Raw genomic sequence first — 63,127 nt, forward strand, 5'->3', positions numbered from 1 at the left:
CCCTAACAGCTGATGAGGTGGAGCTTCTTTTCCTATTTCTGTTGACCATGTGTATGTCTTCTTGGGAGACGTGTCTGTTCAGGTCCTCCACCCATTTTAAAATTGGATTGTTTGCTTGGTGTTGAGTTTATGATTTCTTTATGTATTGTGGTATTAACCTCTTGTGGGAGCTGTGTTTGCAAATATCATTTCCCATTTGGTCGGTTGCCTCTTTGTTTGGTTGCTGTTTTCTTTTGCTGTGCAGAAGCTTTTTTGTTTGATGCCGCCCCACTCACTGGTTTTTGCCTTTACTTCCCTTTCCTTTGGGGTCAAATTCATTAAATGTTCTCTACAACCAAGCTCCATGAATGTATTGCCTATGTTTTCTTCTATATAATTTATTGTTTCAGGTCTTATATTTAGGTCTTTGATCCACTTTGAATAAATATTTGTGCATGAGAGCAGACTGCAATCTATTTCCATTCTTTTGCATGTGGCTCTCTAAGTTTTCCAGCACCATTTATTGAAGAGATTTCTTTCCTCCATTGCGGGCTCTTTTGTCAAAAATTGCCCATATACACGTGGTTTTATTTCTGGGCTCTGAATTCTGTTCCATTGACGTCTGTGACAGTTTTTCTGCCAATATCATGCTGTTTTGATGATCATAGCTCTGTAGTATAATTTGAAGTCACATAGCATGAATCCTCTGGCTGCATTCTTTTTCTCAGGATTACTTTGGCTATTCAAGGTCATGGGTGGTTCCATCCAAATCTGATGACTTTTTGTTCGATTTCTTTAGAAAATGACATTGGGATTTTAATGGGCACTGCATTAAATCTGCATATTGCTATGGGTAATATGGCCATTTTAACTGTGTCGATTCTTCCAATTCATGACTATGAATTATCTTTCCATTTACTGTATCTTTTTCAATCTCTTTTAATAATGCTGTTGGTATATGAGTCTTTCACATCTTTTGTTCATTTTATTCTTAGGCATTTTATTCTTTTTGGTTGCAATTGCAAAAGAACTTGTTGCTTTTTGTTTTAGTTTTTCATTTCCTTTTCTGAAGTTTCATACAGGTAAGCAGATACAGACAACGGTATGGTGGTTACCAGAGGGAACAGAATTGGGACAGTAAAGGGAAAAGGGGGCCAAACACATGGTGGCCAAAGATGATTTGACTTTGGGTGGTGGGCACACATGCAATATACAGATCATGTATCATAGAGATGTTCACTTGAAGTCTGCGTGATCCTATTTAGCAATATCACCCCAATAAATTTAATAAAAAATAAAAAATAGATCCCTAGATAAAGCCTAAGGACATAATCAGCCCTATAAAAATTTATGCAACAATATTTCCTACATAGCTTTAATAATAAAAATTGAAGCAATCTAAACATGCAAAATGAAATAAATGGTATATCCATGAGGAATATTATGTATTCACTTAAATTGTATCTATAAGTTTTAATAGTATGGGGAAATAATTGTGCCAAAATATAAATTTATAAAATAAAGGGTATACGGCATTGTATTTTACTGTAATTTCACCCCCTGAAGAACACATTGTGCAGCAAGAAATGGAAGGGTAGGTACTGAAATGTTAATCATCGTTCAGGGTAGTGAGACTATGCGTATTTTTTCTTCTTTTTCACATTTCAGAATTTGTCTCAAATGATAAAGAGGTGTTATTTTGAGAATGAGAAGAAAGGTAAAAACTAGAAAAACATTTCCATGGAAAATGTATTCATACCGCAGCTCAAAAATCTACAAAAAAGTGTATGCATTTATGCTCTAAACTAAATCCATCAGGTGCTTTTAAATATACTCTTATGAGAGTCAGATGATTCAGTTCCCATAACCCCTTTAGGTAATTTATTCCAAAGGATAACAATCAAAAAACTTGAAACTTAACTGCAATTTTTGGTTTCTATTTGAATCCATTATAAATTAGTGAGTTGTGGGAATATGTCTATATCACATTCTAACTCCTCTTTCCTTTAGTAAGCAGCTGGGTCATTTCACCTTTATCTTCTTGTGTTTTCTTATTTATCGTCCCTTGATTATTTTATTGTCTATCATCTCAAGTTCTTGGGGTGCTAATCTCCACTTTACTGTGTCCCGACTCTGCCGCACGGTGGATCACTTTCTCGTGCAGTCTATAGGTTTAATTGTGAGCACAGCTTTAGCAAGGTGCATTGGTTTTTCAGATATTCCATGTGCCTTGACTCATAAAAGTGTAACCTAGAGAGATTGTGCATTTGCTTCTGTCACAGCTCTTGGGAGTTCCATCATATTCAGTTTCCATTCTTATACTAATACCTGGCCTTCAGAATTTCACACCATATGACCAGTACCAGTTCAGATCTCACACGTTGGCGTGGGGTTTTAATTTCTCAGAGGAGACCCCTTCATATGCACAAAGCTGCTAAGGCACAAGCTCTTTGAGACCCTGGATGGGGTCTGTCTAGTGCTCTTGTCCCAGCGGGGCCAGCTCTCCCAGGATGCTGCTCTTAACCAGCGGTGTGAGTCCGGCCACTTGCCTGGTGTGAGCCCTCACTGTGGCCTCCATCCTGGTGTGGGCACTAGAGTTCCAGCCCATGGTCACTCGGACCCCTGTCTGCATCAGTGCCCGCGGGAGTTCTGGGACATCAGTTCATACGGGTGTAACTGTAGTGTTGAGTTCCACCTTCTGTTGTGACCCCCAGGTGTTTCTTTTCAGGAAGCAAACTTGCTGCGTTCTATACAGAATCCGACTGTTGGGAGTGGGAGCAGTTCTGCTCTTGAAACTTTTGGAGTGGGGAGCGTGGCCTCAGCTGCATTTTGAGTTCAAAAAGTTTCCTAAACAGGACTCTCAGACCGTGTTATTAGCACAGTTGGTGTGTTGCCGTCTGTTCTGAGGAGGTGCACAGACATTAGCCATTCACAACTCCTGGAGCATCAATGTTTTCCGTTTTTTACCTTTTAAAGTAAATACAAATCTCTTCCTATTTGATAACATGATTCTCACTTTATGAAATTCTGTATGTGTAGAAATGTTTTAAATATCTTATCTTTCATGTGTGTTGAGTTTGGCAAAAAAAGAAAGGCAGGAAGTAGGAGGTTACTCTGGACTGTCAGCATCTCCCTCTTAGGTGTCATCGGAAGGCACCCTGCACACAGTTATTATCAAATTCATCTTTAAAAGTAACCCCTGTGCTTTATAACAAGCAGAAAATGACACGTACTCTCTCTCTTTTCCGAAATTTCATTTTCATTAATTCCAAAGTACAGTTTCTTCAAATACTTAATTTCTCACGCACGTGAAATGGTTGCCTAGCTACCGTAAGAGGAAAATGAATTGGTTCTCTTCCCTCATGGCAAGTCCATTCCTCCTGCTCCGCCAACAGCCCAATAAGGAAACTGCCGCCTGCCTTGTGGGCAGCCCCGCCTGTGCCTCTTCTCCAGGCCAGTGGCGCTCTTGCTCCTGAGAGCTCTGGCCCTGGCGCCCATGCTATCCGTGTGGGGAGGAAAGATGTGACGTGTGGAGGGTTGGGGACAAGTAGGCCCAGCCCAGGGGCAATTCATTGGCAGGTTCTGATTTCTATCTACATCCCTGAGATGAGGTTCCCTCAATTATATGACCCCTAAACAGGGTAATAGTGGGAATTACCTTTCAAAAACAGAACTGTGTCTGACTGTATAGGACATAACCAAGACTTTGTAAGCTCTTTTTGTCATTTGTCACATCATTGGCTTTAAGAGCGTTTTCTAAGGGAAGGGTGGGGAGTTCTTGCTCATTTACAGCAGAAGCTGCCCAGGACGACAGGCCCTCAGGTGTCCGCTGGGCACACCTGGAGCATCCAGGCTGGCACTGATCTGAGACCTTTCTTCATGCAAGTTTCCCTTTCCATCAAGGATCTCAATTCAGTGATTTTTCTAAATGTTCCTCCTCTTTGCCCAATAGGTGAGTCTAAACCTCTTATTCCAATTCCATGTCTCATCTCCACCACTACTGAATTTCCCACATGTATCACCATCCTTTTGGCATGGTTTCCATAAATGCTGACTCTAATATGTAGCCTGTAGACTAACAGCATGCTTGTGTAAGATTCCTAGGAACTGCCCTGGCTGGTGCTGGTCAGTGGTTAAAGTGGCGTCCACCCTAGAACCAAAGTGTCACGGATTCGTTTCCCAGCCAAGGGCACGTAACAGGGTTGCAGATTTGAACCCTGCCCCGGTTGGGGTGCGTGCAGGAGGCAATAAATGTGTCCCTCTAATCTTGATTTTTCTTTCTCTCCCCCTCCTTCCTTCCTTTGCGCTCTCCATAAAAATCAATGGAAAACATACCTGTGGGTGAGGATGAAACAAAAATCGTAGGAACTAACTTCAGAAGATATAGATGCCGACCTTCAATCATCCCAGTTCCAGGAGTTTTGCTGGCCTTCAACCGCAGAACCAGGAGGACCGAGACCAGGAGAACCGAGCCCAGGAGGACCGAGCCCAGGAGGACCGAGACCAGGAGGACCGAGACCAGGAGGACCGAGACCAGGAGGACCAAACCAGGAGGACCGAGACCAGGAGGACTGAGTCCAGGAGGACCGAGCCCAGGAGGACCAAGACCAGGAGGACCGAGTCCAGGAGGACCGAGCCCAGGAGGACACACGCAAGGCCATCGCTTGACCAGTTTCAAGATGTGCTGGATGGACTGTGCAGGACTCATGCAGAGAACTTTTCCGTCCCCTCCCCTTGATATCTTGTTTGCTTTCCCTCTCCTTCCTCATGAACAGCCCAGCCTGCACTGAGATGTTGAGACGGACTTTGTGACAACAGCCTCCCCATCTTCTTATTTTTCGACACTTGAATATACCACGTTCTTTTTTTACCCACTTCTGTCTCGTGAGTTTGGCTTTCGCGGCCCCAGGCTCCTAAACTTGGGTTATGCTTAAAACTGGTAAAGTAGGTGATATGGCGATTGGGCCAGGACCTTGGTAAGTCGCGGTGGGCCCAGCCTGGGTCCCAGAGGGCTGTGGCAGGCTGACTCCATGGCAGGGGTTGCAGGAACTTCTTAGCAGCTGCCAAGACCTCTTCAACTCATGGGCGTCTTCCTCTCCCTCTCAGGGCATCTGGCACCTAAATTCTTCCCTGGTGAAAGGAAACAGGTGTCCGGGGAGTCAGTGGACTCCAGAGCTGGGTATCGTCTGGTGTGCACAACCAGGAGCCCCTGCCCGCCGTTTGGGGTTCTTTGAATCCTTTTGGATTCCCTGGGAATCAATAGGCACTGCCTGTGGCAGACAGGGCTCAGGGACTAAGAAAAACCCCAGCTCCCAGGTGTGGGGTTTGGTGGGAGCACCTTTTGGGTTTGGTATTAAATTTTGGTGTATTGTTTGCTTTTCTTCTTGCCTACCTCTTGTGGGGTGTCTTACTAACTATTTTCTTGATTTGAAGTAGTATTACTTGAAGAAACTTGCATAGGAGCCACACTGCTATAGAGGTGCCTGCTCCTTCCTGTTTGTCTAGCTGTAATTTTGTGTGTTCACCTTGACTGTTAAGCATGGGGGCCTCCACATCATTACTGAGTGGCAAACCTCTGGGTCTCCTTCTGGCCATGAGTGGTCCATCTGTGGTTATGAGCCAATGGCCAAGAAAAATATGAATTTTTAATTGTAACGCATCTTGGCCCGTGTATGTTTTGGAGTTTGAAGAGCAATGGCCCCTAAATAGTTCTTTAATCCAGCGGTCGCCAACCGATGGTCCGCGGGCCACTGGTGGTCCATGAGGTCCGAAAGGTTGGCGACCGCTGCTTTAAACTACTATACTATTTGCAATTGAAGTTGTCTTCCAAAGGCCTGGTAAATGTGATATGGTCTGTTGCATGCAAGCTTTCATGTTGTTACATCATAAGAATTCTGCTCAGAAAGATCTAGATTAGTGGTTCAAGGAGGGGGGAAAGTACGTACTTCCCTCCCAGACAGTAAAACTCACGGGGAAAGAAGTCTTCTAAACACTCTAAATCGTCCTCCTTGAGGGCAGGGGCTGCCTCAGTCCAGGGAACAATGGGGAAATTAATGCTCCCCAAACCCCACACAGGCTGTGCATGCAGCTGGAGCGACGGCCCCACCCCTGAATGTGAAGGGGAAATGGTACTTTTAAATGCCGGCTGCAGGGCCTGGTACCCCTCTGCCATTTCCCAGCTTCCCGGGAGTTGTCAAGGTCAGGTTATCTCTTATGCCACTTTAAAATGTGAGTGTATCTGTCAACGGAAAAAACACGTTTCTGAAAATTATGAACTGTTTTGTTTTTAGTTGTCACTAAAAATAAAAATATCTAAGAATTTAGAATTCTAATTAAGTTGTAAAAACTATATGCTTTTGACAATAAAAAGTATAAGTTACAGTATATTTTTTTAAATTGGAAGAAAATAAATTGTTCTTAAGTTAGTTATTTCTGAATGAGTTAAGAAAAAAACAAACGGAAAGTGACTAAGAGACACAGAAGGTTCGTAGTTGTCACAGAAGATTGGTGTAAGTTGCATAGGGCCTTTGCAAGTTGAGGAAGGATTGTGTAGAGGTAGGAAGCAAAAAGAGAAAGAATAAAGGAAATTTAAAAATTAAAAAGAATTTAAAGTTAATATTACAGAAAGAAAGGACAATGAAGGAGGAATATGGAAAGGGAAATGGAAATGGGGGAAAATAAGAAACAAAAAAAAAGGTACTTAGATAGTAACATGGAGTCATAATTTTAATGACAAATGAAATGGCCAGGAAGCTTCACTTAATTTTTCAAAACCAATTGTAATTTCCCCATTGGAATCCCAGGTACAACTGACACTGGGGAACTAATTAATTGCTTTCTTATTCTGATATATTTTCATTTATAATTCTAAATGTTATCTTAAAATGTTGTTACAAAAAAAGCCAATTCCTTTATCAATTGCATTATAATCAAATCTATAACCATGGCATTTTAATATTTTTTTGTCATTTAAACACAGTCATTATTTAACAAGTCAAAAGATGTAACCTTACTTTTGCAAAAATGTTACATCTTTTGACTTATTCTAAATATGAATTTCTAAGAATAGATTTTGAGATCATACCTTTAAAATAAATAAAGATTTATAGAACTCTAAGAAGTAACTGGAGTCATAGAAATATGTCAAATAATCAAGGTAAACAAGAAGTGATTATGGGACTGAATAAACTGAAAATAACAATTGTTTATTACTTTGTTCAAAATAGTGGTCATTTTTTAATTTTCTTAGAGCAATATGGTAAATTGACCTTAATAAGCAATATTAAAACATTTATATTTTTCTCCCTACAATATCCTTCCAAAACTTAAAAATTCATACTAAGTGACTATTCTTATTTTCATGGCAATATGTTTGTTTGCATGAATCCAATAAGAATCTGCTATCTTCATAACAGACCAATTGTTGTTTTATTAACCAAGACTTTGACTGGAATGTTATGTTTGCAAAAATCATGCCTACACTCTAAATGTCAGCAAAAAAAGTTTAAAGAATAAAGATTGACTTTAAAGCCAAGAAAAGTCACTTGGAAAAATGTCCTGGTAACTTTCCTGGGAAATGACAAGGAAAGACCCGAAGACATTTTGGTGAACTTGAAAACATGAATTTACCCAAACCTGTAGGTTTTACAGGCAAAGCCTGATGACAACTGTGTGGCTTGGCTTTTTGCCCTGAGAGGCTATTTAAAATTCAATCTGAAAATTTCTTGTAAAATTATAGCAAAATAAATTTTTAAAAGCCTATATAATTAATTGCTCTTCCTATTATGTTTATGCAAATAATAAGGCTAAATTGAAACAGGACTTAATACACTAAATGAATTGGTTTTAATTTTGCTTTAATGAAAATAAGAATAATTTTAAAAAATAAGTTTCAATAAAATCTATAGAACACAATTATAGATATTAGACTCTAATTCAGTTAATTGTCAGTAAAATGTTATTTTTCGCCCATAACCTACACTAGAGCCTACATTTTTCTAGTTTTCTGAAATATTTCGGATACAACACTCTAACTTCCATGGAAATGAAAGAAAATTTATAAGTTTTGACATTCTTTTGACATTGTTTCTATAAATGCTGACCCTGACTAACGTGTAGTTTTTAGAAAAGCAGCATGTTTGTATGAGAATCCTAGGAGCTAACTTCAGAAGATACAGACCGTGACCTTCAGTCATCCCAGTTCCAGGAGATTTGTTGACCTTCAACCATAGAACAGGATGATGTAGAACCAAGATGACCAAGACCAGGATGACACGTACCAGCCCATCACTCGACCAGTTTCAAGATCCTTATCGGAATGGACTGTGCTGGCCTGCACATAGAGGACTTTTCAACCCCCTCACCTTGATACCTTTGTTCTGTTTGCCTTCTCCCTCCTTATAAAAATCCCTGCCTGCACTGAGATGTTAAGATGGGCTTTGCAACAAGAGACCCCCATCTTCTCAAGTGTCTGGCATTTGAATAAACCACTTTCCTTTTTCATCAATATCTGTCTCACGAGTTTGGCTTTCAAGGTGGCAGGCAATTTCAGATGACTTTCAGTTACATTATTACCCTAAATCTTCTCCCTGTAATTCACAACATGCGTCTACATGGGTTTCACATGAGCCAACTGCACCTTTATTACTTTGACTTGTGTTGACTATTGGCTACAATAAGCACCTAAAACGCTCAGCCTGCAGGCCGCATGCGGCCCACAACAAATATTTTTGTGGCCCAGCCAATATAATGGTATGTAAGAAATGTTTTAATAAAAATGGTGTCACTTAATTTTTACAATAATTATATAACAATATAATTATTATGTATAACGCTCACTAATGACTGATTACTATAATCATGTTGCATTCATTTCCCTAATGCACAGGTGCACCATTTCTCTCCACTAGTATTAGCAGTGAATATTTTAGCAGCCTATTGCCACGTCATTAGTCTTGGACTGACTTGTTTAGTGTGTGCAACAGGAAATATTTCACTTTTGGAGAACAAGAAAAATAGGTTTATTTATGTTATGCTTATTAATTTGTGCAGTTATTCAGTTTCTGGTAAGTTAATGTCCAAGAAAAAAAATTAATTTTTATTAAAATGTTCTATTTATGTTAACCATTACTCATTTATTTCAGCCCTTTGTATTCAGCATGTCTTTATCAAAATAAACCTATGTTTCTATGGAAATTGAAACTTTTGGTTTTTTGTGGCCCACATACACTTAAACCTTGTTTATTTGGCCCGTGTTAGCCTTTGAGTTTGACATGCTTGATGTAGAGAGATGAGAAGCATTAACAAAAACAGAAGTTCAAAATGATGATGAGATCAAAAGATAAGACACTGAACACGCTTTCAAATGGTATTTCTCCCAGTATATGGACCTTTTAAAATCTCACTATACTGAGGCGATCCTCAAAAAAAGTATTTTCCTCTTAATGATGAACAAATGGCTATGAATTCCTCAAATGGACCATGTGATGGTTAATTTTATGTCAACTTGTCTGTGCCAAGGGATAACCAGGTGGCTGGTAAAATATTATTTCTAGACGTGTCTGTGAAGTGTCTCAGAAAAATATTAGCTTTAATTTGATAAACTAAGTAAAGAAAGCCCACCCTCAGAAATGTGGATGGGCATCCTCCAACCCATTGAGAATCTGAATAGAATGAAAAAGGAAGAGGGAGGACACATACTTGGCTCTCTCTTCTTGAGCTGGGACATTCAATTCTCTTGCTTTCAGACATCAGAGCTCCTGGTTCTTGGGCCTTGGAAACCCAGGACTTACACCAGCCCCATTCAACCCCAATTTGAAGGCCTCTGGACTCAGACTTAATTATGTTGCCCATTTTCCTGGTTCTCTACCATTTGGAGGGCTCATGGTAAGACTTCTCAGCTTCCACTCCACATGAGCCAATTTCCATAATAAATCTCATACCTGTGTTTATATATCCATATCTATTCTATTGGTTTTGTGTTTCTATTAGACAACTCTGACAAGTACAGGCCATTTCTTCACCTAAAAAAAAATACATTCTATTGTAGAGAAAATATCAACCACACTTCAAAATATAATTTGACTTGTTTCTGTTTCTCTTTGTTTCCATTTTTTCTTCCCTTCCTTTCTCTTCCTAAACAATTTAGTCCTAAATCCATTAGGTGGAGCAAAGCAAGGCATGTGTCTATGGTAGTAGGGAGTGGAGTGGGCAGCCATGATGGCCCAGTGTGGGGTACCAGAGTCTGAGAAGAGAGAAAAGGGTGCCCTCAGGTAGCCGGTTGTCAGTGTCAGAGCCCCAGTGGAAAATAGAGGCCCCACATGCAGATGTGGCCTGGTGTGTGTGGTGAAGGTCCTGCGGTGAGGACCCAGAATTGCCAGATTTAGCCCTCCCCACCAAGAAAGCCAGCAAACAAAACAAAATACAAGACACCCAGGTACATTTGAATTTCATGTAAAAGATAATTTTTAATACACATATATCTCAAATCTTGCATGGAGTTATTTATAGTTTTTCTGAAATTCAAATTCAATGGGACATCCTGCATTTTATCTGGCAACAGTATGAGAAGGACATTCACACAAAGGGTGTGTCGGGTGGGGTGAGGAGGGCATACATTGGGAAGGTGGGAGAGGCCCACATTGGGGGTTCAGGCCTGGGGCAGAGAAAGAGGGGCACTGGCACAGGAGGTGGGGTAGCAGTGGAGGTGTGAGGTTCCTAAGGACACAGTAACCAATTACCGCAAATATGGTCACTTCAAACAACAGAAATCTATCCTCTCATATCTGAAAGGCTGAAGTCTGAAATCAAGGTGTCTGCAGGGTGGTCTGCAAGGTGTCTGAAGGCTCCAGGGTAGAATCCTTTCTTGCCTCTTTCTCCCAGTTCAGGGGCTATAGGCATTCCTTTGCTTCTGGCTGCAGAACGCCCATGACTGTCTTCCTGTGGCTTCTCCTCTTCTGTCACTTTCCTGTGTGTGTCTTTTATAAATACACCTGCCACAGAAGCCAGCTTGCATAGGCTACCAGTAGCCAAATCAAAGACAATTGAACAACAACATAAATAATTTAAAAAGTGAATTATAACAAAATGAATAAAACAAGAATCACAGTCCATGATGGCATACATGAATGAGTGAATGAATGAATGAAAAATTTAATGAGATAGAGGCTATATTCGTGCTTTTAAAGTCTCTTCCAACAAAACACACATCAATTACAAATGGGGCAGGATTAATTCCGAGAGACTCTAGAACAGCGGTTCTCAACCTGTGGGTCTCGACCCCTTTCACAGGGGCCGCCTAAGACCATCGGAAAACACATATATAATTACATACTGTTTTTGTGGTTAATCACTATGCTTTAATTATGTTCAATTTGTAACAATGAAATTGGGGGTCACCACAACATGAGGAACTGTATTAAGGGGTCGTGGCATTAGGAAGGTTGAGAACCACTGCTCTAGGATGTGTCCAGCCTCAGCCTTTGGAGCTCAGCTGACCTCCTCCCCACGTGGTGCTGGTGTCTTCTAGCCCCAGGCCTGGATTCCCAGCTGCTCCCGCCAGAGTGGAGAGGCAAGCTGCCAGCTCCCCCGGGGCATGGGTGTGGCCGCACTGCCAGAGTGGCTGCAGTAAGCTCTGAGCTTGGCCACCTGGTCATCACACCTGCAACAAAGGAGAGTGCCAGCCTGTGAACGCTGCTCCCCACAGTCAGCGTCAGCCTCAGAGTGTGGGTGCTATCACTGAGTCTGTCTCCTCCTCCAACCTACGCATCCTTCTGCTCAGCACGCCCCCCTGGCTTCCATCTCAACCAGAGGAAATGCCAAAGGTCTCACCTGATGTGCCGTGTCCTCTCACACCTCCTGTGCACCCACCTCCCCTTGCTCTGCTCCAGCCAGAGTGGCCTGCTCCTCACCGCCCCTCCAGTGTGCCTCAGGGTCCTGTACAGCTGTTCCTCCTTCCTCCCACCTCTGCATTGCTTAGTCCCTCACTTCCTCAGGTCTTTGCTCAGTGGGGCCTTTGCAACATCTCCCTGCACTTCCCTCTGCCCATTCCCTACTTCATCGTTTTCCTCCCACTTGTCATCACCCAGCTGAACAGAGCCTCCAGGAGAGGGAGGCGCCTGTCTTGTTTATTGCTATTTTCCTCGTGCTCCCAAATTTGCCAAGCACATAGTAGGTGTTTATCTAATGCTTGTTGTTGCCTTTAAAAATTGCTGCCCTCGGAAAAGCAACAGGACTTTACAACATAATAATAAAAGTTGGTGCTGCCACCAATGGTGCGCCTACTGTGATCAGGTTCACAGAATAGCTGCTCCCCCACTGCTGGAGAAGCATGGGGTGCAGGGACATGGAACAAAGGGAGAGGACCAGGCATCCCTCCCCAGAGGGAAGCGTGGGCAAGAGGAGAGGCCCTGGCGCCATCTCTCTCCCCCTCCCTAGGCAGTCTTGGTGACATACGCTGTGCCACTTACAAGGCAGCTTCTGCCTTTGCCGTCATGGAGCCCTGCCCTGAGAATGCCACATGAGGAAGGCAGGTCAGCCTGGGGGAGGGTCAGGGGCCGCGTGCAGGGTAAATGCAGTGCCCCAGCCAATGGCTCCAACTGCAAGATATTTGCATGATGCCATTTTGGGCCTTCCAGCCCTGCTGACCCTCCAGATGCGTACAGCCCAGTGAGTGAGCCCAGGCAACACCAGTAAGAAACCATCCAGATGGTCCATTAACAGGGCCATCTTTGCTAAGATGATGTTATGGGCCCATTTCTTACCCCTGCCCTCATTCCCTCCCATGATGCTCTGGGTCTTGACCTGGACACCACCTCTTTCTGGGCAGCGGTTCCAAATCTTAGCTGTGCAATAAAATCTTGGCGATAACTTTAAAACATGAGTTCTGTTCCAGTTATTTATTCTTGTGCAACAAACCATCCCCAAACTTAAAACAACAATAATGCACTTGGCTCATAAGTCTGCAATTTGGGGGGGGCTTGGTTGAGGCAGCTGGTTTCTGCCACACACAGTGTCAGCTGGGGTGGCTCAAAGACTGGAGCCGGGGTCATTTGAAGTCTGGCACCCTCGCTGCGTCTGGTAGTTGAGGCTGGAAGTCAGCTGGGATTGTTGCCCAGAACATCTATGTATGTCTTTTCCATGTGGCTGTCTGTGCTCCCTCATGATCTGGTGGCTGGATTTTCTCGGATGAGTGGCCCCAAGAGAACAAGGCAAAATTAGAGCAGGTCTTCAAATAATGTCATTTTGCTCAACACCATTTCCTTATAATGTCGATGAGATGCCGTAGGAACTTAACTGCTGTTTCAATCAATTAGCCCATGATAAAATTGTTTTTGTTGTATTTCCTTCCACTTAAAGTCACAGAACCTATTAATGATGTCAAGTGAGGACTTGACTGTACATGGTAGTTGTCTTACCTGGCCTTTGAAGTCACATAGTGTCATTTTCGCCATGTGTCCCTCTGCCCACCCCTTGGGTGTTCTCTGGGGAACAGCTGCCAGGGTCTCTCAGGAGCAGGGGCCTAGGGGGTGATCAAAGTGGCAGTGGGGATGGGGAAGGGAATTTTACAGCTGAGCCCAGGCTTTGGAGTCAGATAGTCTGAATTGCAATCCAGTGCTGCCACACACTCCCTGTGTGACTTCAGGCAAATCGCTGCCCCTCTCTAAGCCTCAGTTTCCTCATCTCTGGGTTGGACTCACAATCACTAACAGAATTTCCATGCACTTTTAAAGGCATCAGCGACAGAATGCAAAGTCTATGTGAGAGGTTTGGGATGGGATGGGGGACCTGAGTTTGCCGAGCCTGTTGGTTCCTTTGCCTTTACCCCATCCTGTAAGTAAGGGCCAGGCGCATTACAGGTGCTCCCGTTCAGCGTAGGAATTTTTTAAGGATTGAGTGAATAAGCAGATGAATGATTCAACCAACTGGTCTCCGAATTTGGATACACCTTTTTGCCAGACCTTGTCTGTACCAGGAGTCTGAGACCAGTGGCGGAGGCAGGAAGCCCCGCCCCCAGGGGAGAAGTCCCCGCCCCCCCTTTATTACTCCGTCTCCTAGCAACTGTCAAACACAGTGGACCCGCCTGTCTCGCGGGCCTCCTCGCTCTGCCGGCTGCGGCTGCGCAGTGGCTGTGCGTGCAGACTGACGCCAGGGCCCCAGCCCGAGCTGCTGTCCGTGCATCGGCTCGAAGGTACTCCGGGCGCCTTGAAGGGACCGTGTTTCCCACCCGCCCCCATCCCCTGCCCCACGCTGCATCCTTTCCTCAACTTGAGCTGGTTCGGCTTCCTTGTGTCTTGAGCCCAGTACTTAAAGCCCATTTGTGTCTTGCCTCGGGGTTCTGTCCAGTCTTTACCTGCCAGGCACTTGCACATGCTGTCCTTGGGCCGCGTTTGCTACTCACCCCAGGCCCCCCTGGGTGAAAGCGCGGGGTGGGGGTGGGGGCGGATTCTGCTCCCACCCTTTTGGTTCCTGGTGAATGCATTTCCCTGGGGTAGGCATTCCAGAAGTGCCCAATTAATGCAGCTGGGGCTGGGGGAGGGCAGAGACTCAAGTCGGAGAAACGGGTGCTGCTTATGATCCGAATTACTGCCGGGACCATTCTCTGTGGTTCAGCCATTCATTGTCTAACTTTATTGAGTGCCTACTGTATGCCCGGCAGTCTGAGGCCTTGGCCATTCCACTCTGCACAGGACAAGGGAAGGGAGGAGGGAGAATGGCTAACCTCCTGGGAGCAGAGGGCGGCGACAAACGTGCCTTTATTTCCTTCCAGCTGGTGGGGCAAGGCGGGCAGCTCTCAGCCGCAAGCATGTCGCTGCAAGCCTGGGACTGGGAGGATGAGGACATGGAGAGCATGGGGCCCATGTCCTCCGTGGGCAGCTTCTGCCAATCCATGAGCGAGTGTGATGTGGAGGACTACATGAATGCCAGGTCCCGGGCCCTCGAGTCAGAGTCTGACCATCTGTACAGCAGCACCGCGTCCTCCAGCACTTTAAACGCTGACGTGCCCCAGGTGGTCCCCTGCAAATTCATCATCTCACTGGCCTTCCCCGAGACTGTGAGTAAGTGCCGGAGCCGAACCCCAACACTCTATCCAAAGGGGGTGGACAGAGAGAAGCATCCATCAGACCATCAAACCTCAGAGGGAAGGTAGGGGACGGTGGGGGTAAGGGGACAGATCAACCAAAGGACTTGTACGCATGCATATAAACCTAACCAATGGACATAGTCAACCCGGAGGTGAGGGCATGAGTGAGGGGAGGAGGGTCAATGGGAGGATAAGGACACGTATGTAATACCGTAATCAAATCAAATCAAATCAAATCAAATAAAATAAAATAAAAAGGGGGTGGACTAATGGCCTTCTGCCAGGAGGTTAGGACACACATGCTCCCTCCCCGGCTCTCCCAAGTAGGGTGGTAGATTCCAGGAGCCAAGATCAGGAAAGAAGGTGCAATTTCAGGAGGCCCACAGTGGTTGTGCAGTCTTCACATACTTAGTCCACTCCATAACCCTAAGAAGTGGATGGTGTTAGATCTGCTTTCTGCAGACGAAGAAATGGCAGAGAGGTTAAGGCCTTGGGTCCCCTAAACTAATGGAGCATCACCTGGTTTCCTTATTTAAAATGCAGATCCTCAGGTGTAAGAATTTCCAAGTGTAAAGGTAAATTGATGGACTATTACTGCCACAAGGCTGTGTGACAAACCCGAACAAGCTCCCCGATCCATTGGATTCAACCGGGAACCCCTTGTTCGTCTGGATCACAGGGTAGCTGCTCCAGCCTGAGCTCCCTGCAGTGGTTCAGCTGCGCTTCATGTGTCTGTCACCCTCCTTCTGGGCACGTGGGCTGATCCAGACACATTCACATTATGGAAAAGCAGAAGGCCAGCCCAGTAACCACGCACTCGGTCTTCTGGCACCTCCCACCTGCTAACATTTTATTGGCCGAAGCAAGTCATCTGGTTGAATTCCAAGATGAGGGGCAGAAAAAAAGTACTCCACTTTTATATACCCTTTTTGTCTACATAAACTATACTCCCCCCCCCCCCACACACACACACCATGATGATTAATTTCCGCTTTTCTTTGTAGTTGTCAGCTGTGGGTTTCAGATATTTTGGAGACTATTTGCTTAGGTGTCTCCCCTGTTTAGAACAGATCAATCTTCTTGGTGAATTGAACTTTCTGTTCTAATGTGGTGACCTCCTCTATCCATTATGATGCTTTTATCTTGGGTCTATTGATATCAGAGCCCGGAAAAGACTGGTGGCAAATACCAACTAAAAGAAAATTGATGTTTATTTGATCACCTTCAACCTTACGTCTCCTACAGCATCTCCTAGACTTGTTTTTTCTTATTTGGGTGCTTCTTCAAAAGACATTTACAAAGTAGATCTCGATGCAGCAAAAGTTGATAAGGCCTTGCATGTCTGAGTGTCTTTTATATTAATTTATTTTTCCAATTGCTCCTGATATGCAATAGCACATTAGATTCCAGTGTAGAATGTAATGATTAGACATTTATATGCCTTACAAAGTGATCACCATGATAAGTCCAGCACCCATCTGATACCATGCATCATTATTTGCAGAGTTATTGACTATTTCCTATGCTTTACATCCCCATGACTACTTTCATAACTGGCAATTTGTACTTAATTCCTTTTATATTTTCACTCAATCCCCTCCCATCTGGTGCCCATCAATTTGTTCTCTGTATCTAGGAATTTATTTCTGGCTTGTTTGTTCATTTATTTTGCTTTGTAGAGTCTTATATTCACCCAAAGACATGTCCTCCTTAAAGGACATGTCTTTGTCCTTAGCTGGGTATAAAATTCTAGTTTTGATGTTTTTTCCTTCAATATCTGAGTATTTATGAATTTGTTTGTAATGTTTATACAAATTATTTTTAAGAGAAATAAGATGCTACAATGCTTTTCTAAAATTTGCTTTAAAAAATTGACAATGTCTTAGATGTCTTAGGAAATGAGCGTACTTGTTTTGACTTTGCTGATATTTTGTTTGAAACACCTAATAGTATGTTTCTAAGTTATCCTACCCTTTATTGGTGAACATTTGTTTGCATATGTTTTCTGTTATAATCCTGCAGTAGCCCCCCTTGTGTGCACCCTTTTGTTCAGGTATGTGGGCACTTCTGTGGCCTGAATTTCAAGAAGTGGAATTGCTGGGCTTAAGGTACAGTGGGTCCTTGAATAATGCTGTTTCATTCAATGTCATTTCATTACAACATTGATGAGGTGCCATAAAACCTTAACTCTTGTTTTTATCACTTAGCCTATGGTAAAATTGGTTTCACTATATGTGGTTTTATTTATAGTCCAGAACCTATCAATGATATTGAGGACTTACTGTATGCATTTATATTTTTTATAGATACTGTCCAATTTCTCACCAAATGGGGTTGTAGCAATGTTTTCTTCCTATTGATGGGAGGGTCCGTATATCCTTGGTTGAATCAGGACACGGACCTGGGAAATGCAGCAAGCTTTCTGATCAGTTGCACCTTCCCAAGCAAGCCTAATGCCTACCAACCTTTATTCCAAACTCTGCACAAAAGCTAACTCTGCTGGTGGCACACAATTAATTCAGAAGCAGTCTCCTGGGTTCTCCTGAGTGTTAGCACACACACACACACACACACACACACACACACACACTTGAGATTTTTAAAACTTCAGTTTTAAATATAGTCATCAGGTTTTTATAGGATGAAATTTGGATTAAATATTTATGGAGCTTCTAAAGCAACTTCTCCTGGTGTGCAAAGGCCAGCCTGGAGGGCAAGGGCAGGCAGTGGAGGCCCTGATCTCTGGTGAAGCCCATCCTTTCCCCATCCGCCCCACGCTGTGCAGCTGCACGCATGAGGTTTTGCGGGGCTCTGCCCTCTGCCTGCAATGCCTGCCAGCTTCCCTTCTACCGGACTCTGCTGAGGTCCCCCCTCAGGGGCTTCCTCCACCCCCCCAACCCCCAACAGAGTTCACCCCAGCCTTCTCTGCTGTTCTTCAGGACCTGCCTTATACTGCCGGGGTTGCACAAGTCATATCGTGCTGTGATTTGTGTTTTAACTTTACTGCTGAGACTAGGGTGAGGCAAGTACGGTGCCTACGGTGAAAAAATATAAGGAGACAATCACTCTCGGAGTCATGCACTGAAATCGTGCACCTTTGTGCCTAGTCCTGGTCCAGAGTAGCCTGCCACTCCGCTGGCTAGGAGAGCCCCCCAGGCTAGGCAGGCGGTGTGGGAACTGCGAGGGTGAAGCAAGACTCATTAAATCTGTATCTTCTAGGTCCGAAGAGAAAATTTGTAAGTTTGCTCGAAAAATACAGGAAACGCTCCAAAATGGAAAAATCTGTTGCAAAGGGTCATCGTATCTACCACATTGAGTATTTTCTTCTGCCAGAAGATAAAGAGCCTAAAATCATTGACATGGTGGTGTTTCCATCGGTGGTCAAATTGTTCATGGATACGGGAGTAAAGGTATGCGTGTGTGCGTGCATGTGTATGTGTGTGTATGTGTGTATGTAGCCTCCCATATAGCATACAACCTAATACTCACTACACAAAATGTACTTGTTTCCCCTGGAAGTTGCTAAAAATGCAGGATCTTGGGCCCCACCCCAGACCTACCGAATGAGAATCTGCATTGACCTCATAATACCCATTACGTGGTTTTTTCTTTAGATATTTTTACCTTGTACTTTCTTTGGTGTTTCAAAGGTATTTGTAGCTCCTGCAATTTCCCTCTCTGTGTGCATGTGAGGAAATGTGTGCACACCTGCCTGCCTGCACACACACACACACACACACACACACACACACACACACTCCTGCCTGCGGCCCAGCTGGGATTGCAGTCACTGGAAAGGACACTCTTTTGTAGGTAATTTCTTTAACTTAATTTTTTTCCCAAGGAACCCAGAGTGTGACAGGGCCCAGCCCATGACACCCATTTCCTGGTGTGATTTGGAACCTGGGAGAGAGCCAGACACAGAGGCCAGACAGGTGGAGAGCAGGCCCGGCCTCCCTGTCAGTGGGGGGAGGCTGGCAGAGGCGGTCCTCCGGGCTGCTGAGCCTCACACTGAAAGCCTTTTGGTATTTTTCCTCACAGACCATGAAGCCACGTCAGGAAGGAAACAAAGTCTGGGTGTCATGGACCCAAAGGTTTAACATCAACGTGACAAAGGAATTACTAAAAAAAATCAATTTTCACAAAATCACCTTTAGGCTCTGGGACACTACGGACAGGGTTTCCAAAAAAATCAGGTTTTATCGAATAAAGTCTTCTGCCTACTCAGAAGATGGAGGATCTTTTGGTGAGTCAGGGATCCATGTTTTATTTTAAATGTTTCTAGGGGGTGTGGCTTCTCACCAGTAACAGGAGAGAAGCCGGCGTCCCCTCGACCTCCTTTCCTGGGCTCCTGCTGTTTCTGTGTCAGTCGTCTGTCATCCCTCCAGTATCCTCGGCTGTGGAAGAGCCTCCTGCTCTCTGCGTGCAAGCACATTAGCCACCAGCTCCCCCTCTGCCACCTTGAGGGACTTCCTGTCCCTGGGCGGTGCTCACATAGTCACCCACACCAAGCCTCGCTCCCTGGATGAGTATTGTGTGTTCGCTGGAAAAAAAAAATTAGAGGATATCAAGAAACAAGAGAAAACTTTTTAAAATTCCCACCACCCCGAGACACCATGTTAGCGTTTTCACATGGTGAAGCTCCTATGTGTGTCAAAGGATTCCAAGTCTCCTTTGAATTCCCCTCGAAGGAGAGTGCTGGAAGGAGTAGAACAACCCAGGCTTTGAGGGCAGGCAGCTGGATTCCATCCTGTCTCTGTCTTGTACTAGCTGGTGGCCTTGGGTACCTACTTCCGCTAATCAGATGCCCAGAGCAGGGCAGTGGGTGTGGTCCCCCACCCCCCCTCCAGACACAAGCAAAAGGGGGGTGTATGTTGTCTCTAGAACTTTAAAAAATAATAACAGCCCAGCCAGGGTGGCTCAGTGGTTGAGTGTTGACCTATGAACCAGGGGGTCACGGTTCAATTCCTAGTCAGGGCACATGCCCAGGTTGCAGGCTTGGTACCCAGGGTGGGGCGTGCAGGAGACAGCCAATCAATGATTCTCTCTCATCACTGATGTTTCTATCTCTCTCTCCCTCTCCCTTCCTCTCTGAAATCAATAAAAAAATACAAAAATAAAAAATTAAATGAATGAAAACTATAGTAAAACGCTGCCAATTAAACGATGCCATGACATCATTTATACAGAGTCATCCTCATTTTGGAGTTGTTAAAAGGTAAAAGCCATGTGCCCCTGAGAGCACTTGGAGTGTGATACTGTTGCTTCTGCTGGTGGCTTGCAGGGAAGTACAAGTTTTCTGATTTGACAGTAAGCACAGCGAGACTGTCACTTGCTGGGAGCAAATGGCAGCGCCACAATCAGTTACTTGTAACTTGAAAATCTGCCCTTTCTCTGGGTTTAAAGCCTGATTCTTCTCAAGGAGCCTTTCTGACAATAGGCACTTAGGGCTTCCAGATATATGTGTACAGACACACACACACACACACACACTAGAGGCCTGGTGCATGAATTCTTACACAAGTGGAGTCCAGCCGGCCCAGGCCACCGGGGCCTGGCTGGCAGGGGGAAGGGGCCATGGGCAGTTGGCCGGCCGGCCCCACCTCTGGTCAAACTCCAGGTTGAACTCCCAGTCAAACTCCCAGTCGAGGGGACAATTTGCATATTAGCCTTTTATTATATAGGATATACTAGAGGCCCAATGCACAAAATTCATGCAAGAGTAGGCCTTTCTTCCGTCAGCTGCTGGCACCAGCTTCCCTCTGGCAACCAGGACCCTGGCTTCCCTTGCAGCCTGGGCTTTGTCTGGAAGGTCTTCCAGAAGGACATCCGGTCTAATTAGCATATTACCCTTTTATTATGATAGATCGATTTCAGAGAGGAAAGGAGAGGAAGAAAGTCTAATTAGCACATTACCCTTTTATTATGATAGATTGATTTCAGAGAGGAAATCGGCTGCCTCCTGCATGCCCCCTACTGGGGACCGAACCCACAACCCAGGCATGTGACCTTGACCCAAATCAAACCTGGGACCCTTCAGTCCACAGGCTGACACTCTACCCACTGAGCCAAACCAGCTATGACAGGGCTTCCAGCTTTTAATATTTCATTTGCATCCAGGGTTTTTTTTTACCCCTGGCACCACTGGCATTTGGGTCTGATCCTTCCTTGTTATGGGACTGTCCTGTGCATTGGAGCATGTCTGGCAGCATCTCTGGCTCCCAAAAGTAGCCTCCCAGTTGTGACAATCAAGAATTTCTTCGGACGTTGTCCGCTGATGGGAGTGGGGGACAAAACTACCCCTTGCTGATAACCACTGGTTCGTATGTAAACTACTAATTGTAGGGTTCCTGTGTGAGAACATCGGATTCAAGGGGGCTTTCTCACTTGTACCAAAGAAAGACCCAGGACCTCAAAGTGTGGGCTCTAAACCACTTGCATTAGATGCACTGGGAGTGCTGCCTGAAGGCAGGTTCCAGGCCTGTCCCAGAGCTGCTGAGCAGAATTTCTGGTAAACATCTGCCCCGCAGGGGGCTCACGTTGAAGCAGAGGTGCTGGGGCGTGTGTATGAAGGTGGCTTCCTGCAAAAGGGGCCATGGGAGCCAAGGTTGGAAGGGTAAATGGAGTCAGCTGGCCAGAAAACGAAGGAGGAAGGGTGTTGTAGGCCCTGCTGGGAGGGGCCACAGGCCCTTTGCGTCACCTTCTTGAAATAAGACCACCTGCCTTTCTTCGAACCTTATCCAAGCTTAGCATCATCTGCATCTGTTTAGCGATTTTTTTTCTATTACAAAAATCAATGTATGTTTGCTTCGAAAAAAATTTAGAAATCGACTAGCTCAAAGAAGAAGAAATTGAAGATCATCTGATGCCTGACCACAGAGAGCCATTGCTAACATTTCCCCGTCACTGTCTATGTGGGTACAACACGTTAACAAAAATGACACTACTACACATGTTGTCTTAAGCCTGCCTTTTATCACTTAAAAACTTTCTTCTGCAAAGCATGTATGGTAGTACAGAACTACCATACGAGGTTTGTTATCCAGGAGATATGAAATTTATTTGAATACACTGTAGGTCACATGCCAGAATTTGTTAGCTTTCAGTCTGCTGGTGTTGAATTGGAGCATACCAGCCAAGAGTTAGCATTTCTCTTCTATAAAATCTGCTCCATCTCTTGGTGTCTTGGTATTGGATAAAAATTACCTCATTCTTGAAGCTCCCCAAGTCACAGTTGACTTCTGCTATGTCCTCAGCTCTTGGCCACCCACCCACCGACACCTCGTTGGTGTCCCTGCCTGTGTGTTGTTCTCTGAGCTCCCTCCCTCGGCTGGCTCTTCTCTGCACACCCAGCTCTATTCCTGCCTCCTCTCTTCTGTCATTGTTCCATGACCTTTCTACATCACCCTTTACCCTGGCACTTTATTACTCTGCAATTTTTTTATGGTTTGCCAGTGACTTAGGGGAGAACAAGTCTGATTTCTGAGTCCAGCCTTGAAGGCACCTTATCATTTGTTCCCCAAGGCTCCTTTCTCATTGCCTCTCCCACACCACACCTGGCCCATCCCCTGGGCCCTGAAGACACGAGGCTTTTCCTCATGGCAGGGCCAGCCTTCAGGCATTTGGTATAGGGAGGGGGCCTTTAGCCTCATTTCTTTCTCCAAAATTTTTATCCATCCTTCAGCGTGACCCAATTTCACTTCTTGGTCCCCACATCTTTCTTGGAGCTTCCATCATCTCCACTCATTCATCCACTTCCTCTGCGCACTCATCATTCCACACGTGCTGGTTGCTGCCATGGGTAAGCCAAGCCCCACTTTGACAGAAGTGACCGACGTGCATGAAGGGTCGTCTCCACGCTGGGGACGAATGCTCGGGGTGCAGTCCTGGCTTTGCTAAGGCCAGTTCTCAGCCCCGGGACAGTTACCTGAGTGTCATCTGCGAAATGGGGGAGTGGGAATGCTTTCTTTCAAGTGAACTGTGATGATTACATGGAATAATATATATCCAGCACGTAGAGGTCTTATCTAGAAGAAGTCATTGCCTGTGGAGGTTTGAGTCTCCTGGTATTTTGAAGCAGCCCCCTAAGCAACAACTCCAGGAGGCCCGGAGCCTGACCTACCTTCCCCGTTGCTCCAACACCCACAGAGTCATTGTCACATAGTAGGCATCCAGTAAGTACGTCTGGTTGATTGAATCAATGATTCTTTTTCATCCTGCGTTCCAGACGAAGTGAAACATTTGTTTTCAAATGAGAAGAGACCATCCGAACAAGGCAGTCCAGCCAAAATTGAGTGGAGCCAGGCGTATCATCCGGTAAAGGCAATCAAAATAGGAAGACCCTTAAAGTCTTTACATGGTGAGTAGAGATGACTGCTGTGGACGAGCTGAGTGAAGACTGTGGCAGGGAGAGTGACAGACGGGTGCTGCTGCTGTAGTGTGCGTGTGCCCCAGTATCTTTGCCTTCTACTACTGGCCGCTCTGCTGGTGCCAAAGCCAACTGCTCCCTGCACACCTCACTTTTTGTTGTGGATTTTTTTCTTTATTTATTTTTTATCTATGTTGTGGCTTACAAAAAAAAAACTTTCTAACTGTAGAAGTTATATGTGTGTTTTTTAGAAAATTCAGTGAATTAAAAAGTACCAAATAAACAGGGAAAATGACCTTTAATTCCACCACTAGGAACAAGCATGGTCATATTTTGGTTTATCAGAGCCTTTCTCTAAGATTTTTTTTTTTGACATAAAGTTATCCTGGACACATATTGTATGTTCTGAGATTAATGTGTCATTACATGCACTCTCCAATGTCCTTCAGAACCTTCCATAAACTTTATTTGTGGCGGCTAAATAATATCTCATCTGCTGGTAATGCTACAATTTGCTTACTCATTCCGTATAGGTGGGAACTTAGAAAGCCAAAAGTGTTTTGAGTATTTTCTAATGTAAACATTGCGAAGTAGACAGTTGAATAGATAATAGGCATTTCTTTTTTTTCTTTCTTCTCTTTGTGGGGTATTACATAAACAAATGGAGGCCTCCTCTTGCCTTCATTTGTCCAAATAATTATAATTAGTTTGCATAATTCAATAATTTACTCATTTATTATTGACAAACCCTTTTACTTGTGCTCGCCGCATACAGATCTTTTGTTTGAGGCTGGCATCAAAAAATGTGGAAGGACCCTCATTTCTTGGTGAACTAGTTTGGAACAAGATGTTGGGAGACATTTGCTAATAAATATTACCAGGTCTCACCCAGCAGCGCCTGAAGCTTTTCCCAAGAATATCGAGGGGAAGGAAAAGCTACTCAGATGGGAAGATCTTGCCATAGTTGGATAAGGAAGGACCCATGGTGTTTGGGGGAGTGGCAGTGGAGCCCTGTCTTGCACTAGTCCTACAGACTCCCGCCGTGAGCCATGTAGATTTTTTAAAAGTGTATTTTTACTGACTTCAGAGAGGAAAGGAGAGAGAGAGAGAGAGAGAGAGAGAGAGAGAGAGAGAGAGAGAGAGAGAGGAACATCAATGATGAAAGAGAATTATTGATTGGCTGCCCCATGCACGCCCCACACTGAGGATCAAGCCTGCAACCTGGGCATGTGCCCTTGACCAGAATCAAACCTGAGACCCTTCAGTCTGCAGGCCAATCGATGCTCTATCCATTGAGCCAAATCAGCTAAGGCTGAGCCATGTAGATTTTTAGTAAATTCAGTTACTAGGGGGCTCGTGCAATCCTGGTGAAATGAAAGGAGAGCTTGTGTTTATGAGCACGTTTTATGTCCGACACTGCGCTTTGGCATGCGTTACTTTATCTCCTGTAATATTCATAATGACCACTGTGAGGTGGTATTACTATCTCCATTTGCTACACAAGGTGACTAAATGGTTAAAGTAATTTGCACAAAGTTCTAAAACCAGAATTCTTGAGAATCTTGGGAGTGTGATCCCAACCAACACCTCAGATCACTGTGTTCACAGCCCTTGCTGGCTGAGGGTGCAATGGCTCTTAGGGCCTCTTGGAGCCTAGGAAGGGCCTGGAGAAGGAGTTTCCGTGGATGCTGTGGGGACCATGGGTAGAATGGAGCCCAGCTGCTGGCTTGGGGGAATGGGATGAGTACAACCAAGTCAAAATGTCATTTAAATATCTTAATTTAAAAAATGTGTTCTGCATTGAATTATAGATTAATTTGGGAGGAATTGACATTTTTACATTGAGAAGTCCTCCCACCCCTGATCATGCCGTATCATTTCACCTAATTCAGATCCTCCTTTATGACTTTATTAATAGATTTTATTTTTTCTTCTTATAAGCACTGTGGATAATGCCTATAAATGAATTCCTGGATATTTTAGAATTCCAGTTACTTTTATTAAAAATATATGTTATTTTCCATCATACAGGGTGGGCAAAAGGAGGCAACATTACAGTTGTGAGTATGGAAACACAGTTTATTCTTGTAGTATTATTTAGTAATTATTGAATTATTTTCCATATGAACAACTGTAAACCTAGTTTTCCCCACTCTGTATTTTCTAGTTGGTTAGAAGTTGATAGTACAAGTGTGGTCCACAGCCCAATAGCACCAGCGTTACTGGAGAGCCTGTGAAATATGGCCTCTCAAGCCCACCCCAGGCTTACTAAACCATAATCTGTATTTTATTTAACAAAATTCCCAGGTAATTCATGTGCATATTGACATTTGAGAAACATTGGGTTAGAGACATGCAATGCTATATTTTTAATTTGTCTACATTTAATCCAATAAATAGATTCTTAGATCTCTCTGGTCCCTGGTTTTTTTCATCTTTTTATTTATTTTTCTCTTTGTGAATTTTTCAAATGGAACATTTCAGGAATACCAACTATTTCTTTGGGAGGAGCAACAGTGATGGAGATGAAGGAATTAATTGAGAGACCATTATTTAGCAGCTTAACAAACATAATATAAAAGCAAAACTTTCAAAGTAGGATTGGGTTTTGGAATTTTATAACATAACTAAACTTAGAAGAATTATAAAATCCTTCTATAAGATTCTTTGATATCTGACCAAATGTTACTCCAAATAAAAGGATACTACACATACTTTCAACTTATCCATTCAATCTCACCTCATCCATCCATTCCCGCCACCCACCCACCCATCCATCCATCCATCCATCCATTTAATTCCATTCCATTCCATTTACTTTACCTGCATTACCCCATCTATTCACCCCTTCCCACTCATCCAGTATTTTTGTGTTCCTGATCCATGGTGTTGTGAATATGGGAAACATGAAAATCGCTAATGTCTACAGGAGACGTTCAGGCAAATAATTACAATTCTATGTGATAGATGCTATGTTAGGGGTAGGTATGTAGTATGTTGGGGAAGCATGAAAGAGTGGAGGAAAGACTCTACTTGGAAGATAGGAAGCTGTTTGCTTATTGTGGAATGAGGGAAAGAACATTCCAGGTTGTAGGAACTGCTCATGCAGAAGCTTGCAACCCTAGTGACAGGCTGCCAAGCAGCAAAGAAGCCAGTAAATCTACCTCCTCATTTTAAAAAAATATTTAAAAAAAAATTTTTTATTGATTTCAGAGAGGGAGAGAGAGAGAAAAAAACATCAATGATGAGAGAGAATCATTGATCGGCTGCCTCCTGCACATCCCACACTGTGGATGGAGCCAGCAACCCAGGCATGTGCCCTGATCGGGAATTAAACTGTGACCTCCTGGTTCATAGGTCGACACTCAACCACTGAGCCACTCCGGCTGGGCTCTACCTCCTCATTTTTGTCCTAGATCTGCTCACCAGTTTTTCACAAGCAGCAGGGTATCCAGATGGAGGTAGACAATTCTAGAGCCAGTGCCCTGGCAGCCTGCTGTGAGGGCCATTTCCCATTCATTCAGCTGTAACTGCTCCAAGTCCTTTCCTTAGCTCCCAGTCAGTCCATCTGCTTTCCCTGGTTCTGATGCTACACTGACCTGATGCTGCGAAGAGGAGTGACTGCTTGAGTCAGGCTCTGTACAAGGTGCTGGAAACACAATTGATAAGATTCTTTCCTGTGTTTAAGGCCTTGAAAGACTAGTCCACACTTTCATATCTGAACATCTCTCAGCTTGTTCTGAGTTCTCCCTTTTTCAGATTAAACAGCCCCACTCCTTCTTCTGTTCTTTAAGCATTTTAATGAGATCTTCCAACCATTCTTTTTATTTTTAAATAAAGATAGAAAAGTACACAGAAAAATATGACAATGTACCCACAATTTAGGTCAGTGATCGTGAACCTTTTGAGCTCGGCGTGTCAGCATTTTGAAAAACCCTAACTTAACTCTGGTGCCGTGTCACATATAGAAATTTTTTGATATTTGCAACCATAGTAAAACAAAGACTTATATTTTTGATATTTATTTTATATATTTAAATGCCATTTAACAAAGAAAAATCAACCAAAAAATGAGTTCATGTGTCACCTCTGACACGCGTGTCATAGGTTCACCATCACTGATTTAGGTGTTACTATTTTGCTATATTTCCTTCTTTCTTGTTCTTTCTTCTTTTTTTTTTTAAGAAATAAAAGATTATAGATATAATTTCAGTCACCTTTGCATCCTGTACTTTTAAGAAGTATACTGGCTCTGGCTGGTGTTTCCCAGTGGTTTGAGCATCAGCCACGCAGGGTGACAGGTTTGCTCCTGCCCCCAGTCAGGGCTTGTGCAGGAGGCAACCAGTGGATGTGTCCCTCACATTGATGTTTCTCTCTCTCTCTCTCCCCCCTCCCTTCCAATCTCACTGAAAAGCAATGGGGGGGAAAATATCCTCTGGTCAGAATTTACAAATGAAATAAATAAACAAGCAAAATAAATAAATAAATAAATAAATAAATAAATAAATAAATAAATAAATAAGCAAAAGTATACTGTAACCTTGCCCTGGCCAGCATGGCTCGGTGCTTAGAATGTTGGGGTTTGATTCAAGTCAAAGGAACATACCTGGGTTGCAGGTTCGATACCTGGCCCTAGTCGGGGGGTGTGTGGGAGGCAACTATCTGATGTGTCTCTCTTACATTGATGTTTCTCTCTCTCTTTCTCCACTCCTCTCCCACTATCTCTAAAAAAAACAATTGGAAAAAAAAATATCCTCAGGTGATGATTAACCAAAAAAAGAAGAAGAAGAAGAAGAAGTATACCTTATCCTGGATAGAATTTGGTGTTGGTCCTTCCTGCCACCCATTCTTTCTCACCCATTCATACATCGTTGTATTGATTTTTGTTTTTATGAGTTACAGAAATGACTTTATACCATACATATCTTCTTGCAACTTGTTTTTTGCACTAAACTTTATTTCTGAGATTAAAGTGTGTCAATATACATAAGTCCAGCACCTTTATTCCAGCTTCTATAAAGTACCCCGTTAGATGGATGTATCATCCTTCATCCATGTAGCACCCCCCGAGGGGCATCTGACTTGTCTCCAATTTCCCTGCTGCCACCAGCACTGCCAAGTGAGCATCCTTGAGGTGTCTTAGTGCACGTGCAGGCAAGTCTAGATCAGCGATTTTCAACCCATGTGCCAGAAGAACTTTTAAAACATGCAGTACCTGACTATTTAATCAGGGCCACTGAGCTCTTTTCCCTTAGATCAGCAGTTCTCAACCTGTGGGTCACGACCCCTTTGGGGGTTGAACAACCCTTTCACAGGGGTCGCCTAAGACCATCGGAAAAAACATATATAATTACATATTGTTTTTGTGATTAATCACTATGCTTTAATTATGTTCAATTTGTAACAATGAAAATACCACCCGCATGTCAGATATTTACATGAAGATTCATAATAGTAGCAAAATTACAGTTATGAAGTAGCAACGAAAATAATTTTATGGGGGAGAAACCAAGATGGCAGCATAGTTAAACACTGGAGTTTGCTGCCTCGAACAACCACTTCAAAAATACAACTAAAAGATGGGACAGACATCATCCAGAACCACAGGAAGGCTGGCTGAGTGGAAATTCCACAACTAGAAGGAAAGAGAAAAGCAAACCGAGACTCAGAGGGGGCGCAGTGCGGAAGTAAAATACTAAGGTGCGGAGGTGCATGTGGAGAGGGCTGGCTGCTGAGGGCGCGGTTGTCGTTTTCAATCCGGAGGGAGTCTTGCCCCAGAAGGGTGTCTCCAGTACAGAAGTTCTCCCACTGCAGACACAGCTGATTCTCATAGCCAATTGGCCTGGAGGTCAATTCCTCCCAGTGATACCTACAATAATCAAGGCTTAACTACAACAAGACTGTGCACAACGCCCACAAGGGGGTGCACCAAGAGTGTCCTCCTCAGGTAATTGGGGAGGCCGAACCACTGGGCCCTAGAGGACACTTAGCACAGAAAACCACTTTATCAACACAGGGAAGCATAAAAAATGTGGAGACAAAGAAAAAGGACACAAATGACAGAAATGGAGGAAAGCAAACTGCTGGATATAGAGTTCAAAACCACACTTTTAAGGTTTTTCAAGAATTTTCTAGAAACTGCCAATAAACTTAATGAGATCTACAAGAAATCTAATGAGACCCTTGAGGTTGTGATAAAGGACCAACTAGAAATTAAGCATACACTGACTGAAATAAAGAATATTATACAGAATCCCAACAGCAGACTAGAGGATCGCAAGAATCAAGTTAACGATTTGAAATACGAAGAAGCAAAAAACACCCAACTGGAAAAGCAAAATGAAAAAAGAATTAAAAAATACAAAGATAGTGTAAGGAGCCTCTGGGACAGCTTCAAGCGTAACAACATCTGAATTATAGGGGTGCCAGAAGATGAGAGAGAGCAAGATATTGAAAACCTATTTGAAGAAATAATGACAGAAAACTTCCCCCACCTGGTGAAAGAAATAGACTTACAGGTCCAGGAAGCGCAGAGAACCCCAAACAAAAGGAATCCAAAGAGGACCACACCAAGACACATCATCATTAAAATGCCAAGAGCAAAAGACAAAGAGAGAATCTTAAAAGCAGCAAGAGAAAAACAGTTAGTTACCTACAAGGGAGTACCCATACGACTGTCAGCTGATTTCTCAACAGAAACTTTGCAGGCCAGAAGGGAATGGCAAGAAATATTCAAAGTGATGAATGCCAAGAACCTACAACCAAGATTACTTTATCCAGCAAAGCTATCATTCAGAATTGAAGGTCAGATAAAGAGCTTCACAGATAAGGAAAAGCTAAAGGAGTTCATCACCACCAAACCAGTATTTTATGAAATGCTGAAAGGTATCCTTTAAGAAGAGGAAGAAGAAGAAAAAGGTAAAGATACAAATTATGAACAACAAATACACATCTGTCAACAAGTGAATCTAAAAATCAAGTGAATAAATAATCTGATGAACAGAATAAACTGGTGATTATAATAGAATCAGGGGCATAGAAAGGGAGTCGACTGACTATTTTTCGGGGGGAAAGGGGTGTGGGGGATGTGGGAAGAGACAGGACAAAAATCGTGCACCTATGGATGAGGACACTGGGGGGGCGGGGGGTGAGGGCAGAAGGTGGGGTGGGAACCCGGTGGAGGGGAGCTATAGGGGGGGAAAAGAGGAACAACTGTAATAATCTGAACAGTAAAGATTTAATCAAAAATAAATAAATAAATAAATAAGAAAATAATTTTATGGTTGGGGGTCACCACAACATGAGGAACTGTATTAAAGGGTCGCGGCATGAGGAAGGTTGAGAACCATTGCCTTAGATTGTCAAATGAAAAGATGACAACAGCCAACACAACAATAGCCATTCAATGTGAATGAATCAAAATTAGACCTATATTTTGGTCAGATTAGCAAAATATAGAATATATTTTTTTGGTGTGCTGCAGAATTTTAGTTATTAGTTTATGTGTGCCATGAGATAAAAAAAGGTTGAAAATCGCTGGTGTAGGGAATTTCCCAGCACGGTTTCCAGGGGTATGAAACTGCTGGAAGCTAATTCCAGCAGGTCATAAATGCAAGAAGTTCATCGAAAGGTTGGACCTTGAGGCTTCAGCATGGTTGGAGATGCATATTATTGCCTGCTGGAATAGCTGAAAGCATTTCCCCAAACCTGAAAATCTGCATATATTATTGCCTGCTACTAGAACAGCCGAAGGCAGTTCCCCCAACCTGACAATGTCTACTGTCTACCAAACCCTACCTTTGATATGTATATCTGCTTTGCTTTAGGGCAATTTGTGTTAATAAAAAGCTAGGGGTCCAGAGACTTGGAGAACTTGGTTACTGAGGCTAGGGTCTCCTCTGGCTCCCCAAAATGCCTTCCAAATTTATATTTCATGTCTAGTCTCTTTATTAATTTACTCGCAGCCCCTCCTCCAGATTCCTGAACCCTTCTAGATGCAGGGAAACACCCCCAGCATGAAACTCCTTACTCCTCAAGATGCTGCCAGTTCACCCACTGGGTTGTACCTATTTGCCCTCCTGACAGCAGTCCTGAGAATTCCTCTTCCTCCACGTCATCACCCATGCTTGACACAATTGGGGGCTTAGTCACTGATTGCTAGTGGGTTTGAGAGCATCTCTCATGCTTATTTGATCACACTCTTATATGATCTGGCTATCCTTATATCTTTGCTTATTTTTTTTTAAAATATGTTTTTATTGATTTCAGAGAGAGAAAGGGAGAGGGAGAGAGCAATAGAAATATCAATGATAAAAGAATCATCGATCAGCTGCCTCCTGCACGCCCCGTACTGGGGATCGAGCCCACAACCTGGGCATGTGCGCTGACAGGGAATCGAACAATGACCTCCTGGTTCATGAGTCAATGCTCAACTACTGAGCCACACCAGCCAGCTATCTCTGCTTATTTTTCTGTTGGATTTCAATTTTTCTAAGGGATTAACAAGCTTTATATTTTACATCTTCTGGATAATTATGCATTGTCCGTGACATACATGAGAATATCACAGACTGAGTAATGTTTAAGAAATCTTTCCTCCTCAGGAGGTCAGTATAGTCTCCCATGTATCTTTTCATGATTTCGAAGATTTTGTTTCCCACCTTTAGCCTGCAGTTCATTCTGCATATGGCATGACTTGTCGGATAGTTTCCTTTTCCTGCAAATAGATCGTCAATATAATTAATTGACTAATCCATTCCTCCCCACTGATTGGAAATGCCACCTCTGGCATCTACTAAGTCCCTTATGTGTGTGGATCTAGCTCTGGGCTTTCTCGTCAGTTCCATTGGCCTCTACACAATGGAGCCAATAGCTCATGGTAACTTTGGTCCCTCCTCCCATGTCCTCAGGTAGCAGCAGGTGGAGAGCCAGAACCCCCCTCAGTTCTCCCTGCATGTGACTGGCAAGTGGTCAGCTTACCTACATTTAGACACCTCATCTGGTTGCTTGGAAGGTGTGGCAGCACAAAGAACAACCTCTGCCTTCCAGAAGCTTCCAGAACTTTCCCGAACCTCTGAGAGAATTGATGGTATTTGCATGTAGCAGCTTAAATGTGAGCTCCTCTTAATGCTTATTCCCTCCTGCGATTTCACAGTTAAATGGAAAGAGTCAGAAAAGGTAAGGAGAAGACGGCGAAGATCGAAGAAATACCGAGAAGAGGATACTGACGCCAAGCTGCCAGACTACTGGAGAGAGGGCGCCTTCTCTGTCCAGCTGGCAATAATGCCGCTCCTTGCAGGTACCCACCCTCCTCCCCCCGCCCATTCCCCGACAGTTCCTGGTGTTTGTCCAATGTGGCTAAAAGTCCATGCTCACAGCAGGACACACAGAGGCTGCTGGCGTGGAGGTGGCAGATGCTTCTGTCAGGACACTGGGTGGGGCTCCAGCAAAGGAAACAGAGAGGTAACCTCCTCCCTCCCACTGATGTCATGGTTGATGGCGATAACTGAGAATGGTCCTGGCTTGGCAGGCCGACTGTGTGCTTGTGTTTGCTAGAGTAGCGTAAGATCTACTCCAAAACCAGCGTGACTATTTGTAGTAATCATCTTCAGTTGCAGAATAGCCCAAGAGTTTGCAGACTTTAGTGGTAAATGTTGGCTAGCTAGCAACCCAGAAATATTCTAGAAAGACTCTGAGTTTGAAATAAACTCTTATTTTCATTGCATCTTGGAGGGGCCAATCTTAGCCAAGCAGGACTGGTTTATACACTGGTTCCAACACTTACTGGCCAAGAGACCTTGGACAATGACTTAACATCTCTGGGCCTCAGTTCCCCATCTGTCAAGGCGACCTGATAGCAACCACACAGCATTGCTTGAGGATTAAGTGGCATTAACACATGTCCCAGTCTAGCAGGTGTAGGTGCACAAACCACACACAGTCCATTCCCCTGCCCCTTCCCCCTTATCCTGGAACAGCGGTGCTCAAGGCGGGCACTGGCGCCCCCCAGGGGAGGTTTGGCATTGTGTGGGGGCATTTTTGATTGTCACGAACGGGAGCCAGATGCTTTTGGCATCTAGTGGGATCCTGTTAACTGTCCTCACTAGAAAGAATGATCTGTCCTCAATGTCCGTAGGACTGAGGTTGGGGATCCCTACCCTGCCGTTATGGCTGACACCTCCCTAAATGTCTGAGTGATGATTTCACTCCATGTATGTTTTGGAGATTGTTTTCTAAACCGGGGTGATCTTTTCCTGGAAAGGGTTTCCAGACTGCAAGAACACAAATCATAATTCGTCGTGGCCTGAATGAGTTGGCTTTATTGAAGAGAATCACGTGGGAATGGGGAGGGTCGCCCCCAGGAGACGCTCACTGCCCGGCAGACAGCTGCCACATGGGCCATGGCCTGTTTTGGAAGTGCCTACGCTTTCTGAGCACGAGTGACTGGGGTTTATGTGCCCTAGAAATATAACTACAAGCATTTGAAAGGAATAGGACTGATTTTTTTTAACCATGTACTATGTGCTGGGCAGTGTTCCTGGCACCTTCACGTGCAGAGCACTAAGAAAGGTGGTATCTGTGCCCATTTGGCACAGGAGTAAACTGAGCCTCCAAGAGCCTCTGACCTGTTGTGGGTCATGTGACTACCAAGAGTCAGATGTGGGATTTAAACCTAGCCTCTCTGCTTGCAAAGGTGCAGCTTTAGCCACTTTTTCCCTACACCAGTATCTCCCCACCTGGTGAAGTGAAAGGACACCTTTTATGAGACAAGCACTCTCACAGCTCTCTGTGTGCCATGCATGGCTCAATGCACCTGCCCTTTTTTCTAGCTGTACTATTGCAACACCAACACAGTGGGAGCTGTGCCACGCTTGACTTGGCTCAAATCTATCCGTTATGTTGTGCATCAATATCTATGCTTTCTCATTGGACCATGGCAATTAAAGTGACACCAATGGACCCCAAAATAGACATTAGCGTGAAAGCTTTCCAACAGAGCTTTCTACAGTGATGGGTGTCTGATATCTGCATTGTCCAATCCTGTGGCTCATAGCCACACATGGCTCCTAAGCATCTGAAATGAGACTCATGAAGAAGGAACTGCCTTTTAAATTAATGTAAAAAACAAAAAAAATAATAATTTTAGTTAATTTAAATTTAAGGAGTCGTATACAGCCAGTAACTACTGTACTAGACAGCACAAGTCTAGGATGATGGTTCTGAATGGCCTGGGGGGCATTTTAAAATCCCAATGTGAAAGCCAACTACATCAGACTGTCACGGGTGGCACCTGGTATCTATCTGTATTCCTTATTGTAGCCTAGAGGGGATTCAGGACCTGCTTGTATTACTAGATGACCATCAAGATTAAATTTAGAAAATTAGATTCTCTGAGAGAACTTATGGAAACTCAGTTTGAGGAACTGGTGTGTAACATGCTCTCTGCATATGTTTCCCAATTCTTTTATTTTTTTAAGATTTCTTTTTTTTCATGGTTGACTCTTCTTAGCTTGCCTCATCCTTCTGTGCTTGTCTTTGGAATGTCCTGAGTGACAGTCTAATGCTGTGTGTGTCTTCCCCCACCCCCTATCCCTGCCCCACTAGGATGGCAAACTGTCGTGAGTCGTGGCAGTAAAATGTCTGCCAACATTTTAGATTGTTTTTTGACTTTAAAAACAGAAGTTCCCATCATGACAGAGGAGCAAAAGCAGGACTTAAACCCCCTGATCATAAAGATCAAAGGTATTTCCTGCCTTCCATCGCAACCTGTGCCCATCGATGAACTAGAGGTAAGAATGAGCCAGATGAACTGATTGGAGAGCTCCTTCCCCAGCCACTGCCCCATGACCTGTCACGGTTTATCCCCATCATGGCCCTCCAGGCGATGGATAATCATCCCCACTTCACCATTTAGGATCTCACAGTGAGACATGAAAGAGATTGGGTTTCTGGGGTTAGGCGCTACCAAGTTGTGAGGTCTCCCATGGGTGTTCTTCAAATGGGAGCAGTGATCCTGCCTTTGGAAGGAGCTCTACACTTCCTTGGGACAGCAGCTTGTTTTGAACCAGCCAGGTTTAGCACTGCTGCTTGGCTTGGAAGCTTCCTTTCCCCTCTCTTGGTGGGCGCCCTGCCCCTGGATTCTCTGTCTTCCTCTTGCTTTGTTTGCTCCCTGGTTATGCTGGAGCTCATCCTCTTGTATCTTCTTGAGAAAAGGTTAAATGATGGGAAATACGCTTGTGCTTCTTCAGCCTAAGGATTCATGTCTTTGATGTGTTCTTAAATTCTCCATCCTGATCTTCTCTGTTTTCACCTTCCTGCTGTTGTATCTGCCATGGTGTTCTGAAACACCAGTTAGCTATATGTTAGATCTAATCCCATTCTCCTCCATTTCCTCTTATTCATTCCTTTATATTTGTCAGTAGAGGCCTGGTGCACAAAATTCATGCACTGGGGCGGGGGGGGGGGGCGGCCTCAGCCCAGCCTATGCTCTCTCGTAGTCCAGGAGACTTGGGGATGTCTGACTGCCATCGCTGCTGCATTCACCAGCCTTGAGCCAGGCTTCTGGCTGAGCAGTGCTCCCCCTAAGGGAGCACATTGACCACCAGGGGGCAGCTCCTGCATTGAGCGTCTGCCCTGTGGTGGTCAGTGCATGTCATAGCAACAGGTCATTCTGCCATTCAGTTGATTTGCATATTAGCCTTTTATTATATAGGATATCTTTGTCTTTTTGTGTAAACATGGGTAATCCATTCAGCTATATATTTTAATTCACTAATTCTCCAGTTTTTTACTTTTTAAATGTATTTTTCAATTACAGTTTTGACATACAATATTATATTAGTTTTAGATGTACGAAAGGGTGATTAGACATTTACATAGCTTACAAAGTGATCAAAAGACTCCAGGAAAGAAAATCACCAGGGGATTTCCCCTCACTCTGTCCTATAGGGATCCTCGCACCCATTTCTTGGGCCAGAAATAGGGGGCTTCTCTTAGAGCTCCCTGTCCATGCCTGGTACACAATTCTGGGATTCAGGCTTCTCTGAGCCCAGTCAGGAACATACTGGAGGAAAATAAAACCCAGGAAACTCAATGAGTTCAGTCTCCCTCACGAGTCTGCCCATTTCCTTTTACTTTTCAGAGTCCTCTAATAAGCTGCTTCATGTATTCTGTCTAGGGTTTTTAGGTGCATTCACTGGGAGAATGCAAGGTGGGGTGTGCTTCTACTCCACTTAAACAGACTGAAAAATTCCTTTTACTATTTTTAACTTTTGGTTGTTAAAATTTTTAAAAGTTATTTTTATTGATTTCATAGAAGAAAGGAGAGGGAGAGAGAGAGAGAGAAACATTAACGATGAGAGAGAATCATTGATTGGCTGCCTCCTGCACGCCCCCCACTGGAGATGAGCCCACAACCCAGGCATGTGCCCTTGACCAGAATTGAACCTGGGACTCTTCAGTTCGCAGGCCGACACTCTATCCACTGAGACAAACCAGCCAGGGCAAATATTTTTAATATTGACATTATTGCAGGTGTCCCCCTCTTTCCCCCTTGCCCACCTTTTTTATTTAAATTTATTAGGGTGACATTAGTTAATAAGGTTACATAGGTTTCAGGTGCACATCTCTATGATACATGATCTGTATATTGCATGTATGCCCACCACCCAAAGTCAAGTCATCTTTTACCAACGTATAGTTGACGCCCTTTACCCTTTACTACCTCCTCACCACCCTTCCCTCTAGTAACCATCATACTGGGTTTTTTTGTGTCTATCAGTTTCAGTTATATAAGCTTCTGCACAGTAATTTTTTTGTTTTTATTATTTTCTAGATGTCCTTTTTTATTGTCTGTATACAAGTCCTTTGCCAGATTTTATATATATATATATATATAGATATAGATATAGATATAGATATAGATATAGATATAGATATAGATATAGATATAGATATAGATATATAGATATATAGATATATAGATATATAAATATATATGACATTTTCTGTCAGTCTGAGGCCTGACTTTAATTTTCTTAATAGTGTCTTTGATAAAGTCCATTTTATCAACTTTTCCTGTTATAACTAGTGTTTTTTTGTGTCCTCTCAAATAAACCTTTTCCCACCTTAAGTTCATGAAGGTACTCTCTTAAGTTTTCTTCTAAAAGATATATAATTTCAGCTTTTATGTTTAGGTCTGTGATTCATCTAGAATTAACTCCATTTTCCTGACCATGAAAATGGTATATTTCACTATGTAGACTTTCTTTAATTTCTGTCTGCAATGTTTTATAGTTTTCAGTACATAAGTTTTATACATCTTCCATTTTATTCTTAAGCATTTTTTAAAGACATATGCTATTGTAGGTGATGTTTAAATTGTTTCATGTTAAAACTATTCATAGCTAGTAAATAGAACTCTGATAGATTTGACCATGATGATTTTTTAATGTAATGTGTGTTTTATGTATCTGATTATTATTATACCTTATGCCTTTGTGCACCTGGTTTGGCTCATAGGACCATTTTCCCCTTAGGTGTTTTGTGATTTTTTGCTATGATCTCAGATTCAGTGGACCTTTCTCTGTGGGAATTATTTGAGGCCTAGGTTGAAAGTGGGTTTCTGCAGAAAGGTTTCTTAAGTCCTTTTTCTAGGTACCTGGGAGCACTACCAATGCCAGCACTGTTTTAAAATAAATTTCAGCATCAGTGTAAAATCAATAGGATACCTTAAATATGAATTCATATCATGACTTTTGTAACAGTTTTTTATTAGAAAACTAGAGGCCTGGTGCACAAATTCATGCACCAGTGGGGTCCCTTGGCCTGGCCTGTGGGATTGGGCCAAAATAGGCTCTCCTGCATCCCTTGAGGGGTCCTTGATTGCAAGAGTGCATAGGCAAGGTTATGGGACCCCACCGGTGCACAATCAGGGCCCGGGAGGGACATGGAAGGTTGTCTATCCAGGCAGGGATGGGGGAGGGCTCCAAGGTGTGTCTGGCCCTCCTCATTCAGTCCCCACCTGCCAGACCCCAGCAGCAAGCTAACCTACTGGTTGGAGTGTCTGCTCCCTGGTGGTCAGTGCATGTCATAGCGAACAGTTGAGCTGCCTTAGCATATCATTAGCATATTACCCTTTGATTGGTTGAATGGCCGACTGGTCAACCAGACACTTAACATATTAGGCTTCTATTATATAGGATCCTAGCACCACAGTGAACATATGCAAAGGCTCCCTATTCCCTGCCTCAACACAGCTCTTCCCTCTTTTCCATTTTGTTTTCCAACCCCTCATAAGCCCCAAACCTCTCTGAATCTTTCTCCCCCTGGTCGCAGCTTCCCATGTGGATGCTTAATATGGTAAAGATGAGCCTGTGCCAACTCCCCAGATGTATGTCTGGGTCACTTGTGTCCACCTTTTATTTTTTTGCCTGACCTGGACCTAAGACCTAGAAATGTAAACGTGAAAAGGTACCTGGCCTGTCTTCATAGCATTCACAATTTGGGAGGAAGAAGTAGTGAGCCAACCGTTGAGCCCTTTCCTGTGCCCGCCAACTTGGCACTTTCACCTATGTCACTCAGTCCTGGGGATGACCTTGCAGAGCAGGCTCTCTCATGGGTGTTTTGTGGATGAGGAGACCCAGACTCGGGGGCTGTGGGAGGCGAGTGTGGCACTGGGATCTGAGCCCCTGCAACTGGGAGCCTTCCTTTAAAGGAAAGATGACGTGATGTCCCCCGACTTTCTCACAGAGGCTCTGCACCCCCGTGTACTGCAAGTACCAGTTTCATAAGACTCCCGTTCACCAGACCGAGGGGCGGCCCCATGGAAACCACGTCTCCTTCCAGGACGTCAATGTCATCTTTCTTGGGGCAATGAGCTCCAATGACCTGAGGGAATACCTGGAGGGCCCCCCAATGGTGGTAGAAGTTCATGATCGAGACCGAAAGTCAGAGGAGTATTCCCGGAAACCCACCCTGTTTGGGGAGGACCCTATGGATTCATACATCAACTTTCAGGCCTTCATCTCTCCCGAAGAGACAAAGAACAACCCCTTTGAATCCCAAAACAAGATGTGGGACCCATATGGAGTCGCACTAGTAAGTTTTGCTGACCTCCTCCTCGGCCACAAGTACTTGAACTTGGCTATCCCCATCCACAACTGTAAGTTGAAGCCCACACACCATGACGAGGGCGGCAGGAGCAGGAAGGTTGTGGGATTTAGGGCCCCTAAAGATTCCCATCACGGCCCAATGCCAATGGGCAACTACATAGACGCCAACTCCCTGCTCAAGCTGCGAGTGGACGTCACGGTGCCACTGCGGACCATGACAGAAGCCCCTGATTCAGACTTCCTGGGCACCCAGTTTGGCCGCATTGTTTTCATATTTGACAGCAAGAAGATCTCCCTCCTATATAGCCTGCTGCAGGACATCACCATGATCAATGCCAAAGCCCTCGACCTGGACTCCTACCCTATCACGATCCTCCAGCAGATCCTGTCCGCCTTTAAGATTCGGGTGAAGGTCCAGGAAAGGCCGGACCTGGATGTGCTCACTGGCTTCCACCTGCTGGATGGGAAGATCCACCTCCTCATCTTGGAGGGCTTGGCTGACCAAGGCTTGAAGCGGCTGTGGGAGAGCCACCAAAGCCGGTAGGTGGCATCTGGATGCTGAGTGAGGGGAGAGATCTCTCCAAGCCAAGCTGAGGTTCTCTGTCCTCTCTGAGAGGGATACGTTCGCTCCTTTCCTCTTGGGATTTATTATAGGGTGCTCCTCAGGGCTCAGGAGTTGGATTTTATAACAAGAGGAACTGATTGATTGCCTTTAGTTGAAGGGAAGACTTTCAGGAAACATAGACGAAAAGGTGGTTCAAGAAAAGGGGTCCGGCCTTCAGACTCCTGGGGGGCCTGCTTGGTTAACGGGGAGCAGAATGTTGTGTGTGTGGCCCTGGTCCACGTGAATTGAAAGGAAAAAAAAATGTGCTTTATGACATTAAGGTAAACATCACAAAGAAATAGATTTCAACTCCCCGAGGTAGGATATATGTGATATTTTGGATCTAGAGGAGCTGTCAAAGCTACCTGAAGGCTTTCCAAAAGCATGTGATGGGGACATTGTACAGGCAACTGAAGTGTCTGATTCTGGGCTGGAGCAGATAGCCCTCATGGTCCTTCCATTCTTTAGTTTTGATGACATGAGAATTCTCTTTTTCTTTCATTACTTTCAAGCATCACAGTTTGGGTAAATAGGACCTCCCTCCTTTAATATGCGAGTCCCATATTTGTCCTCAGAGCTCAGATATCCCAGGACCCAGATGTTGATAACAGCAGAAAGTCTTCAAGTTGAGTCTATCCATGCAGCAGGGGAGTGTGGCCCTGTGGGGGCCTGTTTTGAGCTTATGGGCCAAGAAAGACTGGAAGAAACTGGCCTTATGGCTGGTTATCTTCCCAAGAGAACTGAAAACAGGTTCCCACACAAAAACATATGCATGAATGTTCATAGCAGCATTATTTATCATAATCAAAAACAACCCATTTGTTCATCGACCAATGAACAAAATGTGACATATCCATACAATGGAATAATATTCATCCATAAAAAAGGAATGAAGCATTGACACACATGCTTCACTAAGTAAAAGAAGCAAGACATAAAAGGCCACATATTCTATAACCCCATTTATATGAAACATCTGCAATAATCAACTCCTTAGAGATAGAAATAGATGAGTGGTGGTCAAGATCTCAGGGGAGGCACAGAGGAAAAGTGTGGAGTGATGCTAACAGTATAGTTTCTTTTTTGGTGATGAAGATATCCTAGAGTTAGACAGTGTTCATGGTTGCACAACATTGTGAATATACTAAAAACCACTGAACTGTATGCAGTACTTTAAAAGGGTGCCACTTATGATGTGTAGCAAAGAATTTGGCCTTGCCCAAGAGAGGTCAGGCCTTCGCCCTTGTCTCCTGGAAGGTAATCTATGTTATACCTCATGGGAGGGTCTTTGTTTAGGTTGGGAGCTGACCACACCAGATCTAAAGGTGGGAGCAGCCTCATCTGACAATCATAGTGACGACTGGCTGTGCCAAAAGACCAGCAATGTGATTTAGGTTGGAGCTGTGTGAACTGACCTGGAGACTGAGATTACCACATGGGCCATCAAGCAATTAAGCAGTCATGCCTCTGTAGACACGGTCTGTGGACACCAAGGCATGGGGGAGTGACTCTGGGCGTATGGTCACTCTCCGATGTCATGAAGGCCGCACACCCTGACCCCATGAGGAAAGGCCAAGGGGAGCTTTGTGTTTGGAACCATCCTGGACCCTGCTCTAGGTACCTCTTCCTTTGGCTCATTTGAGCATGTATCTTTTCCCTGTAATAAGCTGTGTGAGCATAACAGCTTTCTGTAAATGCTTCTAACAAATTGACAAACCTGAGTGTGCTTTTAGGAACTCCTGGAACTTTCCATGGTTATCAGAAGTCAGGGCAGTTTGGGGGTCTGTGCCTTCAAGCTTTGCAGTTTGTCTAATTCAGGTCATGTGGTTATGTGGATTATGTCTCAATGGAAATATTTTTCCCAGGGGCAGAAATAACATAGAGTATGTCCACTGATCCCAGTTCAATTAAGCTAGAAATTAAAAAATTATTAACCCCAAAAAAGTCAAATGCTTAAAAATTAACAATTATTTCCAAATAACCCATGGGTCAAAAGAGAAACTGCAATGGAAACTAGACATTTTTGAATTCAACAATAATTAAAATAGTAAAATATCTAAATTTGTGGGATGACATTAAAGCATTATTTAGAAAAAACTTTACTCTTAAATGCTTATGTTTGAGAAAAATAAAGGCTGAAAATTACTGAGACATTTACTGGAAATGTCTGAGATTTACAGACATTGAAATAGGTGTTTTAAACTATGTCAATCAGTTTAAAATTTCATTAGAAATGTACCAAAAAATAATACCGAAAATATTTTCAGATTAGATAGTTTCATGAGGTGTCTCAGTATAAAAATTAATGTTGAGTTTCTAAATACCACCTACCTACAAAAAATAATTTTTAAAGAGGAAGCAATTTAAAGGTATCATAAAATATGACATTGATAGGCATAAATAAAAAGGGAGCAAAAGACCTCTGTCGTAAATACTATAGGACTTTTAGAAACATTTAAGAAAACCAAAATAAGTGAAGGGAGTTACCATGTTTATTGTTTGGAATATTCAATATTGTAAAGGTGTTTATTATCTCCAAATAGGTCTATCAAATCAATGGAATTCCAATTTAATAATACTAACATTTTTTTTGCCATTTTTATTTTTCCATCATCTTTTATCCCATCTATTGCCCTCTTCCACCTCCACCCTTTCTCCTCTACCCCCACCACCACACTGTTGTTCATGTCCATCAGTTCTCTCTCTTTTTATTCAACCCCTCCACCCCTCCCCAACCCACCCCCACCCCCCAAGTGTCTGCCTGCTCTCTATCTATAAGTTTATCTCTATTTTGCTTGGTAGTTCAGTTTGTTCATTAAACCCCACTGGCTGAAACAAGGGTGGGGCGGGGTAGGACAAGGGGAGGGCACCCAACAAAGAGAGAAAAAAAAAGAAGAAAAAGAAAAAATGAGGAGGGGAGGGGTGAGATGGTACCTGCCAGTTTTAACAAGGCAGAGGAAGAGCAGGAAGATGGTACCTATCAGCCTCTGCCTCCAGAAAGCATCCCTGCGTTACAATTAGCAAATGAGTCTCTTTCACATAAAATCTGGGCACTTTGCAAAGAGCTGCTTCTGTGCTGGGCCCTGGCCAACTGAGTCTGGCACCAGCCCTTTCAGAATCATTTCTCCGTTTGCTGCAGCCCCACAGATCTTGTGGGAATGAGCTCCATCGTTTTCAAAGCTAGATGTTTTGAGGGCTCATCTCTTAGGTGCTCGTCTGAAAAGCTGGGATGGCCAATGTGGAAAAGGAACCCTTCGCTGCTCATGCAGAGTTTCCGTTTTGAGTTTCCTTCTGATTGCGGGTCATTGTGCCAGGGTGGGGATTATGGTGACATTGTGTCCGCCTTTTTACCTGCTCCTGTGTGGCTTGTTCTTGTTTGCCCTATGTGAAAGAGGGGTTTTGTTTGTTTGTTTGTTTGTGTTTTGTGGTTTCTGTTTTCAGAGAAAACTGTCTCATGTGTAGCTACAGAGCTGTTGTGTGTGTGGGAGGAGGTGGGCTCAGGGTCTTCCTACATCGCATCTTGAGCAGGAATCTTGGTTGAGTTTTTGTTTGCTCTGTTTTAGTTTGGGGCAGGGGGTGGTATTTGTTTGTTGCCAATTCATATCCATTGACTAAAGCACCATTTGTTGAAAATACTATTTCCTTTATAGAAATACTTTTGCATTTTTATCAAAAATCAGTAGATCATAAATGTATGGATGCATTTCTGAGTTCTCTATTCTGTTCCATTGATCTATTTATCTCTTCACCAATAGCACAGTTTGATTACTGTGGCTATAATCAGTCAAGTAAAGTGATTCTTTCCCCTTTATTCTTTTTTTCAAAATTGTTTCAGCTATTCTAGTTTCTTTGCCTTTTCATTTAAATTTTACAAAAAGCTGTCTATATCTATAAAACATCTCACTAGAATGTTGATAGGAATTGCTAAACCTACGTATCATTTGGGGAAGAACTGACATGACTGCTGTTGAGCCTTCCAATCCATGAATATGGTATGCTTCTCCATTTATTTAGATCTTTAATTTCTTTCAACGGCGTTTTATAGTTTTCTTTTTTTATATATTTTTTTATTGATTTCAGAGAGGAAAGGGGAGAGAGAGAGAGATAAAAACATCAATGATGAGAGAAAATCATTGATTGGCTGCCTCCTGCACGCCCCACACTGAGGATCGAGCCCACAATCCAGGCATGTGTCCTGACCGGGAATCGAACCATGACCTCCTGGTTCATAGGTCAACACTCAACCACTGAGCCATGCCAACTGGGCAGCATTTTATAGTTTTCAGCATACATGTTCAGTATATGTTTTGGTAGATTTATATCTAAGTACTTTCTTTTTTAGTCATTTAAAGTGGTATGATATTTTTAATTTCAGTTTCTAGGTGTTCATTGATTGTATACAAAACATGATTGATTTTTCTTTGTTGATCCTGCCGCCTTGCTAAACTCATTGGTTTGAGGAGTGTTTGTTTTTGGTAGAGATTTCTTGGGATTTTCTACATAGACCATCATATCATCAGCAAATATGGATAGTTCAGTCTCCTCCTTTCTAAACTATATGTCTTTACTTCCTTAGCGTGCTGGCTATGACTCGCAGCATTATTTTATATCAGAGGAGTGACATCCTGCCTTGTTTCTGATCTTCGGTGGAAGGCATGGGGTCTTTCCCCGTTCTCTATTACGCTAGGCGTAGGGCTTCACAGATGTCCTTTACCTGTTTGGGGAACTTCCACTCTATGCCTACTTCACTGACGGTTTCCTACTTCTCTAGTTCACGTAATTTACAAAGATCCAGGTGGATTAAAAACCTATTTGAAATAATTATGGAATTAAAATAAGTCATAAGAATATTAGAGTAGTTCCACATACCCAATACTCAGTCTCTCGCAATGGTGACATCTGACATAAAGTGCCTTATTGGTGGACATAGTATAATTAATTAGACCACAGATACCTGGCCTTACAGTTCACCAGGAAAATCTATTTTTGAAAGCCAGTAGTATAGGGTTTTAGATGATAATAAAGGAGAACATATTCATGACCTCAGAATAAAGAGAGGTTTCTTAAATAAGATAGAAGGACAAAGAATAAAGGACAATAATGATAGATTTAGCTACATTAAAATTAATAATAACTTCTTGCCCTAGCTTGTTTGGCTCAGTGAATAGAGCATCAGCCTGCAGACTGAAGGGTCCCAGGTTCGATTCCAGCCAAGGGCACATGCCTGGATTGTGGGCTTTATCCCCAGTGCAGAATGTGCAGGAGGCAGCCAATCAATGATTTTCTCTCATCATTGATGTTTCTATCTCTCTTTCCCTCTCTCTTCCTCTCTGAAATCAATAAAGATATATAAAAAATAAAATTAATAACTTCTATTCATGCAAAGACACCAAAGGAATTGTGAACACACAAGCCACAGAGAAAAAATATATATATTTGCAATGGGTGGAGCTAGTATGCTGAACATATAAAATGCCTGTGAACCAATAAGAAAACAATAACAATATCCCAATGGAAAAATGGGCAAAAATACTTGAACACATACTTCATAACAGAGGAAGCTCCATGACAAAACGCACAGATATACCAGCAGTATGTGCGGGATACTTGAGCCTTCACCAGGTTCAACAAGGGCTGGGGACAACGTGTGCCAAGCACAGCGGGTGGCATAGCAGGCTGCGTTTAGAGATTGCCAGGCTGGTATAGCCCGCGTATAAAGATGAGTGCCAGGGTCGAGGTTGTGGGAGGGGCAGTGGGACACAGCAGCATGAGTTTGGTATCCGCATTTTAACATTTTCACTGCCAACCTCCACTTCAAGGTTTTAAACCAGCAGAAAACAAAACAAAACAAAACAAAAAAAACAAAAAAAAACCTCCGTCAGCCAGAACAAAACAACAAGAGCTAAGACCCCATCCTGTGCCGTCTCCTGCAGGATCACCAAAGCAGAGTGCGGGAAACACAAGGTGCTCTACAACTCCCAGCTGCTGTTTCAGCAGCGCCTCTACGCAGACCTGGACACCATCCTGTACCACATGCACCTCTGCAAGCCACTGTCTCAGCTCATGAAGCACGTGGCGCTCCACCTCCGCGACAGGGTGATGCAGAAGGCCTTCCGGGCCCTGACCAGGTACCACCCCCGCCTGCTGCAGGGATGGGAGCGGCCAGCCTGCCTGTGCAGTGCAGTGGGCAGTGCAGTGACCCTTTGAGGGGCAGTTACTCTCCTTTACACCCAAAGAAGCTGGGCCAGGGGTGGAATGCCGTCCCGAGGGGCCCCCGAGTCTGTGTCGCTTCCACTATTCCACATGCTCTCCCAAGAGAGCTTGAGAGGCATGTTGGTGAAATGAAGACAGTTCATTCAAACCCATGTCACATGAATCTACCTGCTGTGCTTGGAGAACATCCCAGAATAGCCCGAGGAATGAGAAACTGGTTCAAACCCATTTTCCCAGGGAGCGATGGGAAAGTGCCAGACCCACCAGGCCAGCAACAGCGCGCTTAGCCAGATGTTGGCTTTTCTGTCTGCTTCTCCCTTCTCTCTCTATTCCTCAAAAGCCATTCTCCAAAGATCTGGGTCTTTTGCTACTTGCATCCCTTTGCCTGTGCTGTTTTGTTTTGTTTTTAATCCTCACCCGAGGATATTTTTTTCCATTGATTTTTAAAGAGAGTGGAAGGGAGAGGGAGAGACAGAGAGAAACACCGATGTGAGAGAGACACATCGATTGGTTGCCTCCTGCATGCCCACCACCACCACTAGGGCCGGGAGCCTGCAACTGAGGTACGTGCCCTTGTCCTGGACCCTTCAGTCTGCAGGCTGATGTTCTATCCACTGAGGGCGAGGGCCTGTGCTGTTTCTTTTGCTCCGACACTAGTGACCTCCCAGGCTTAGAATGGTGGGCACTCCCCACCCTGGAAGCTGTGCGCTCCTCCCACTGGGTTTCAGGGCGGAGCTCCTCCATCTGCGTATAGAATGGTGCCTGCTGAGGAGGAGGGCTAAGAGGGACAGGCCCCGTTTAGAAGAGAAGATTGACACTGAAGAGGGCAGTGGGGTGCTGAGTGGGTGCTGGGCGCGCTGTAGCGCTGGGCCCAGGCCAGGCGCTATGCTAGGGAGGCAGCACAGTGTGAGCACAGGACGCGGGCTGCGTTCAGTGGGGCCTGGGCATTCAGGGGCTCGGCCACTCAGCGCAGGAGGCTGGCAGGCAGGGCTACCAGTGGCAGAGGTGGTGGGTGGCCAGCAGGGGCAAGTGGCTGGGGCCCACAGTGACCAGCCTGGCCCCAAGGGGACACGCAGTGCCTGGTGGAGGGTCTCATATGCATGGGGAGTGATGGCAGGGAGTCCGCCCCACCCCCCCCAACGCCACCCGACGCCCCCTCCCCTCCACCCCACCCCGCCCCCGGGCTGTGGGCACCAGGCAGCCTCAGCTCACCCAGTAAAGGGCACAGATGCAGTCCCACTGCCACTCGGTTCCAGGTGAAAGGCCATGAGCGAGCAGGGCCTCACAAAGGAAGCAGGTGGCGGTGCCTCTACTGCCAAGGGCCCAGGCTACAGTGACAAGAGACACCGGGCCAGGCCCTCACCAGACGCTGAGCAGAAGCTCTTCCCCGGGAGGCAGGGTGTCCAAGGGAAGGAAGGGGGGGATGGAGGGGGGGGGTCGGTCCTTGTGAGAAGCAGAAAGTCATCGTGAGCCGCAATGCGCTCAGCCTGTGTGGGGAGCAGAAGGAAGCTGCTCGCCTGTGCGCTTGGAATCTACTCAGCCATCAAAGAAGGAAGTCAGGCCGAAACCGGTTTGGCTCAGTGGATAGAGCGTCGGCCTGCGGACTGAAAGGTCCCAGGTTTGATTCCGGTCAAGGGCATGTACCTGGGTTGGGGGCACATCCCCGGCGGGGGATGTGCAGGAGGCAGCTGGTCGATGTGTCTCTCTCATCGATCTTTCTAAACTCTCTATCTCTCTCCCTTCCTCTCTGTGGAAAATCAATAAAATATATTAAAAAAAAAAAAAAAAAAAAAAAAGAAGGAAGTCAGGAAGAGTGACTGCCCCAGGAGCTCAGGGTCCTGCTGCCTGGCCCCTCCCACCCGCCTTCCTCCCAGCTGTCCCACCTCTGGGTCCAAGTTGCTCCAGAGGGAAAGGGAGGGGAGGGAGCGGACAGAACCTCATTCCCATGGAGCCCCATTTCTGTGATCTTCTCCAGCTCCCCACTGCCTGGGCCTGAGCTGTCCCAGCAGAGAAGGGGTGCCAGTGTCCCCCAGGCTGTGGGGGGAGCCTCCCCAGGCTCACCTCCTGCAGCGCCCCCCCCCACACACACAGAGAACCCCTTCCTGCCACTAAGGTGACAGGGAAGGACACGTGGGAGTGGGCGGCTCTCAGACCCTTTCCTTCTATAAGCGCATGTTCACCCACTAAGCAGCCTCTCCGAGCTGTCCTTTTCTCTGATAAAGTGGGGATGGTTTGACCTGTCTCGCAAGGCGGGTGAGCCTGAGGAGGGTGGCCCTTCTGTGTTCCAGGATCTACTGCATCTGCCATTATAGCACCAAGCTCAGGGAGGTGATCACCCGAGACCTGCTGCCTTCCTCCACCATGATCAAGCACTTGAGCCAGGAGTTTGGCTTGCCCATTTCCCTAGAAGAACTCACCGACGAGGAGAAACTTTTGGCCACCCCACCTCAACCCACCTCCACGCATGACCTGCAAAGTCGGAAATTCACCCTCAACGCTGAGATCCTCGCCCACCAGGAGAAGTACCTGCAGTGGCGGAACAGGGTGATGAAGAAAAGATACGAGACTCGCAATCTGATCCAGGTGGGCACCCTCTCCGCTCTGCAGTCAGGGGTGCCAGGCCTTGGCGCCCCCTGGGCTGTCCGGTCGCATGCTGGGAGACATAGAGCAGGTGGCCACATCCCGAATGGGGCATCTGCCTCTGGCCTGTACCGACTCTCCTGCCCTGGAATCCCAGGCGGGATGGGCAAGATGTGCCAGGTGCAGGGCTAGCCCAGCCCAGAGGCACTCACTCATAGCCTGGCACACCCTGTCCTCCTGAAAGGTGACAAGGAAAGCTCTTTACCTTGGCCCCAGAGTCATCTTTGAGGAAGAACTGTCGTGTGTGCGTGTGTGTGTGTGTGTGTGTGTGTGTGTGTGATCTAAAGTTGCTAAGGGCATGTTATCGAGGGTCCAAACAACACAGGAGATAAACTAAATGGGCATGAGAAGATGTAAAAGGGAGAGAGAGGAGGCTGAGAAGCTGGTGCAGCAACAGGAGGCTGGCTGTTATGGGGCCTAAATGGCCAACAAGAACCGCCTTCACCCCACACCAACCAAAATACAAAAACACCAGCATCCAAGGTGGGACTCGAAGTCCTCACCTGTGGCCTGTGTGTAAGAAGCCACCGACCACATCCCCACACCAATCTCTATTCAAACAACAAGTCCCTTAGGAGTGTGCAAACTAGCAAGTGAGTCAAGGCCACTTTTTCTTTCTAACCTTCTTGAGTTAAAAAAAATTTTTAAGCAAAAGATAGTTCTTTTGCTGAAGGTTGCTAGGCAAGTGAAGGACAAGCTGTGCTGCCCAGCACTTAGCAATGTAGAGTAAAACTCTTCCTCGTCGTCTTTTTGGGTCCCAGCCACCTTTCTCCTCTGAAACCTTCTGTTTCGCCTTTTATCTCTTTCCTCGTTGCTATTTTCTTTCGATGTTTTTATTTTTCAACTATAGTTGATATACAGTATTATGCTACTTTCCGGTGTATAACAAAGTCATTAGACATTTGTATACCTTATGAAGGGATCACCCTGGTAAGTGTCGTACCCATCTGACACCATACACAGTTATTGCAATATGATTGGCTGTTCTTTACATCTCCGTAACTGTTTTTATAACTAGAAATGAACTGGATTTTTATTTCATTTTATTATTTTTTTTTTTTTCCTTTTTGCTCAATCCCACCCCTTTCCACATCCAACCTGACCCACTCTCTCCAGACAGCGGTCAGCCTGCTCTCTGTCTGTGAGTCTGTCTCCACGTTGCCTGTTAGGTCAGTTTGTTCATTAGATCCCACACAGGAGAGAAATCCTGTGGTAGTCGCTGTTTTTATTCACAAAGGAAGCCAACAGACCATCCCGAGGCTGTGGAGAGAAGAGGCTGATACCCCCCATGCACACAGCCGCGGTCAGGGAGGGCGGTCCTTGCTGCTTCTGTTCATGGCTCCCTGTATAGACCGCGCAAGCCTCCCGCCTCTCCCACGCCTGACCATCTGAGCCATAAACTCTGCCAAGTGCTATGGGTCCCAGTGCCAGTGACCTTGGGCCAGTGCCACGTGCCTGGTCCAGCGAGTTCCACTGTAGACAGTAAGGGCCAGGCTGGATGGCCCTGGGGCAAGGTCTGCGATGAACCACCGGCTCCCGTGTTTGGGAACGGATGCCTCCACTGCAGCCACGCCCCGGGGCCTACTCCAGGCAGGCAGCTGGTGCTGAGGGGCCCTGAGCGGGTAATGCCTGGTGTCTCTTGCCTTCAGAAAAACATCAGGGAAGCCTACCAGACGAGCAGGAAGTCCCCAAAGCCCGTGGTGAGGGTGATTCGGGGCTCGATCCCTGCTACGGAGGATGTGTACAACTACAGCATTCAGACCCTGAACTCCACCGAGCTGGTCAAGAGGAAGCTGTACAGTGAGATGGACAAGGTGAGTGAGAAGCACAGAGCACGGGAAACAGCCATGTGCTTATAGGCCGGACAGCGGCCTTTGCCTGACCCCATGAACTCTCTCCTCTCTGCCCACCCTGCCTGGAGCCCAGCAGGAGATCTGGTGTGTGGGTGAGAGCCAACCAGCAAGGGGAGGAAGCAAGGGCCCAGGCGCTGGGAGAGGTGTTCTGTTCCCATGCTGCGTGTGAGCCCTCCACGTGCAGGGGTGAGCCAAGAGGTCCTCAAGGCAGAGATGTTCACAACTGCCAACCACTGCGGGTCCCTCGCCTCCGGGAGCAGGTGGCAGCTGCCCCGGAAAAGCAGCCGTCACCCTGAAGGCTAAGTCTAGAGCAGTGGTTCTCAGCCTTCCTAATGCCGTGACCCTTTAATACAGTTCCTCATGTTGGGGTGACCCCCAGCCATAAAATTGTTTTCAATGCTCCTTCATAACTGTCATTTTGCTACTGTTATGAATCGTAATGTAAACATCTCATACGCAGGATGTATTTTCATTGTTACAAATTGAACATAATTAAAGCATAGTGATTAATCACAAAAACAATATGTAATTATATATGTGTTTTCCGAAGGTCTTAGGCGACCCCTGTGAAAGGGTCGTTCAACCCCCAAAGGGGTCGCGACCCACAGGTTGAGAACCACTGGTCTAGAGCTAGGCTTTCGGCACACAGTGCATTTAGACAAGGGCTACTCGTGTCAAAGGGAACACAGATGGGACACTCCCAGGGCCGCTGCCCAGCTCAGGGCATCTGTCAAGGACTGTCCCTGTGCCCTCCGCGGTTTCTGACATCTGCTTGGAAACCTGAGGCCGAGTCAGCCCCATCCAAGTCTGCCCCCACCCCCACTTCCATTCACACGTTGGCCCCTCATTTCCAGGAGCCATGGAAAAGATACACGTATTCACAGCGTTTCCTCTCAGCCATGGTGGAGACTCGGAATTTAAAGGAAGAGGAGAAAAAAGCCAAGGAGAAGTCCCGCCAGGCCTGGCTCACAACCAATGGGTTCCGAGTGATAGGTCTTCATAAAAGCACTGAGAGCGACCACCACCTCGACCTGCTGCCCATTGGCGCCACCACAGAGCTGACCGAGGTCCCCAGGGAGGAGTGGGGTGTCAGGGAGGGGGAGGGGCGTCCACAGGGGCCTTCCCCCTAAATCACTTTTTCCCCGACGTAGGAGTGGAGGGAAAACGCACTGTTTGCTAACGTGATGAGGCCTGTGCTGGACCGAGACAGGTGGAGCTGGGACCAGCGCCATCGGGACTTTGATCTGTACAGGAAGCCACCGCCTTTCCTCAAGGCGCCCGCGTCTCGGACCCTGAACCCAGCCACAGGTAACAGCGGAGATGCGGGCAGGAGCCCGTGTGGCTTTCTGTCTCCAGCAGTATCCAGTCTTGTTGTCAGTGCTCACCAAGGATACTTTTTCCTTGATATGGAGAGAGAGAGAGAGAGAGAGAGAGAGAGAAACATCGATATGCGAGACTCACATCAATTGGTTGCCTCCTGCACACACCCCAACTGGAGCTGGGATTGTGCCCTTGACCGAGAATCAAACCCACGACTCTTCAGTCCGTGGGGCCAGAGCTCTAACCACTGGGAAACCCCAGCAGAGCAGTCTCCATTTTGCTCTCGATGCCCCAGAGAGGAAATCAGGCTCCAGAATGGGTCTGGCGCCACAGGCTGAGTGCCGGCCGGAACTCAGACCTGGATTCTAGTTCCAGCCGGAACATGAACTTGCCATGTGGTCTGGGGAGGTCCCGGCATTGCTCTGGGCCGGGTTCCTTAACTGCATAAAGGGACGTTGAAGCTTGATCTAAGGGCTTTCTGAGCTTCAACACTGTCTCACCCCATGACCGGCCACTGGAGGCCCCGACACCAGCTGGGGGCAGAGGATCTGGGCTCCACCGGGACCTTCCACCTCCCTTCCAGCTCCAGACGCTGCCTCTGTCTCCCTCTGGGGGAGCCCGGGGCCTCGCTACATCCATCCCTGGGAGTCCTCTTGGCCTTCCCTCCATCCTTCTGTTTATAAAGACCTCCCGGGCATTGATGGGTTGATAGAGAACCCAAATGTATTGGTTAACGGAGCCAGAATGTTTATTCAGAGAAAAGGAGGTGGTTTTCCTGGCAACAAGGTTTGCCAGAGAACCCTTCCCCAGAAATCAGGATGGAATAAGCGGGACGGGTTTCCTTCCTCCCCGGACTCCCACCGGCCCCTGCTGCCATGCTGTGGTCCAGCCAGGAACACCGGGCTGGCCTTGCTGGCAGTGCCCTGGGGGCTCCACTTCCCGCCTTCCCAGCACAGGTGCCCTGGGCGTCTCAGGCCGCCTGTGTATGTTGCAGGAAGCATGAAACAAACACGGGCCTGGGCCTTCCCTCCCTGCAACACATTAAAAGAAAACCACACAAAACTCAGCCCTGGTTGGGTGGCTCAGTTGGTTGGAGCTTCGTCCCAGGCACCAAAAGGTTGTGGGTTCAATTTCTGGTCAGGCCACATACCCAGGTTGTGGGTTTGATCATACATGAGGCAACCCATCAATCTCTCTCTCTCTCTCTCTCTCTCTCTCTCTCTCTCTCTCTCTCTCTCCCTAAATAAATCAATGAAAACATATCCTCAGGTGAGGATTAAAAAAGGAACATTCAGAAATGGCAGGTGAAAAGGGGAGACTTGAACTGGTGACCCAGCCTTTTAACCTCAACGGGACGCAGAGAGACCCTGTTGCTGACAAGGGGCTTCCATGCCACAGGCCTAGATGAAGCCCCTCCGAGGGCCACCCAAAGGGAGTGGGGTCTGCACGCCTCCCAAGCGTGCCCTGCAAGGCAGCTCCGCGTGCCTCCTTCCCAACGCTGTGTGAGAAGACCCGGCCTCTTCATCTGGTGCAAAGCGCCTCCTTGCCAACACTGAAGAACTCGAAGTTCCTGGAAAGTTATTTCCAGAGTCACAATATTTATAAACTGTCACCTTTTGAGGGTTAGCTCCCGAAACCCTGGCCGAATGTTCAAGCCAGCCCCCTGAGCCAGCTCAGGTCTGAGCACCCCCCTCTTCTCTTTGCCTCTTTCTCTCACCACAGCCGATTGCAACTTATACTTGGAGGGAAAGGAGTGGGCCCGGCTTCCTCCTCCCACCGCAAGGCTACATCTTTTTTTTTTTTTTAATATATTTTATTGATTTTTTTACAGAGAGGAAGGGAGAGAGATAGAGAGTTAGAAACATCAATGAGAGAGAAACATCGATCAGCTGCCTCCTGCACATCTCCTACTGGGGATATGCCCGCAACCCAGGTACATGCCCTTGACCGGAATCGAACCTGGGACCTTTCAGTCCGCAGGCCGACGCTCTATCCACTGAGCCAAACCGGTTTCGGCATCAAGGCTACCTCTTAACAGGCTTTTCTAGGGGCAGCCCCAAACCACCTGGAGCCAGAGCAAAGCTTGGAACCGGCTGGTGTGCTGGGCGCCAGCTGAAGGGCGCCTGGAAAATGCAAAGGCCTGTTAGCGCCACCTAAAGACACCTTTTGTCCCTCACGTCAAGAGTAGAGGGCAGTCCTCCCAAAGAAAGCAGAGAGAAAAGCCCCGTGGGAACAAGCCTATGTTGTCATATACCAAGAGGTGCAGTTGTCCAGCACGACCTGGGGGGATGAAAGCTGGGGTGCCTAACCCCCGTGGCCTGCATGGGGCACCTGCCCTCAGCCTGTGGGCCCTTCTTCCCGCAGGGTGAAGACAGAGGGACTGGACGCCATCACCACGGGGTGGCCCTCAGGGTCATGCTGCCATGCTGTAAAGGCTGCTTCTGAGTAAAATCGTGACTAGAAGATTAAACACAAACTGCACTATTTTTTAAATATTTTTTTAATTAATTTCAGAGAGGAAGGGGGAGGGAGAGAGAGATAGAAACATAAATAATGATGCCCTGACCGGTTTGGCTCAGTGGATAGAGCATCGGCCTGCGGACTGAAGGGTCCCAGGTTCGATTCCGGTCAAGGGCACGTACCTTGGTTGTGGGCACATCTCCAGTAGGGGGTGTGCAGGAGGCAGCTGAGAAGATGTTTCTCTCTCATCGGTGTTTCTGACTCTCTATCCCTCTCCCTTCCTCTCTGTAAAAAATCAATAAAATATATATTTTTAAAAAAACATCAATAATGAGAGAGAATCATTGATCGGCTGCCTCCAGCATGCCCCCTACTGGGGATCGAACCCACAACCCAGGCATGTGCCCTGAATGGGAACCAAACCATGACTTCCTGGTTCATAGGTCGGTGCTTAACCATTGAGCCACGCCGGCCGAGCATTCTGTACTATTTTATGTTCTTCTTGGTCCGGTTGTTTCCAGTCCACGTTTTTAGTGCATTTTGCTCCTGGTCTGGATGAATGACACGTTGTGTGCAGCTTTCAAGCTGTTTCTTTGGGGATGTGTGATCTAGTGGACATGGCTGTTCATGCCTGAAGCAGGTCCCCGCAGCCTGAGGCGGCGGCACAAGCCCCAGTGTCCGCTGTGAAGTCTCCTAAACTAGCAGCACGTCCTCAAACCCCAGGTCCCGGGACTCCATCCTCTCTGTCTGTGTTCAGAACCTGGGGACATAGGCAGCAGTGCCCACAGGTCAAAGGCTGGAAGAGGCTTCCTCGGGCCAGGAGAGAGATCTTTAGGTGAGAACTGGGATTCACTCAGCTGGGAATAACCCCACGTCTATGACTCTGGAATAAGTGAGGACTGTCCAGCAGCGGGCTGTGGCCTGGGGGCCAGCGGCAGCAGGGGCCACGTTCCTCGGCTTCAGAACGTTGGGTCCAGACGGTGGGCACCGATGGATGCTCGCCTCTCTGCAACCTGCTGGGACACTGTCCTCATCTGTTCATCCGGATTTTCTGGAGAATCTGGGAGGGAAGAGGAGACAGTGGGTGACCTTTCTACATTGTGATAATAAATATTCCTGCAGCCTTTTTTCTAACAGCCGGTGGGTGGCACCACCGCCCTCCAGACCCCCAGGAAGTGATTCTGGCTCATTCTGAATAACAAATGGTTCACCCTGTTGATCCCTAAAAACTCCAGATTGTGTGGGTGTAGGGGCAGAGAAGGCACTTGGTCAATAAAAGGCCCCTAAGCGATTCGGGCCTGTTGCTGGAGAAGCCACCGCCTCGCTCTCCATGGCACATGGGCAGCAGGTCAGCTCCGTGGAAGCGCCTGGCCAGCATCCAGGGCCAGGACTGCACAGAACTGCGTGGCCTCCCACCATCCCTCAGCAGCGGGCGAGGCTCTGCAGGGGAACATGACACAAAGCCTTGAGGCCCATAGGACTGTCGGGGTCAGAAGAATTTGAGCTTCACATCCTAAACAGGGGTGGGGAACGTCAGGCCTGGGGGCCATATAAGGCCCTCGAAATCACTTGGTCTGGCTCTGCTAAGGCATTAGGGGTGAGGCAGGCTGTATTTTTAAGTTGAACATTTTGGATGGCCTGAGAATGACGTTATAAATATCCAAGTGCCCCTTGGCAGGAAAAAGGTTCCCCACCCCTGCTCTAAGGCGTGGCCACATGGCTACGGAAGAGGAAGAGCATTCCAGAGAAACAGCAGCACAAGCAGAGTCCCCGCGTGGTCCAGGCAGCAGCCTGGGACATCTGCAAGAAGGGCAGCTTCGCTCTGGCCGCAGTGCAGGGGTGCGGAGGCAGGGGGCGCCTCCTTCCTCTTTGAACCTTCCCTGTGTTCCTGCCTCGCTGCAGGCCTCCCCCAGCCCTCACTCCAGGCAGAGGTTTGTGAGCAGCCGGCAGCCCCGGCAGCCTGACGACGCCCAGAAACAGCTGTCAACAGTCACCTAGAGCCGGGCCCTCTCCGCCCTCCCCCGAGCAACCCTACTCACACTTGTTCAGCTGAGATAGGTGAAGAGATTCTGGAAGAAGCTTCTGTGCAGAAGTCCCTGCGTGGCCAACAGAACCTGCCAGAACCAAGGTCGGAGAGGACGCTGGGATCACTGGCCCACAGGGCACCCCCTCCCTGCTGGGTGACTTCTAAGCTTCAAAGAACTATTGGACAAGCTTGGCTGGGGACAAGAGGCCTGGCTCAGGAGTCCCCAGTCTTAGGTTCTAATTCCAGCTCTAAGCCAAACTAGCTCCGCCCCAAGGGCAAAATATTCAACATGCCTGGGCCTTAGTTTCCCTCTCTGTGAAATGGACATCATAAATTCCTGTGGCCATGAGCCACTGTGGGTCAGTGCACATAAAGCCCAAATACACAGCCGGCACTCAGTGACCGCATCGGCGCCTCCGGCGGGGTGAGGAGGACAGACAGGGTGAGGGCACTGGGTTTGGGACCCAGTCACTCACCCACCCTTTCCTGCCAGGTAGGAAGATGAAGAGTGGCCCTGTGTCCTGAACGACAGGGAGCCTCCGGAGCTGGCAGTGCCCACCACAGGCCGCAGCCACAGCTCCGTGAACCTGAACCCGCCAGCCTGCAGGCCAGCTGCTGCGTGGACCCTGTGCTTCACCCTCTCTGGGACCACAGCTGGGTGCCAAGGCCCTTGACTTGCCCAGCCCCTCCCACCTGAGACGCCTCCAGGACACCTAATGACCCTCTCCCCACCCCCACCCCCACAGGCCTCATTAAAGTGCAGCAGGACAAAGCCAGCCAGCGGGAGGCTGCAGTGTGGGAGCAGTGTGGGGCCGGGCGGGCGGGCGGGCTCCCCTCATGGTCACAGTTCCGGATCCCTGCTCCCATGAAGCAGCTGCCCCAGACGGCATAGCAGACATGCCCTAAAGGGAGAGGATGTTGGCCACCAGCTTCAAGACCATCGGCTCCTCCATGATGGTCTGGGAGCAAGAGGCCCAGGGTGGAGGCCTATTATCTGGCCCCCCACCCCCCCCCACACACACACACACAGTCCGACCCCGGCACACCGTCACCCATATCCGAGCCTCACTTTATGCCTCAGGGAAGAGGGGCTAACATTGCCTTTCCCTATGGGTTGTGGGAGGTTGGCTCACGGCTGCCTTCTGCTTTCCCTTCTCTGTCTAGATTTAGGCAAGGGGCAAGGCAAGACCAGGTCCCAGGAACCTGGCCGAGACCAGAGGCCGGTGCTTAATGCACCTTCAGCCGCAGAGCCTCCCAGGTCACGTCCTGAGACTGGGCCCTGGTGGGGCTGCCCCTACCAAATGCGGGGAGCCGCTCTCCACCTGGGAGTGTTCACCTGGCAGCGGCTCCCACCTAGCCAGCCGAGAGGTCCCTGGGACAGGCAGCCACAGCCTGTCTGCCTCCCCACCCCACTCCACCATGGTAAGATTTCCTTCTAGGCCTGGTCCCAAAGGTGGCCACTTGGTAAATCATCGCCTCACAGATGCCGCCCCATCTCCCCGACCCCCAAGTTGGAGGGCCTGCCACCCTCTGGTCTGGCAGGGGCCCAACTACCTTGCCAAAGCAGAGCAGCAATATCGCCAAGACCAGCCTAAGTAATAGACGTTCCCGAGCTTGCCCGCATGTTCTGGCAGCCAGAGGTAAGGACTCAGCACAGCGCCTCCTCCCATGGCCCGCCCTGTTCCACAGGCATAGGGCACGGCAGGGGCTCCAGGGCCCAGGCCCTGCCACATCCTCCCCAACTCCCCCAGGTCACATTCCTTCTGGGAAGGAGCTATCCTACAGGCTACACCTGCTGGGCCCATTCCCCTGAACACTGGGGTGCACAACTCTGAGATTCCCTGTCAGCCCCAGGTCCATGGTTCAACGCAAGGAGTCCCGAAGCCTCTGGCCAAGGTCTCCAGGGCAGTGGTCACAGTGCCCCAAGGAAGCTCACAGCAGAAAGCCCATGGCTCATGACCTGAGCCCTGCTGCTCCTCCCACTGTCCAGAAACACGACCCCCACCCCCACAGCACTACTAGGATGGCTAGATGGAGCAGAGTGATTGCAGGCGTTTTTGCAGCCTGCCAGTGTCCCTAACAGAGGTATTGGGAAGGACAATGAGAATGACTAGTCATAAAAATAATAGGAAACCGTTATTTACACAGAGTGGGGGCTCAAAGCATGTTTAATGAACAACTCTCATATTTATAGATGAGGTTCAGAGAAGTTCAATAACTTCTCTAGTCACACAGCCAACTAGTGGGAAGAGCTGGAATTTGCACCCAGGGCTGTTGGGTTGCAAAGCTCGCGTTCACAGCTGCCACCCGCCCCTGGCTTGCCAGCACAGGTTATTCAGTTCCATCATTAAGAGGCACTAACGGAAGCTTTCATCTGGGTTGGAAGCCCTGTTTCTCCCTTCTGACCTTTCCCTTTATTGTTTTCAGACAATGAGGATGATCTCATTTTAAGATACCAGCTGTCTGTCCAGCTTCTCACTGGGGCAGGGCAGTCAGCCAGACAGGAACTAGAAACCAGAGATCATGTGTTTAAAAAAAAAAAAATCACCCACTCACACCAGCAAAGACCTAGTGGAGTGTGTCGACTTCCACCCTCGCCAGGCTGTATGGAGGCCCCTCATCCCCCTTCTGGTGGGGAGGCGGTTGGAGGTGATGTCAGAGAAGGCTCTCAGCGTGGGCGCCAGTTCATGGATCCCTGCCGGATACTGAGGAATCAGTCTTCTCTCCCTGGGGAGAGCCCCCAGCCGTCAGAAAAGAGCAGGTCCCCCCTCTCGCCACTGGGTGGCGTTAGAGGAGGCTTTCTCCACCGCTCGGGACGGAGGCGTCTCCCTAAGAATGCAGGCAAGCTGTTCCCAGCGAAGGGGCTCTTGCCTTCCCCCACCCCCAGGAAGAAAGCAAGAGAGAAGGCAAAACAGATGCAAAAGATGGAGTGTTTACTGAAAGCAAAGTGTGGGAGGGGAGAAAGGGAGCGATCTGGTTGCCTGGGGAGCCCACACTAATAAAGAAGACGGCTCCCCGAACGGTCCGGTTGCTACAGGTCTCGCTTCTTCACTGCAGGCGCGGAGGTGATCTCTTTGCTTAACAGTGTTACAGGGTGTGGGACTGAGCCATGGAAGGGTTACAGAATGTTACAGAATGTGCTAAGGGGAGGAAATGGGACATGAGAAATTGAATGTGCTGGAAGGGGGGACTGACGTATGGAGAGGAATTGTGTCAGGATATGAAGAAGGATTGTATTAGGGTTAGGAACCATGGAAGAAAAATTGCTAGATTGTCTTAGAAAAACAATGTGTTATGATATGCTCCAGCCAGGTGTGACTCTGTTTACCCCCCCCTTTGTTCTTATGCACTTTCTTTTTTTATATATATATATATATTTCATTGATTTTTTACAGAGAGGAAGGGAGAAAGACAGAGAGTCAGAAACATCGATGAGAGAGAAACATTGATCAGCCGCCTCCTGCACATCCTCCACTGGGGATGCGCCCGCAACCCAGGTACATGCCCTTGACCAGAATCGAACCTGGGACCCTTCAGTCCGCAGGCCGATGCTCTATCCACTGAGCCAAACCGGTTTTGGCGGTTCTTATGAACTTTCTATGAACTTCTAAGGTAACACTGTTTGCTATGAAGGATCATACTGCACCCTTGATCTCTGCCACATGCTCCGAATCTCCCAGAGGGGGAGATAGGCGCTGTGGTCAGCTGGCCAGCTTAATACAGGCTCTTAAATTTAAATTCTGAGTCGATGAGCCAACCCATAACAACAGGTTCCTGCTGGGAGCTAGTACCGCGACCCCCGTGCAGGCGCCGAGCTCTTCACTTTTGAGGTTCCTGGTTTTTGCTCTTCAGGGTCCCCCAGGGGCTGGCATCTACTGCGCAGGTGCAGAACGGAACGTGTGGCTCTCAGGAAATCCCTGCTAGTGTGGCCGGTGTCCACCGGCACATGCGCAGAGAGGAGCTCTTTTGGGAGTGCCTGAAAAGAAACTTGAAACTTATCTAGGAATGACTCAAAAAAAGGAAAACAACCCAGCATTCCCTTTGTTTAAGAGAGGCTCAGCCTGGCTCAGTACTGTCCCTACCATCAAGATGTCCCTGGAGCCCTGATGGGGAGGGAGCTGGGACTTCACCCACCACTCCACCACTAAGGAGAATCCCCCCCCACCCCCCCCCCCACCCCCCGGCTGCTCAGGGGTTAATAAAGGTCAAGTGGGGAACCTGGATGTCCACACTCACCTGGCAGTAATGAGGCAGGACTTCCACCCCTTGAACAGTGTCTTCAACAAGGCCTGGGGACCAGGCTCCTGTCACTCAGGACCCCTGCTGAGACCTTGAGGTGCAGGAGCCCCCGTTTTGGTGGCCCTTCCTGACAGCCTGGGTCCCTGTCCCCTGCTGTGACCTGCCTTGGAAGCCTGTCTCAACATCCGGCCCTCCCTTCTCCTCAACCACGTGGGCTCTGGCACAGCCAGAAGCAGTTAGTCTCTACTGTTAGTTGTCTGGTGCTGCCACGGCCAGAAGAGTCGATTTCCCTGGGGCTGGCCAGCCAAGGGCGCATCGAAGTGCTCGGACCTGTGCCCTGGTGAAGAGAGTGGGAGCCACGGGCTCTGATGGTATCCTGATCTTGGCCTGCCGTGTCCCGGGCAGGTGTCAGGTCACCTCTCCTGTTCTTCCTGGGGATGGTCTGGCCCACCCTCCTCGGGGCCTCCAAGGACACTGGCCAGTTCCACGCAGCTCAGCACCATACCCAAAACTACGGCTCCAGGCTCAGATAGGCCTGGGGCTGAAGCATGTGGGCAGCCAGCTGTGTGGTCTTGAGCCTGTAACGTGATTTCTCTGAGAACTGAGTATGCTGCTGCCGGTGATGGGTGAGAGCAGTGCCTGATACTTACTGATCACTCCACAAACATTGGCCATGATCACCTATGCTGGGGCCAGAATTGAGAGCGAGCTGGGAACCAAGGCTCAGGGTTCTGCTACGCCTGGTGCGGGACACGCAGGGGTTGGCATCACCCAATGGGAGGTTTGAGGGGTCAGGATCAGCTAGGAAAAGGAAGGCCAGTAGGAGCTGCTGCTGATGGTCCTTCTACTCAATCAAGAAGGTAGGGATCCCCAGAGAAGAAAATCCTGTTCCTCCACTGTGGAAGACCACCTATTGTTTTCACTAGCTGATAAGCATAGACAGAGAGCCCACCCCCCCTCCCCCTGCCCCCGCCCCCAAGGCTGGGTGCCTTTGAAGCCTTAGCAAAGGTCGGAGCTAGGCGCCACCTCTGTTTGTCCAGACAGTGGTAGATGAAGCAACTTCCCCATCTATTATTATGTAAATCCTTGCTGATGGGCTAGTCTGCCTGTTGCTGGGGGTCGCCTGCCTAAGGGCTATGCTATGGGTGGATCCCAGATCAATAAAAGCTTGGTGAGGCCTGAGCACCAGGGGAAGTCCTTCTCCTGAGTTGGACTCACCCGCCTGGCCCCCCAAATTTCCAATTATCTCTTGTCTTTTCTCTTTCATTTGTGTGCGGCTCCGCTTCCAGATCCTGAACCCTGAACCACGCGGGACGTGGAGGGAAACATTTACCAACACTCCACCACCACTATGGGCAGCTCCTTCATGCCCACCCGTTCCCCTGCATGCTGTGTATCAGGGTTTCAGTATGTGCCCTTGGACCCCACCGGATGTGGCTCTGACAGCTCAGCCCTTGCCTTGTCCCTGGAGGGGGGGGAACTGGTCCCCTAGGCAGCAGGGGGATAGTGACAGTGTAGCCGGTCAAGTGGAATGAAGTTAACTAGAAGAGGACGTTCTGCCAAGAAAAGGCGGGCGCCTGCAAGAGGGCCATGTCAGAACAAAGTCTTGCACGCAAGATTTATTGTTCAGAGGTAGAATTTCCTGGAGGTGATAAATAGTCCATGAGGGCATGGAAAGTACAAGGGAGGGTACACAGCTGCTGGTTGAGAGGGTCTTTGAACAATACTGGAAATTAATAGTTTCATGTATAACTTAGCTCAGATGATTTCATAGGCATGCCTGTTTACCATTGTCACTTGCTGTACTCCCCAATAAAAGCCATGAATGTTAGGTTAGGTGGCTCAGGAGGCGGCGCAAGAAATAGAGTCCAGTGAATCAGAAAAGAAAGGAAAGGAAAAGGTTTATTCTGTGTCCCCGGGAGACCCACGTACCCCCAGGACAGGGCACGTGGATTCACGCCAACAGGGAGGGGGGTGCTTTTTTATACTGCAGTTGGGTGAGGGGCGGGGACATGAGCTGAGGAATTCTCTGCCACAGGGGATGGGCGGGGGTATTCAGAAGAAGTCCCTATCTGTGTGGGGGTATGTGGATTCAGGGAGAAGAAGCCGGGTATCTGTGTCTGGCACGTTGATCTGTGAGAAATTCCAGGGGAAGTCCATTGTCTCATCACATGTCTGCATGTATCTGATCCTGGGCTCTCTCCGACCTAACAATGAGAACTTTGGAGGTT

General features: G+C 46.7%; 1 protein-coding gene across 1 annotated transcript; it reads left to right on the forward strand.

Moving 5' to 3' along the window:
* Positions 1-14,782: 14,782 nt before the first annotated feature.
* CFAP92 (cilia and flagella associated protein 92 (putative)) lies at positions 14,783-54,540 on the forward strand. Its single transcript, XM_059699490.1, is given in 16 exon segments — positions 14,783-15,035; positions 18,281-18,471; positions 19,103-19,307; positions 22,197-22,202; positions 23,289-23,424; positions 24,311-24,396; positions 25,899-26,024; positions 32,584-32,727; positions 35,034-35,218; positions 39,180-40,081; positions 46,079-46,273; positions 48,647-48,941; positions 50,648-50,812; positions 51,706-51,918; positions 52,003-52,159; positions 54,536-54,540. Coding segments are annotated over 16 exon segments (3,264 nt in total).
* Positions 54,541-63,127: the final 8,587 nt, after the last annotated feature.

The sequence above is a fragment of the Myotis daubentonii genome, chromosome 5 (genome assembly GCF_963259705.1).
Source record: "Myotis daubentonii chromosome 5, mMyoDau2.1, whole genome shotgun sequence".
NCBI lineage: Eukaryota > Metazoa > Chordata > Mammalia > Chiroptera > Vespertilionidae > Myotis > Myotis daubentonii.